This window comes from Myotis myotis, unplaced genomic scaffold, assembly GCF_014108235.1.
Source record: "Myotis myotis isolate mMyoMyo1 unplaced genomic scaffold, mMyoMyo1.p scaffold_m19_p_6, whole genome shotgun sequence".
In the NCBI taxonomy this organism is placed as follows: Eukaryota; Metazoa; Chordata; class Mammalia; order Chiroptera; family Vespertilionidae; genus Myotis; species Myotis myotis.
Genome location: NW_023416368.1, coordinates 40,145,933 through 40,218,021, shown reverse-complemented (window position 1 = coordinate 40,218,021; position 72,089 = coordinate 40,145,933). Strand labels below are relative to the sequence as shown.

Below are 72,089 nucleotides of genomic sequence, written 5' to 3'. Positions count from 1 at the left end.
CTCTGTGAAATTAAACTTTTCCTACACAGTTAATTTTAATTATACAAATGTGTCTACATAAGCACAAACAGGTTAACTAATTTGTCATTTTTTTAATATATGCATTCAGAAAACCTACTTTAATATATAGACTTTGGGCTTTGATGGACACCTGCTCACCTGAATTAGTCTGTTATATCGAGGTTTTACTGTAACTCCTTCTGTTAATTGAGGTGCATTTTACATACATAAAAAATATATAGACCTTCCATATAAAATTTGGTGGACTTTCCAGAGGTATGTACCTGTGTTCCATGCCTTCTGAAATAGAACATGCCTGGAAAATATTATAGTTTTCTTGGTATCCCAAGAAATATAATGTCATCACGCTCTAATAGTGCCTTACATTAAAAGATGATTATACTTTATTTTATTTGATTCTTTTAGTTTCCTGTAGATTTTCTGCCTCCTTTTTGTTTTAAGTTAGTTTTCTTACCATGCTAGTAACCTAACCTGGGGTCAAATAAAATGTACAAAGTGTTTATAGTAACAAATCGAATGTCGAATGTCCAGGCTTAGGGGCATTCTAGGTATAGTGAAAGTGAATCACGTTGAGTATTTTTGTCCTAAAGAAACAAATGTCAGTTAATGAGATTTTAGAGATTGCAAAGGATCTTGCTGATCCAAACTGGGGCAGGCTTGCTGCATAATATTTGGGAAGTTCTACTGACGTAGACCTACTTGAACTACTGACAGATTGTTGAGGTGAACCTGCCTGGAAGGGCTCAGCAGAGCAGCCTAATTGAGACGGGACTGCTGCTAAGGGCTAAGGCCGCATGAAGGAAAGAGAGGAGGCCTGGGAAAGACTATAGAGGCTACGTCCAGGCTAGCACGGTGACATTCCACTTTCTTGTGCTCAGAACTGGCAAAGATTACCCTGCACAGCTTTGGAAACTTTCTTTGCCTTTTAACAAATGTGCTTGATCGGGATTGGCTAAGAGCAAGGCACTGCAATGGCCAGGGAGGCGGGCTTCTCAGGGAAAGCTGCAGCTGCAAGACCAAGTGGCCACACTCAGGGGCCCCTGTGGCCCCTGGGTCCCCAGTGTGTGCTGCTCATGGGGGTGTTGAGGGGCAGAGAAATAAAGAAACCCTGACCTTCAGTTTCCAAATTGGTAAAGAGGTTTTATACAAAGTCCAGAAAAAAAACACAAAAAACAGAATTCCCTGAGCGGCTGAGACCACAGATCATTAGATCAATAATTATAACCCCAAACTCACTGCAGAGACAGGGCTATGCTATTCCCCAGGACGGATGACTTCCCACGCCCACGCCCACCAAGCCTGCCTCAACCTGCGGGCCCTTCGCCAGAGGCACAACTAACCAAAATCACAGCTTTTTGACTCCTTTTGGCATCAGCAACTAGTTTTACAAGTTTTCTTTAAAGAGTGAATTACTTCCTAGCTATCTACACAAAATGCTTTTTGCACAGATTTTGCTACATATTTCAACATCAAGCAGTGCACTTACCCTGGAAAAAGCACTTATAGCATAAAATACAAAGTATTCGGGGAAGACCAAAGTGAGCCTAAAAAAAAAATGGGCCTTGTGATTTCCCTTATTTTTATAATTTAAGATAATTTTATTAATTATCTACTTGTAATACTGCCTGGGTCTCTGGATCTTTTCCTTCAAATGTCCTCATAGTTGTTTGAAGTTATAATTCTAAAAAAAATATTGTTTTTCTATCCTTATAGAAAAGTTATTTTCAATTTTTTTTATCTCATGTTGCACATGAGCTAATTACTAAAATTCTGCAGCACACCAAAAAATATATTATACTTTTTTTGCCAATCTGACAAAAAAAATTGATATAATTTTGATTCCTTCACACCAAGCTATTGTTGTGTTGACTCTTGTCGTTTTTTTATTTGAAATTTAAGGGAAAGGAGGTCAGTGCCCCTGACTGGTGGGTATTGCACGTTTTAAAAATTTTTGAGGCACACCAGATTGAAAATCACCGTTACAAAACAATAAGAGAGTAACCAACATGTCTTCCATGATGCAGAGAAGTATATAAATAGGTCAGAAACCTTAACAAGACTGGCTATTTCTGTCCACCTTCAGGCTTGAAAAGTAGAAATTTATTTTTGGTTGACTTGGTATTTGTCTCTCGTGTGTCATAAGAGTGATTGTCAAAGTAACAAAAGAGGATCTTTCCTTGACATATGAGACATAAATTATTTCTTCTGGCTAACCATTTGTACAAGTCTTTATTTAAACACAATTAAGCCCATTTTAGTATTCTGTGGATATGACCCTTCATTCTTCCTTTCCAAGTTTCTTAGGTTCTTTTTGACTGTCTTATTCTCCACTACAAAGTTTGTGTATCTGGTGTTTATTCCCACTTTCTTTTTTAAAAAATTAGCCTTGGCATAGTGCAGGCATAATTTTAACGTTTGTTTCCTCCTCTTTCCTAAAATAGAAGTTCAAAACTAATTTCAAAAGAGCCAGTGATTCCTGGATTCTCTATCCTCTGAATGGCTAAGGCTTTTTTTTTCTTCTTTTTTAACAATCATCCAACGGTAAATACAGGGTGGGGGCAAGAACAGGTTTACAGTTGTTCCTACGGAAAATGATACAAAACTTACTATGTAATAATACAAGAATAAATTCTGATTGCGTACTCACAGCTGTGCACCGCCTTGGCCCCGCCCTGTACTACTTGTACTGGTCCCGGGCCATGCACCTCTCCAGCTTGGACCATCCTCATCGGCCCCTCCATGCCTCTGCCACTGGCCCTATTCCCCACAGTTGAAAGCCTGGTCACCTCGCCCCAGCATCACCTCACCTTCAGGCAGCTGGTCTGCTTTGCGCCTGGATGGTTGGAGCAACAATCTCCAATGCCTGAGTCCTGCCCCGGGGGGCTCCTGCAGATGCCACTGGTGTGGGGACTGCATGTAGGGACAGGAGGGCAGAGCCCAGAAGTGGAAGGAAAAAGAAAGCAGAGGGAGAGGGGAAGGAAGAAAGGCTGGCAAGTAAATTCTCTCACTTCTATAGTCCCTCACAGCTACTTCAGTGCACACCATCCCATGTTGCTCCTGCAGGGACTCCTTGTTGGTGCCGTCTTTTCTTGACACACGCTGGCCAGCAGAGTAATGTCACATTTTCACTGACTCTCCCTCCTTCTCTGACTCACATCCATTTTCTCCCTCTCCCTGATTCCCTCGGGATTCTATTCCTCCGAGAAAACATTTAGTACATAAGCTCACCGCAGGCTCTGTTTTCTGGGGAACCGGGGTTTAGGTGCCATTTTTACTATATTGTATTTGTCATGATTTAAATGTCTCTGCATCCTGGTGTCATGCCAAATACCTAGTAGATGCTAAATAAATGCTTACAATTCTGCCGGGAGACCACCTGGCTTATAAACAGTAGAAAGTGGTGTGTGTCTAAACACCTAATGGGCATCTCAAAACAGAAGCTCCTCTTTCATCATTTATCTTTATAAAAAGTATAAGTATTTGCATTCAGGCATTACTTAGCAAACAATACCCACCAGAGAGATAGCATTTAAAAGCTATCTTTGACCTATTTTTAGAATGAGAGAAGTAATATTTGTAGTTGAAAAATCGAAATATCCACTTTTATAACCTCCATTCTTAGCTCTTGGTTGTTACTCAATTTTTCATGCCAATTCCCTCAAACTATGAAAATGGTGAACTAGAATTAAATGAGTACAAGGCATTTGTGAATCTACATAAAGTGCTTTTATAGAGCTTTGTTTTAGTGAGGGCCCAATCGTCAGCTTCTGTCTTTCTACATGCCAATATGAATTCCTGAATTCCTGCACCCCGGGCCTCATTCTCTGAATTTGACTTATGCTAGTTCTCAAATAAAGAAGACAACATTATTTTCATATACAAATATGTTTATTTAAATATCTGTTTAATCCTGGTTTTTTATTTTACTTTTTCAAAGACAGAAACTGTGATTCAGAGACTGCCCATCACCCAGCACAGAGGGGCGCCATTAGGGGATAGGAAATTGAAATTCTGAAAGCTGCCTTTTTATCAAGCCAGGTGAGATCCCAGCTAGTCACTCAGTGGCTCTCTCCGGGGAGGTGGAACTTCTGCAGCTGTAGCTCTGGCCAACCATCTCTTTTCTCTGTACAGAGGAGATGCCCACTGTCTCCGCGGGGTTAAGCTCTGTCACCTGTGAGCGTTAGATGTTAAAGACATCAGGGACCATTCCATATACAAGGGAGAAATAGGACTTGAGTTAACTGCTTCTCTTACAGTGATGTCCTGGGGGCTCGTCCCATCATGATACCAAGATGATGCATAGTCAAAATAGAGGATCTTGCAGTATATGTGTCATGTGAGCACGGATGATAAATCGAGATTGCACCTTATAGAATCAATATAAAGAATACCAATACAAATGCACTAAACACTTGAATGGAAATCCATTTCCACATAACCTCACATACTTGCCACATCAGTGGTAATTTCAATGTAATTCATGTTAATTGAGGGTTTATCTGCCAATTCACTCCCTTCACATACTTACAAGATGAGACAGCACACTTTGGGGCAGGAAGACTGGAAATTAGGGGGAAATTATTATTACAGAGAGCCTTAAATGCCAGAAGTCAATTTAATTATTTAAATCAATTCAGTACATTATGAAGAGTCATTGAAAATAATTTGGAACAGAAGACAAACAATCTTGGAGCTTCATTTAGAAAAGGACTTTGGTGTTGTGTCTATTATAAGTGGAAGTGAGGCGATGATTTCAGATGCTACTGACTTGGTCCATACAACCTGGACTAAAGCGTGGGGCAGATGTAAGGAACAGCAGACTATAGAAGCTCAATAACTGATTTATCTCTTTCCACTGCCCTGCGGAGGCCCCAGAGGCCCCACCCCCACCCCACCGCTGGCTCCCACCTCCCCCCTCCCACCCCCCCACACACGAAGGCAGAAGAGGAAGCCATACAAACAGCTGGCAATGGTCCTCACCATTCCCAAGTAAGAGCTGCACCTGCAGCCCTTCTGTGGGTTCTATGCAATGTAGTTTCAGTGGCAGCGGCTCTAGGCAAGAGTAAGCATTCTATTTCTTAATGAAAGACCTAGCTGTAAAGTCTAGATTTTAGAATTCTAAATTTGAGGCCTAATATTAAGGCTCTCATCTAAAAACAAACAACCCTTTAGTTGATACCATCGTGATGGATGTTAGTGCATAGTGATGTAGAGGTATGTGGGCTGTATTTGTTTATGGGTGTTGTTTCTTTTTTTCCCTATTTAATCCGCACCCCAGGATATGTTTTTATTGATTTTAGAGAGAGAGGAAGGGAGAGAGAGAAACATTGATGTGAGAGAGAAATATGGGTCAGTCATCTCCCACGTGTGCTCCAACTGGGGATCGAACCCGCAATCTAGGTATGCACCCTGACCAGAAATCACACCCACGACCTTCTGGTGCTTGGGATGATGCTCCAACCAACCAAGCCACCCGGCCAGGGCTGGGTGCTGTTTCTCTGCAGTGGTGGGAGTGTGCACGCTGCATCACTGATTTTACCAGGGGTTAAAATTCCATCTGTTTCTTTCTATTTCCCATACCACTTCTTAATGAAAAGTGCTCACACAACATTTAAAAATAATTTTCAGATTTTATATCACCATTATTAAATAAGCTCATTATGACCTTTTGCCATCCTTCGTAGTTCTCAGTTGCAATAAATACATCTCCATTACAATGATCTTTCCTCCCTGCTGCCTAAATCTTGGTTTATTCAATAGATGCTGGCAACATCGAAGTGTAACTAATGGATCATAGGACAATTTTAACACCTTCATGGGCTAATTACTAAAATGGCCTGTATTTAATTCTCCAAGGATTCATCTCCAAGGACATTATAGCCCAATAACAACATAACAGAAAAGTCCACGTTAAGCCTTCATTGTAACAGACTAGCAAATAGTGGCCACTTGGCTGATCCTACTAAATCTGAATTAAATTAATACTTATCCAGTTCAGTTATCATCTCCTTTGCCTAAAAGCTGCTTCCTTCCTATGAAATTTAATAGTTTCATTGAATTTTTTCAGCCTAAAGAAAATAATTTTATTATATTGGCTACGAATAAATTCTTTAAGAACACTGACTTTCTGGAAAAAAAAAAAAAAGGCTTATTTAATAGTTCCTACATAATTAAAGAGAGCCTGATATACTATGAGTGTCTATATTAGGATAGAAAACCTTGTTACGATAACTAATTATTATTAATGCCTTCTGATTCTGCAAATACAATCACAAGTAAAAGAACTTCTAAATGAAAAGATGGAATCAATGAACTAAATTCAACTAACACAGAGTGACTCCGACCCTTCAGAAATGGGCTGTACTCCCACCAACCAAGGATTCCTGAAGCAGGAGCCCTGGCTTCGCCTGTATGGCCACACATATTTTGATTCAAGTAAACATTAACTGATTTTCCACACCAGGAAAAAAACCCTCATCCCTCTGGCCATCTCCGACCACCATAACAACTTTAAAACAAGGAAAACGGACGACAAACCCCCTCCCTTAGGAGCAGAGTTGGTGAAAAGGTGGTCTCTAATTTTGAGTTTGACATGTATCAGAAGCCACATTTCTCTGGACTAGTGAAGCAAGCAATAGCCCCCTTCGTCTACTACTTGAAAACATAAGTATTTAATGCTTACTTTTTAATATCTAAAACTTGAAACAAAAGTCCAATGTTGTTTGACTTTTTAACTGCTTTTACTTGGCTGGCAATTTTCATGGCACGTGACCCTTCCAGGGTGCAAATGATTTCTTCCGCTTGTGCCTTATATGCATAACACATGTTACAGGTAGAGTTTGTCCTTGCACACCAAGCCCTCACCCATGTATTGGCATAACTAAATGGATTACTTCGCTGTTGGATTGTATACAGACACACCTATTTTGAGTTTGACTAGCCAGGAGTGCTGGGACATTCTCAAGACTTCCTCCTCAGGTCTGCTGGGCGTGTGGTGCAAAGGGGAGGCTCTTCGAGGTATCAAGTCATCCTTGAACAAAGTCAACAGAAAGGACACAGCTAAACACTTAATTTATTCTCACCTGGGGGAGGGATTGCCTTTCGTGTGATTCTTAACGTGTTCGCTGCGTTGTTTGGGAGTATTCAATTCTGTTCTAGAAGTCAGGAACCAATGAAATGGCTAAAACTCTTAAGAAATGTCAGAGACTAAGTCAGTCAACAAAGTACGGGTGGGGCAAAAGTAGGTTTCCAGTTGTTCCTATGGAAAATAATACAATAATCTATAAATATAATAAAAGAATAAACTGTTTCACATACTTACAACTGTAAACCTACTTTTGCCCCACGCTGTATATTAAAGATGAATTGAATGAGCGGACTATATGGTGTTTAATACAGATAAAAACAATGAAACAAAAAAGAGTTTAATTTTTATATAGAAAGGGATGGGAAGACTAAGCAGACCTTAAATATTCATAAAGTGCAGCTCACGCCGCCTCAAATTGACAGTTACGGTATCTTGGGTGCAGCCACCAATGCAGCTCCCAGGTGTGCTCTGCTTACAGAATGCAGGTAAGAGCCGAAGCTGTGCCCTGGCCGCGGGGCTCACTTTGGGGCTTGATCCCCAGTCAGAGCAGATACAGGAGGTAACCGATCCATGCTTCTCTCTCACATCGCTGTTTCTCTCTCTCTCTTCCTTCCTCTCTCTATAAAATCAATTTAAAAAACATATCCTCTGCTGAGAATTAAAATTTTTTTAAAGCTATAGCTGTGTATCAAGCTACAGCTGTGGCCACATGCCAGCCGGCACCCTTGCTCGCGCCTCTGACAGAGCAAAGTGTGCGTTGGCGGAGCCCGCCTTTCACCTGCTGAGCTCCCTGCTTCACGTCCTGCATCAGTTTCTTCTGCCGCCGTAACGAGCTGCCACACACTTAGTGGCTTTAAACAACACAGACTCCTCATCTTACAGACCGCGGGTTAGAAGTCTGACAGGCATTTCACTGGGCAAATGTCAAGGTGTCAGCTGGGCTGCGTTCCTTCCTGAAGCTCCAGAGGAGCGTCCACGTCCTTGCCTGGTCTAGCTCCCAGAGGCTGCTTGCATTTCTGAGCTAGTGGCCCCATCCTTCATCTTTACAGTCAGCAACAAACATCACTTCTCTCTGACCCTACATCCATCCTCACACCTCTCTCTGACTGCAGCCAGGAAATGTTTTCCAATGTTTCAGTACATATGTGATTAGATGAGGTTTATCTAGGTCAAGCATGTCAAACTCGAGGCCGGGGGTGGGGGGGGGCAGGGAGGGAGGGGAAGGGGGTACATCCCTCGTTTATTTAAAGGAGGCATGCGGCCCGCCGGCCTGGAGTTTGACATGGTTGATATAATCCAGAGGAACCTCCCCCACCTCAAGGTCCTTGACACAATCACACGCACAAAATCCCTTTTACCATGTAAGGCAACATACAGTAAACCCTCAATTTCACAGACCTCCATTTAATGGACTTCGGATTTCACGAACAAAACTTCCGATCTGTATGTCATATTTGAAAAATTAACACCCTGTTCATTTTTAAATGATTTTAACCAAGATTTGCTTATAATTGAATTAACAGGTTATTTTTTGTTATTCATTCACTGTTATTTTTAACAAATTTTAGTGAATAGGTCAGATGCTGCATGTTTTAGAAATTATTGCAAACTGCATGCGATAGAGATTTTTCTGTGCTCCTCCCCACTGTCACCAGCACCCAGCACTCACCACTTTTCGCATTTTAGATAAAATCTGAATGACTAAATGAGTGGAGAGATGAATGAGACAGGTGAGTTAGATTATGTATTCTGATAACTTTCTAGAATTAATCATTCTATGGGATATGAGATCTATACAAACTAAAAATTATCAAGTTTCTTACAATATATATATTCATGGTTCTCAAACTCTGTGCCAAAGCACACTAGGGAACCTCAATTAACATATGGAGGTGCTGCTGGGTATCTTCTTTTGAAAACAGTTTTATTTTTAAAAATTTTGCCTTTTTATTGCATGTATTGGGGTGACACTGGTTAACAGAATTACACAGGTTTCAGGTGCACAGTTCCACAACACATCGTCTGCGCACGGTATTGTGTTCTCCGCCCCTGGGTACCTTAACCATTTGAGGAAATCATAGCAGTACTTGGCCTGTACTAGATACCGTGAGAACTGCCACATCCAGGTAGCTCACAGTTTCAATGTTAGATCACACTGTCTTTTGAGGATGTCATATCTTTTTGAAGCTGGGTTTTCTGCAGTTGCTGTGATAAAAAGCGAGTACCACGCACAAGTCAGTATGGAGCAGAAAAGGAAGTTGGCAAATTCAACCTGATTTCAAGATTTGAGAAACTGTACAGGGCCCAATAGGTAAGCGATTCGGGTGATTAACATGTAAACTATCTAGTAGCCACATTAAAAAATGTACAAAGCAGCAGGGGCATTAATTTTAACGACATGTTTTATTTAGCCCAGTATGTCTGAAATATTACCATTTTCACATGTAATCAATATAAACACATTAAGGAAATCTTTACATTCTTTTCTGCATCCTACACCTTCCATTCACTCCAGCCACCAACAGCCATAAAATACTCGCACCGGAGTCCTGTCCCACCGCAAATTTCTTAACTGCTGTTTATTTGTTTTTAGTTTAAAGAAGAAAAACTTAGCCAGATCTTATGGCAAATAACCAATAACTGAGCATGACTTAAACGGAAAGCTAAGAAGATAAAATATTGTTGGCATTTATTACAAAATAACAGTCTGTCAGCTTCATATTCATTCATCTGATGTAATGGCATTCTTTTTAATGAGATAAGTTGTTTGAAGCAGTTACATAGCACCTGGCATGAAGTAAATTCTGGCGAGGTATTAGCATTTTTCATGCCAGCGAGAGCATATCAGGCTATCGCTATCCAGGCGTGTGACTAAGAAGCGAAAGCACAAGAGTACAAAGTCCCCATCAATTACTTTGTAGACTCTTCCTGGTAAACACCAGCCAAATAATTACATCAGAAGATGTTTGTAAATTCAATACAGAAGGTGAGTGGTAAATTAAGCATCTTTTAAGGCTTTTTTTTTCCTTTTTAAATCTACTTTTATTGGTTTCAGAGAGTAAGGGAGAGGGAGAGAGAAACAGATACATTAATGATGAGAAAGAATCATTGATGGGCCGCCTCCTGCACACACTGGGATCAAGCCCGCAACCTGGGCATGTGCCCTGACCAGGAATCGAACCATGACCCCTGGTTCATAGGTTGAGGCTCAATCACTGAGCCGCACTGGCTGGGCAAAATTAGGCATTTCTTAAGCATTTAGAAAGCTTTCAGGTTTCTGAGCCTTATCACGTAATTCAGTTCTGCGTGTCTCAAATACAAGTCTAAATTATATCTTTACTGTTTCGGTCAAGACTAATCAGTGTTTCAAGCAGGAATTTGTTATTTTTCGCAGCGCTCTCCTTTTGTTCAGCTGGAGGGAAGAATGTTGGTGCTCATGTTTCATTGCTACGTTCTCTCTTAGGGAGCCCCTGTCATTACCGGTCCCCCGGTGCTTCCCATTTCCACAGGACTGCGGCAGATGTGACGTCCTCCCCTGGTTAAGGCAGCGCTAGCCTTCCCTTCCAGCATGAATTCGCGCTACCCTCTTGAAGGATACATTTAACCTCTCAAAGACCCTGCTCAGTTCAGACATACTCATTGGACAGAGAACAATAAATCACTGGACTCCCCACTGGGAGGGAAACTCCCTGAGGTCTCCGGGCCAAGCCAGAGTGCAACCAGTAAACATGCGTTTCTCACAGACAGGCAAGTAGAACATCTGCTTGTGTCCTCCACGCCTATTAGGATGTTGACTCTGTTAATTGTAGGCATAACAAGGGGACCCATCCGTGTTTTTGTTTTCACTCCCACCATAGGAATTCAATAACAGAGTTCTAACCCGGCCAGCTACCTCGCCAGTCAATTAGCAACTTGTCTTCTTACAGAGAATAGGAGAAATGCTTTGTCAGAAGCAAATGAGGAGTGGAGAAAGACAGCCAGGAGAAAAAACCCAAAAAAACTGTGAATGTCCCAGTGCGGACCACTGGGCTTCACCAGGGTGATAGTTTTAAATGGTTCTGAAGTTTCAAGACGGTGGGACCCATTTTTAAGTGCTCGGTTCCTCAGCCTTTCCGGCTGTGCTGTTAGTTTCCCAGCTCGGGATTTCCTGCAGGAATAGGTAGTCATCTTCTGCAGTTTCCTCAGTCTTAGAGTCCTGGGAGAAATGGAGAACATAGACGCCAAAAGGCCTGAAAACTAGTAATTACATCTTAGTAAATTACCTGCATTTTAAAGTTGTACTGGGTAAATATTACACTCATGAGTTCATCAAATTAACCCACTGGGACATTTTGAAGTATTGGTGAAATTTAGTTCTATAGGCCACAGATTCTGTTCTAAAAGTATCAGAATTTGTAAGGGGTGTTTAGCACCCCAAAATTCAGGTTTCTGCTATCTGCCTATAAAGTACTAAATTTATAAAGTACTTAAACAGCATTTAATATAATTTTCACTGCTATTTACCCAGTAACTTATTCTCATTCACAAAAATAACAATCTAATAGCAAGCTTCTATATAAAATCATGAAAACGTTTTTGACATTTCACTTACACAAGTTTTCTCTCTGTCAAATAATCATTCTGCTATTCTAATAAGGAATAAGAATATAATATTAATTCCATCTTCATTTCCATTCATTATTTCTGATGATTGTGAACACTGACAATGGCCATGAATAATGACAACAGAGTAGAAGCAAGAAGTGGGGAATGTTTAGCAACTGGCTTGCTCCCTGTGTCCAACAATGTCTCTGAAATGTAACAGCTGTATGTCTGTGGCAGCAGTCCTTTAACTGAGGAAATAAAAAAGAACATAAAACTGCCCTGAAATTAAATTTGAAGATGGACTTCACGTCACTAAGTTAAAATTTCTGAACTTCTCCAAAGGTAAGCACAACAAAGTAACAACTCATTTGCTAAACGTTCTGCCTAAAAATAGTATTTTTCAAACATCTGGAAACATTCCTTTGCCTGCCTTCTAAAATCTTTAAGATTACTCATTGCTGAAGGTTGATGAGGAAACTTTATTATTTTTAAGATGTTTTGTATTGATTTTAGAGAGGAAGAGAGAGGGGGAGAGAGATAGAAACATCAATGATGAGAGAGAATCATTGATCAGCTGCCTCCTGCACTGGAGATCGAGTCCGCAACCTGCGCATGTGCCCTGACCTCCTGGTTCAGAGGTTGACGCTCAACCACTGAGCAACACAGGCTGGATGATGAAGAAACTTTCTTTAAGTGACTGTGGAACAGACATTCTCCACATTGGGACTATTTTGCTACAGGACTTCTCCAGTTCTTAGTGTCCTGGGCTGTGCATGGCTAAGAGGTCTATTTTTTAAAAGTTCATAGAAACCCTCAGCACGCCTACCTTAGCTTTCAGCCATCAGACAGCCTCTATGCAGCTTCAGTCACTGTATCCATTTTCACCTCACTCCGGTGGCCTCAGTGCCTTGGAGACTCTCATTACTCCTTTGTCCTTATCACTACTACAAATTCTGTTTCTAAGTTAAACTGGGACAGTGCCTTCATTGTAGCTTGGATCTATGCTACAGTGACTTCTATATCCCCTGTTGTCCTTTTCTCAATCACAGTTGGGTTGAAAGAAATAGTACATTTGTACACATTGGTTTTGTTCATGTTATGCACTGATGAAAACAGAAAAGGAATACTTACGGTCTATGACTTCAGTACTTAGCCACTAAGCCATCCAACATCCTCATAATAGAAAATGCAACACCTACTTTAAATACCCACTAAAGAACATTTTATTGGGACTATGACCAGAAAAAAAAAGGGGGATTTTTCTAAATAAGGGATTTGTTACAAGAATGATGTGAAAAATTTTCCCTAAAAGTTTGTGCTATTCTCCAAAACCTGGCATGTGAATTTTAGGGAAAAAAAATATAGGCAATGTTTATAATAAAGTATATAATTTGATTTTATGTTTAAAATTAGTATGCATGTGCTTTATACATTTCTGAGATATAAATCTAACTTAGTTGATTAGATTTTCTTGATGCAAGCCTACAAGTAAAGCTACGTCCCTCAGAGAACACAGCAGACTCCACAGCTGGACAACTGATTAGGCATGACACGGCCAAGTCAGTTTATCATGAAAACTGACCAGATTTCCTGCACACTAATGCAGCACAGTTTTGATAACTAAGAGATATGATAAAGCATGTCATAATTCACATTGCTGTAATCTAGACTTAACCAAAAACTCAGCAGGTTAGAAAGCATTAATTGATGTGGTGATCATTATGTCTAAGTTGAGCACCAAGGTGATAATTTGTTAAATGCTTCAAAAAATTTCTGACACTCTCTAGCATAGATGAGGCTAAGTTCTATAAAATTCACCAAAGTCAACAAACAAACTAAAACATAGGGGTGGGAGTAACAGAAATGGTGTTTATTCTTTAAACCTTGTGCTTCTTAAAAAACAAGCAGCTAAATCACTTTAACCACAGAATAACAAAATGTCAGGATCAAGAGGGGAAAAATTACATCTAGTGAGGGACATACTTAAGAAAAACAACGTAGAGTTTACCGTTACTGTATACATTTGATGATCGTACACAAGGAGAAGCTCAAATCAAAATGAAAACTCTTATGTCAAATTTTCTCTGAACAATTCTCTGCACATTTCATACCCTTTGTACAATTGTAAACTGTTTTTACACCTGTCGTGCATAGCAGCCTGGACACCATGTTCTCATAGCATTGCTGATGTTGATCTTGTCACGCAATACAATGTTCTGTTTACTTTCCAATAAGTACCTTAAGGATAAAAACAACATATCTTATTTTCTCTCTGTTACTAGCATCTAGCATACAGTTGTTCTATAACTGCTTAAGGAATTATACTAAATCCAGCATGGTAACTTTTAAGCACAAGGAAAATCTATTTCATTTTATTTCTTGTGTTACACATTTACACACTAAGGAGAGGTGTGTTTGTGTGTATAGACAAATTAAACATTTATGTTTATATATGATGTGTATATACTTTTATATGTAATGATATGTAACAGCATATGTAATTACATATAAATTATATATGTATAATAAACTGCTCTGTCATTAAACTCTCAAGTTTTCATCCTTGAATAGTGTGATTTTGAGTGGATAAATTATTTCAAATTATTGATAAATATTTTGGTATTGTATGTGGTCAGACATAAAAGTTCAGCATTTAAGTCCCCAGCCCCCATCAAAAAAGTGTTCCAAAGGACTCCTTTCTTCTGACTACAGGTGGGGCCTCAGCGGCCTTCATCCCTGCTGGGGAAGGAGCTACACCTCTCCTTCCTGGGAGGATCAGGAAACCAGGCAAGACAACGGAGAAATAAACAGAATAGAAAGGCAAGCATCTAGGCTCTCATGGGAATATGAACTGAGATATAGAGTCGAATGAGCCATGATTCGAATAAAATGATGAGATGCAGTCATGATGGCCAGACAGCCTTCAATTTCGTAGCCTGTGGAATAGTAGGATTTAAGGATTTCTTTAAAAAGAAATCAGGTCTACGTATCCCGATTGACATGCATTTTCTAGAATTCTGGAGAATTATCTCGATTCCTATAATGTGCTGATGGGTGGTGTAAAACACTGATGTAACTGATCATGGGTGTCTGTACTAAAATGCTCCCAAAATCACATTCCTCCTCTAGGGGCTTGAGCATGACTCAGCCAAAGTATTCAACTAAAAGGAATTAATTATCCAGGTGATGTAAATTTTTTCTAAGTAGTTTTTGTATCTTATTTTTCTTTTGTTTATAGACTATAGGACCACATATGAAAGACAAGCCTACTGGTCTATGACACAAAGACTTCCTCCTCAGGACCTCAAAGTAGGGGACATCGGCCTTAACAATTAGTTCTCTGAATTCATTGACTCTAAAGAAAAAGCAGGCTCATATTCCTTTGGTCAAAAATGGCCATTCCTGTTCTGTATCTACTAGTGTCTTGCAGGAAAACAGAAAATAAGGCAAAAGATTGAGCTTTTCAATAAATATTATATGTTAGGAAGAACATAAGAGATAAGTATTTTGTGCTATAATTTACTAGTATACTCGGGAATAAAATAATTTATTTTTTTCAATTCCTCTCCATATGCTCCTATGAAACAATTTTTCTTGGGTAGCATATAGCCACTGCCATCCCACAAATATTTTTAATGCATTTAAATATAACAGAATACTATGTAACACGGCCATACACCAAACACCCATGACTTAATGTATACAAAAACTTGTGTTTTTTAAACAATTGTAAACACTGAATTTTATTCAAATAAAAATAGCCATGGAGAGGTGTTGTTTCCAGTTGAAGAGGTGTGCTTATTTAAAAGATAAAGCCAATAAAGAAAGCTGCTAAGTCTTTAATTACGGGTTTTCCATCCATTGCTGATCATTCAAGCTCAGATTCTGCACCAGAAAGCCATACTGGATTGCTAATTTTCTGGCAGGATGGAGAAAGTGACAGATTAAGACGACCAGTTTTATCATGAGTTCTTTATCTAGATTCTCCTCCAACCCCCGAGAGAATTCCTTGAAAGATTTAAGTAGAAATGTTTTCAATGATTCATTTTTATTTTACTTCGTTAGGGAAAAGATTTACACAGATTAGACAAAACTAAAGGAAACCAAAATATTAAGTATTTCAGCTATTACTGAGGCAATCACTTGTTTTAATCTCCTGGAACATTCTTGATGTTAAACAGTCTGTTCTGTGGGTCCCGTAACCGTAGTCCAAATATTTTACAACATGTCTCCCACTTTGGGATTCTGAACAAATGGTCATAACAATCTCCCCACTTCCCAATCGCATTAAAAGCTCCCACTTCCCAAACAATGATGGCAGCTTTTTCAAGGACTAAGTAGTTTCTGTGCATATGTTCTCATACCCTTTAAAAAGAGACTTTAAAAAACTTGTAAAGCTCATTGTCAGGGGGAAAGCTTCCTTACTGTAACTTTGTGACCTGTTGGATCTCCATAGTGAGAAGGTGTGTGTTATAAAGTGGTATTTGCATGGCACCTCATCAAAGGAAGCTCAGTTCTTGCAGAGAGCAGTACAGACAACTGCCTGGCCACCCTCGCCCTGGCCAGGCGGTGCTGAACCAGTGCTCCGAGCACCGCAGTCCCTGAGCATGAGGGTGAAGAGCAGCCAGGGGATGTCAGGCTTCCTCAGTCACTCAGTCACCAAGCGGAGACGGAATGTCTGGCTAAGGTAACTACATGCTTCATTTCCCTGAGGGCTGCTGCTGTCCTGCCTCAGAGGAACTCGGGGTCACCAGGTGACCTCTGCTTAGGAACAGTCAGCCATGCAAACCCTGAGAACTGCAGGGACAACGAGGGATTGTTACCTAAACGCTCAGGGGGTGAGGACGGCCACGAACCCCGTCTTCACACCCACGCGGGAAGTCCTCCTTGTGACCTCCAGCCGCCGAGGGGACCCACCTGGGAAGTCACCAGGTGACTAAAACCCTGGTCCTTAAATGTGATCTATGCTAGAATAACCGAATTTCTTTTCTTTTAAAAAAAAGTATGTGTGTGTGTGTAAGCATGTATCTATCTCGCCCAAGGTCTTTTCCCCAAAACAGCAAATTTATTCCCAGGCTACTATTTTAGAACCTTTCTCTATGACAGGGTGATAATTATGACGCTTGAATAGAATCAGATACTACCCGTAACGAAGGCTGGTGCATAAGAAGAGTGGAAAACACACGTATCTGGTTAGACACTGCAAACTGGCTGGTTTAATTCCATTGTGCTTGTTTGTTTGTATTTGTCGGCATAAATCATTGGGATCGGCAGCCTCTCCCCTCTGACACAAAAGCAGGAAGCGTGGAAAGGGAGTCTCTGTGTTGGCCGCTGCCTAGATCGGAACATGAAAACCGGACAGAATCAAACCCTGGCCGGGCCGAGGGGGCGAGCAGAGAGGCTCCTATCTGATCAAACCTTTAACCTCACCGCTTCCTTTCCTTCTCTGAGTATTTATTTTAACTAAATTTTAGTCTTTGGACTGCGGTGCCAGAAATATTCTTACATGTTCAGATAAGGCACTTTCATCCAGTTCCAAAAATGTTGAGGGTGAGGGTCAGATCTGAAGTCCTGCTTATCCTGAGGCAACCGTCTCCAACCGACGGCGCTTGGAATGTCTTGACGGACGGACGGACGGATGTCCCTGCAGCGGACCGGAGACTGTTTGCTGTCTTGTTTTCTGATCTCCGCCATCGCCCTTTTCTGAATTTACATAGCAGCAGAGACAACAAATTGCTTCTAGGTTCTTCCAAAGCGGAGCCGAGAGCAGAAGGCCCCGTGGATTTTTTTTCAGCTTGACCCTACCTGTTTGGCTTTGGCCACTGGACCATGCCAGCATTCCGGGGCCATGAGGAATGCCGTGCTTGCAACCCAACAGGAAGAGGAGTAAGCCAGGCGTTGACATCACCTGACAGATGTGTTTCTCAAGTGGGGAATTTTATTCAAGGCTTTCTCACGGAAATCACTGACACAGAAAAGACAGAAAGACAAGAGAGGCAGGAAGTCGGTGCCACGATGGGCATGCTTTGGCCCCATACAAAACTGTCGCCACCGCCCCCTCTTTCTCTCCACCCCCCTCCTCATTCATCCTTTCTGCCTGGAAGTAAATGTTTCTGAAATACTATAGCTACCGGCAGAACAGCAACACATAATAACATGGTAGCAACACATAAAACTGTCAGTCTTCAAGGAAAATAGATGGTTAGGCTGAGGGGGTGAATGGACTAAATCAATTTGAACACGCATGTTAAGGACTGTGAAAGGGCAGCGTGTAGTGCTGCTGGGCTGGAAAACATTTGTCTCTGTCTCCTTGTGTTTCCACAGCGCTGGGCACCATCCACCCACAGGCCTCTCTCCTGGCTCCAGTCTGACTCTGTGGCTGATTAATGGCAGCTGGAGGTGTCCAGCAATTTCCTCACCTAATAATAAACTGCAACCCAAAGTGGAGGTTCCCCTCAGGCCCACAGTTAGCATGCCTATACTTACAACCGGGAGGCAGCCAATTACCCGGCCTCTGGCCCATCGCTTCGGAAACGCGTGCTCGAGCAAGGCTGTGGCCATCTTGTTTACCAGGGACACAGTCTGTGTCCGCACCAGGCAGGCTGTGCTCGCAACACAGTGAACACATATGAAGTTCATTCAGAGATTAAAAAAAAAAATCTTGTACAACTTCCACTAGATACATGTTAAGGAATTTATTCTTTTCCTAAAACTGTGAGAGAGAGAAATGTCAGATGCTAGACTTGGTCTTAAGCTTTTTTGGAGCTGAAACTTTAAATTGCCATTTCTAAAATGCCAGGTTGTAATTACAAGGCCTGCAGCCTGAGCAATCAGTCTAATTCCCTGCTTCCTGAGGCAACCAGGAAGCTGGCTGTGTTCGGGCAGCCCCTCCTCTAAGACTGTTTAGCAATGAGAATTGGTCCATGCCACTTACCATAAGGCGATTATGTGGATTAACGTGGCTATATTAATTAAGTGGTTAGACTCAGCATTTGTATTTACAGTAATTAATAGTAACTAACACAATTAATGTAATCTAAGGAATAATATGTATTATATATCAAGATAAAAATATAGAAGTGTGTGTGTGTCCATGTGTGCATGCATGTGCACACAAGTATGGTGGTTCCACATAGGTAGCAGAAGTGTAGGGTAATAGACAGACTACGGGGACCTGGGTTCAGATTGCACTTCTGCTGCTTAATTACATAACCTCATGAAATTATTTTAACTCCTGTGAACAGAAGAGAATAATAATTTTCATCAGGAATAATGTATGCAAAGTAACTACTTCAACATCTGGCACATAGTAGGCAATTTATGATTCGTTTCACATGTTAGAGGTGAAATTAAAATTGTTCAATAGTAGCAAAATATGCATAACATAAAATGTACCATCTTAACCTTTTTTTAAGTGCACAGTTAGGAGGCATTAGTGCATTCACGTGGCTGTTCTGCTGACACCACCATCCATCCACAGAACCCTTTTCATCCTGCAAAACTGGAACTGTAGCCCTGGCCAGTGTGCTCAGTGGTTAGAGCATCTCCCAGCACACTGAACAGTTATGGGCTGGATTCCCGGTCAAGGGCACATACCTGGGTTGTGGGTGTGCTCCCCGGCCCTGGTCAGGGTGTTTCTGTGAGGCAATCAAAAACGATTTGTTTCTGTCACATCAATGTTTCTCTCTCTCCCCTGCCCTTCTTCCTCCCTTTTACTCTCTCTAAAAATCAATAGAAAAAATATCTCAGGAAAGGATTAACAACAACAACAAAAAGAAACTGGAACTGTACCCCTTAAACAGTGACTCCTTATTCTGTGATTTGTAAGTTGAATAATGGGAGTAATTATTTTTTAAAAAAATAACTATATGCCCCGTTACAAAGTGAATACACTTCCAAAATGAAAATAACCACCCCTAACGTCTCACTGCAGTGTGTGTGATACAAACCTGAAGGGTACAGACAGTTTGCTTTAATAAAAAATAAGCAAACCAGGTAGATTGTTATCCAGCTCACTTACTGCCAGGTGTACTCAGCGCCCCTGACACGGTGGCACAGGCTCTCACTGAACATGGGACCCAATCAAGAGGAAAACAGAGCCCTAACTGGTTTGGCTCAGTGGATAGAGCATCGGCCTGCGGACTGAATGGTCCCAGGTTCGATTCCAGTCAAGGGCATGTACCTTGGTTGCGGGCACATCCCCAGTAGGAGGCATGTAGAAGGCAGCTGATCAGTGTTTCTAACTCTCTATCCCTCTCCCTTCCTCTCTGTAAAAAATCAATAAAATATATTTTTTTTAAAAAGACGAAAACAGAAGGTGGGAGCCCAGCCATCCTTTGCTCACTGCTTCCCTGGTACAAGGACGTGTCTCCTCAGAGGAAGGGACAATACCTTCCAAGCTGCACAAATGTGTCTTTAGCCCTGGGGGAAGTTTCTCAGGGGCAGTCATCAAAGTCCTGCGTCTCCTTCAGAATCCTGGGTCTCCTTCAGAATCCTGGGTCTCCTTCAGAATCCTGGGTCTCCTTCATCATGTTGGGTGCAGCAATCATGCCAATGTCAAAGGTTGTCTGAACTGCAGAGTAAATCCTCAGACTAATAAAATTCACAAGCGACTGTGCATAGCTTATGCTCTTACTGCGTTAACATACCAAGAAATGAAGCTGGCAAAACCACTAGATACTCCTGTCTCCTGAAGTTTTTCTTTTTCAATTAGCAAGTGTGTAGCAAGTCAAAATATAATCTGGAGATGATCACAGAGTCACAGTAAAGAGTTAATCATATGATTTTCATATTAGTAGCAACAGGCATCTCTGCCCGTAAGTGTGATACTCCGTAGGTCTTATACCGTAGCCACTGTCAGGGTCCCTTTGTGTCTTTTTCTGCAGATTTAACCCCTTAATTGAACCTGTTTTAGCACATGGAGATGCTGTAGTAATGATGAGTAACATCTTTCTCTCTCTTCCAGAAAGGTACTGCATAAAACATCATGAATTCCTGACATTCTATATAATAGGCCTCTTGGGGAAAAATTTTTCTTTATAGATGAGTCATTATAAATTCCATTAAATTTAATACATGCATTTTTTGACCTCTAAAATAAGCAATACATGTATTTTCTACCTTGGTAGGGGATATTATGTAGCAGCTGCACCATAACAGATGTTGAGTTGATAGTTCTAGTGTATTTAGAAAGGATAATCCTTTATCATAAAGAGGTAATATGCAAATTGGCCATCACTCCAACACCCAAGATGGCCACCCCCATGTGGACACAAGATGGCCAGCAGGGGAGGGCAGTTGGGAGGGACCAGGTCTGCAAGGGAGGGCAGTTGGGGGGGACCAGGCCTGCAGGGAAGGGCAGTTGGGGGGGACCAGGCCTGCAGGGAAGGGCAGTTGGGGGGGGACCAGGCCGGCAAGGGAGCAGTTAGGTGTTGATCAGGTTCGCAGACGAGTGGTTAGGGGCTGATCAGGCAAGCAGCTGAGTGGTTGGGAGCCAACAGTCCTGGATTGTGAGAGGGATGTCCGATCTCACCAGGATCGGGCCTAAATGGGCAGTCGGACGTCTCTCAAGGGGTCCCAGATTGGAGAGGTGCAGGCTGGGCTGAGGGACATATCAACAACCCTCCCCCCCACACACACACCCCGTGCATGAATTTCATGCACCGGGCCTCTAGTTATTCCATAAAAGTCAAAGTAAATATGTTAAATATATATTGTACATTGTTTTAATACTTACCAGTAAGCTCTTTCCCCCACTTTTTCGTAAGAGCACAGGCAGGCCTCTCACTCTGTATTGTCATGAAGGCTCCGAGGGATGCCGGTGGCAGATGCCCCACCTGTTCTGGTCCTGGCTCACCCAGCAGCTCCGTCACTCTCTGCCTCACTCGTGGATGAAATGACGTGATGCTCTCTCTTGAGTTCTGGGGATGTCGTAAAAAAAAAAAAAAAAAAGAAAAAAAGAAAGAAATCTAAGGAGTTTGAAGGATAAATGCTTTGTCATGGCCCCTCCCATTTTCTCTACTTGTCTTTCTACAAAAATACCCTGACAATTGTCAGATGGATGCCCTTCGATAAATTCAAAATGTCACCACCTCTAATGCTCACACAGCCCAAAGTAGAGCCGACAAGTTCAAGCAAAGGAGAACAAGAGAAAGAAGAAAGCAAAACTAGAGGATAAAATGGGAAAAGGGAGAAGATGCAAATAATATAGAACCATAATCGCAAAACCGTGTTCCACTTTTCCTCCATCACACAGCAGTGCCGAGCCTTCCCTTCCCCATCTTCCTCCGTATTGAGCGTGACTCCTTTGACCAGCAAAATCGCCACTCAGTGGCCACCTCTGGTACATGTCAAACGCTCAGTGCGATTACACATGTCCCCGAAAGCTCAAGGCAGGTTCAAATTTACATAAAAGCTATTTGCTAGACAGGTCAATGAAAAATATATTTGAGCAACACAAGTAATTTCATATTAAAGTCGGCCCTTAGTGCTCATTTTTAATAATTTTCATCACAGGAGACATAGAACTAGCAAATTTAGAACAACCCCACTCAATAAAGGAGAGTCGAAGTTAGTGCCCCCATGTTATTGCCTGAACAATGACAACTGTAAAATGAATACATAAATTCCCAAACCACCTGTGACTGGGAGCAAGAGATCCAACTAACGTTCGGAGGCTTGGGGGCAAATTTCCTGGAATGTACCATAAAGGGGTATTGCAAAAATGTCCCTGATTCCTCCCACAGTCCTCTACAGCGTAGGAGCAAGTTCATTTTGCAGACATTAGTGCAACTGTACATTCCATCTTTTCAGTGAAATCCTGACCCTTTTCCCTGGTTTGCAGAACTCCATTGCCACTTTTAGACAGACATGAAATGCCCGGGGCTGCTGTGCTGGAGGACAACATGCTCCAAATAGTGGTGATCCCAACACCAAGCTCAAAATAACCTGACTGGGGCTCCCTCTTGAGAGAGAGATCAGCAGAGATCACCATGTCATGCTAAAGACATGGGTGGGACATTTGTTATAGGCAAGGCTGTTTGAAACGTAAAACTTGGTTTGATTCTACTACAGAACAGTGGATGCTGTAATGGGAGCTCTCACACTTCATGATATTCAAGCACAAACACAAGAACAGCTTATAAAGTTTCCTGCTTTATTTTGAAAGTTAGACGAAATATGAATTTTAAAAAACATGAATACAGTAAACCCAACATATTATTACACTATGATTGAAAAAATATTAATATTTTTTATCTGTCCCCTGACTGGCTCTGTAAACTTCAGCCTCACCTCCACTGCCAGCCCATGCCATCCCCACCGCGCACACACACACACACACACACACACACACTGTCCATCACCCAGTGCTCCAACCCAGAATGAAAGCACCATTTTCAGCCTCAGGAGCACCCCAAAATCTCTTCAATGCTGAAATTTCTCTAAATTGATTCCTCTGCCTTAAATCTCACTCTCCAAATTTATCCCCACAATTCTTCCTTTGACTAACTCCTCTTTATTCTTCCAAAATACACACAGGCTCCAAACCTGCCCAGAATGGATGTGGCATTAAAACTAACATCTTCTTGGCCTTTTTGATGGCACCCTCAGAGCCCACTCTAGGTTAGAGGAGTTGGCTTGCATGGAGCTTTATGTGGGAGAGTTAACAAATACATGGTCCTGCCTGCTGGCAGAGAAATTCATTCAAGTCCCCAAACCCCTCCCCAGTACATTTTATTTCATACTAAGTATTCCACACTGAGTATCATATTGACATTCTAGCATTCAAAGTTGTACTTTTACCACCCAGATCACGTTTCATTGCCAATAAGTCTCTAGTCTCATGGCTATGGCATATTTGATTTGTTGCTTAAGCAAACAACAATGAAAGGCACCATTTCCCCACATCATAAAATTAATAAAATTACATTCATTGAATTTCTTTGAGAAATTGACAAAAAGCCATATATAATACGCCCTCATGCTTTTGTTTTGAATAAGTAGACACACTTAAGAAAATATTAATAAATGATATTATAAAAATATGAATCATCTTTATTATGGATCTATCCTTATAACGACCATTATTGAATCACAATTTTAGTTATATTATTGTTCTTTAATGTTAGATTTGTTAACAGCAATCATCATCCTTGTTTTTTCCCACTAAAAAGATATTCCTCTAGTTTAGAAGCCATTCTTGGGAGTAGAAGCTAGAAAACTATGCAACAAGGAGCAAATGTTAAATGTAAGGGAGGCAAGTGTTGCTTGTGCTACAACCAAAGAAAATAGCATATTCACTATCCTGGCTGGTGTTTCTAAGTAGTTGGATTTCCTGTCAAGGGTACCTGGGTTGCAGGTTCCGTCTGCCTGCCCAGTCAGGAGGCATGCAGCATGCAGGAGGCAATCAATGTTTGTCTCTCTCACTCCCTCCCTCCCTCCCTCCCACTCTGTCTAAAAATTTATGGGGAAAAGTCCTCAGAGGAGGATTCACAAAAATAAAGAAATAGAGAGAAGGGAGGGAGGAAGGGAAGGAGGGAGGGAGGGGAGGGGGAGAGAGAGAGAGAGAGAGAGAGAGAGAGAGAGAGAGAGAGAGAAGAAGAAGAAAGAAAGAAAGAAAGAAAGAAAGAAAGAAAGAAAGAAAGAAAGAAAGAAAGAAGAAAGAAAGAAAGAAAGAAGGAAAGAAAGAAAGATCTCTCTTAACACTTCATCTTACTGCAGGGTGGGCTGCTTTCCTGACACTGAGCTCCTTAATAAACTTTCTTCACCTCCAAGGAAGAACTCTGCATGCTCTGATCCTGAACCCTCTTCCTCTGTGCTGGGAGCTTGTGTTCCCTCCCAAACTACAAAACCAGGGCACGAAGTGGAAAGAGGAAAGGGCCTGTCCCCACTGTCAGGACCCAGGCTGATCTCAGCAGCCTCTATTTTTAGCCGGATTGCAAATGGTATCCATGATCAAAGCCTGGAGCCCGGGAGGAACTGGGCAGACAGCACGCAGTGGAATGCTTCCTGATGATCTGGAAGCAGGAAAGGCCTTCTGACATGAAAGACAGCTTAAACAGCACAAGAATAGCAGTAAACCAGCTGCAAAATGCTTAACGTTGCCCTTGAACGAATGCAAATTGTTCCAAATAATTTTTCCTTTTTCGCAGCCTCTGGATGCCCTGCTGGGGCGTTGAAACGGCCACATGCTCAGCGTACAAAGGCTTCCCCCAGTGGAAGGGACCAGTGTACTAATGCGCTCAGAACGAGGGAGGACACGCCGCAGCGCGGGCGCCAGGCCGCCGGTGCCTTTTGTCGCAGATGGACTCATTCATGGCAGGCATGTTTTGGATACTAAGCTCCCAATCAGTAATGTTGAAGAGGAGCTTATTGGCTTAGAAATACTCAGTTAACCACTGAAGTGGTGGGTAATTTATTTTTTTTAAATATATTTTATTGATTTTTTACAGAGAGGAAGGGAGAGAGATAGAGAGTTAGAAACATCGATGAGAGAGAAGCATCGGTCAGCTGCCTCCTGCACATCTCCTACTGGGGATGTGCCCGCAACCCAGGTACATGCCCTTGACCGGAATCGAACCTGGGACCCTTCAGTCCGCAGGCCCACGCTCTATCCACTGAGCCAAACCGGTTTTGGCAAAGTGGTGGGTAATTTAAAAGATAGCTGAGTTGTTGAGCCTTTCCTCAGACCGTTCATGCAACTGGAGTGTCTGTTTTCCTAATGATTAAGAAGCACGATGCCTACTTTTCTTTACTATTTTCTATTAGACAAGTATTCATATTCTATAGAAATGCTATGAATCCTACGATGTTTATAAATACTTTCTATGCTAAATTATGAGGATAATACTACTGTACAGTATTTCATGTTTACACATTGACAAAACACGTTCAAATGTGTGTTTCACAAAATAGTTCTCAATACTCTATTAATGTCCTCCCACATAATCCTTTGAGTAAATACATAAAACAAAAATTCTTTCTCAATGATAACTCTTCGAATCAATTATATTAATTCTATATTTAAGCTAAAAATTATAGATTAAAAAGAAATCTCTTAATACTTCATTATTAAAATTATAGTAGCAAATGCATTGAGTAGATTAGAAAACAACATGCTTCCAATTAAACTATGTTTTATTCCCCAAGAAAAAAACCATCTTCAAATAATGTGGCAGTTCACTAATAAAAGTTAGGCAGGGAGATTTACTTTAAAATCAAACAATGAAAAAAAACTTTTAAATTTCCTTAGATCCATATATGCTTGACTTGACAGAGGAGATGAGTTCCTTTAATAGTAAATTTAAATAAAATATTTACAAATCAAAACAAACTATATTTAGAGTTAGAGCTAATCATTAGATCATGATAAACTCTTCAGCAAAGTATGTTTTCCTATCATAAATTATTACCTTAACTTTATTTATTATGTCTATATTTCTACATTTGTCTAAAAATAATAAACTTATTTGAGACAGTTACTTTGTAGTCCCAAGGAGAATAAACATCCCACAAAACCATGGGTATATGTTGTATAACCAAGGAGGCAAGATATCTCTCTGCCTCAATCTCAAAAATCACTTTAAAACTAATGTTTTAAATGCAAACAAGCATGGAAAAGAGAATTTTTCCACAGTAATACCCAACTTAAACATGCTTATGTTTAGAAGCATCCCACTGGGGACTTCTCATGGGATCCATTATATATTTTAAATTTCGAAGTGCTTTTCTGCTAAAGTAGTCAAGTTAGCAAAACTAATTCCTTTTCCAGTCATAGAAAAGTGGTACTTTTTAAAATCAGTACTTATTTATATAATGTCATGCAAACCTATAACATTTATTAGTGAAAATACAGCATGTATTAAAATCTAGCCCCCACTCCCCCCAGAGATTTATTTCACATTATACTTGTTTTTACTTTTGTAATAATAACTATGGACACAATGAGTGCACAAAGCCTCACTGTGCTTCGTCGGGAACCAGCTAGACGGCTAACACAATTGCTCTGATTTTAGACCATGTTTTACTTAAGACTAATTTTTCATCAGTGTTAGAGGTTAATAACACTGTTATTTCCTCTATTACCTGGATTTAATAAAAGCAGTGGGGCGTAACATTCTGTAAAGCCAGGCAACAAGAGGAAATAACACGAATGTTAACCTCTAACATAACTGTAATGGTAATTACCCCAGTCTAGTTTTAAAATTAATGCCTTTGGTAGATTCCCAAGAGGCCCCAAAATAAGCTGTCTCCTCAGTGTTCTAGCAACTACCAAGATCCAAGGTCAAGGGCAAGTTATGCCATCAGTTTACATGCTTAACAACATTTATGCACCATATCGCCCTTTAATATAGAAGCACATTATATCAGGAATAAAACATTGCAATAAAGTAATAAAACTGTAATTATAAATTAGCTAAACAGAAAGTACATGTGGGAAATGTTAACAAGAAATGTTGCAATACAGAAAAGTTGATCCACCTTCTTTTATGTCAAATATAAAATCAAGTTACACACTGAGAGGTAGATAAATCCCCAAATTAAATACTTACGGAAGAGAAGCAGGCACAACAGTTTCATTGACATCTAACCAGCACCTTTAAAGGCGCACTTACGAAATTCCCATTGATTAGTGTGTGTCCATTCTCTGTAAAAATCCATTGTGGGTATTTTTATGTACATACTTTAGTAATTATTTCTACTGGATAAGCATGTTTTTGCAATGTTTTGGCAGGTAGCATTAACTTCAGTTTTATTACATGTCAACTTTGCCTTCCACAGCACCACGTCATGTCAGCAGCCTCTTTGGAAACTGTTGTCACCAAGTTTAAGATTCATTTCTATTAATTATCTCCAGTACTCAAGCCCTGCAGTGAGTGCACTGAGAACCAAATTCCAGATTTGTTTTTTGCAATCCTGCTAGGCCCTTTAGCATTTTGTAGATCCACCAAAGTAAAAATGTTCCAAGCTTTCATCTTTCAAACACCACCACTCTTATAACAGAGTTCAACCAGCTCTGATTTCCTGTCATCTTTTCATACTCAGTTTACAAAAGCAAAAATGTGCCCCCAGATTGTTGGCCCAGAATTTCTGTACGTGGATCTTCTCACTCATTCCCTGTATTCATCAAAGTGTGGGCACTGGGTGGGCACCCTAAAGTCCTTACTGGTTGGTAACCATGCCATAGTAGAACCAGGAGGGAAGGTCTCTGTTCAATCGGATGCAGCCCGGCCTCCCGCATATTGTTATATAGATCAAAACTGTCCAAGTCTGAGCACTGAGTCTACCTTGTCCTCTGACAACTGGCAGGTAGGGAGAAACTGCACTGGTAATTAGTTCTTTGTTAAAAATCTAATTAGCGTGACAAATGTAATTAAGAACGACAAAGTCATCTAAATAGTACCTGTCAGCTTGTTTTTGAAGAGCTTGAAATCTTTATCACCCCATAAAACATGGGGAGGAGAAAGCATCCAAAAGGCCTACAGGATGTTTCAGAAAGGGAAATGTAATATTTGACTGATGAGAAGGATCGCCCAGTGGCCCCGAACCATGAACAGGGTCACTTAAATAGACAGAAAACCCTCCTCAGGCGTGGTTTCTCCGCTGTGTATTGACACTGGCCCCTGTGCTGAGAGGAGGCCCCCACGGTCCCCAAAATGACCCCAAACTCCTGGCTGAGTGAAGCAACGCCGTCAGTGATGATAACCTCTGGTGCACTGCATGTGCAGCCAGCTCTCTGACACCTTCCCTCTGCTGGGCAACAGGCGAATGACATTTGAGGCCCATAGATTGGGGTGGGGGTGTCGATGAGAAAAGCATAAATGGATGGTGGCTAAGGGAAGCAAAGCCACACAGCTCATTGGTTAAAGAGAGTGGGCTGGGATGACACCCAGCTAGACCATTTATTAGCTATATTACCATCTAATTATTTCATCTCTCAAAGTTTCCTCACCCATAACATTAGCATTAAAACTGTACCTACCTCATAAAATCAATAAAATAATTCATGCAAAGCAGTAACTGGTACCCAATCATTACTCTCATGCATTAAATGCTCACTAAAACGACTAAGGAAATCAAGATTGTAATATCAAATACATATATAAAGTTGCGCATTCGTCTGTTGTTATCAAGACCACAAATTTAAGAGTAAGTTACTCGATTTAGAAAGATCCAGAAGAAGGTCATGTGCTTACATTATTTAAAAGATTAACATTAAAGAGAGTCTTACAACACAAGCCATACCTGCCCCCAAGAAAATGCTACCTTGCCTAATGAAGTATTGAGAAATACATGCTTGAAGAAGGAATAACAAATTATCGTTTCCTCATCATTTTTTCCTACGTTGGAATAAAGTCAAACTGTTTGGTTTATTAAAAATATTCAATCTGTAGGTATATTTGACAATATAATAAAACCTATCCAAATAAAACGATGACAAATAATATATGATCACTATGCCTGAAGAATTTAGAGTTGAATGGGAGAAACAGCTCATGCAAGAACAATTTAATTGTATGACTAACTGATGAATGCTGTGGACGAGGGGCTCCAAGCTTCTGGAGCAGAGTCCAAGGGAGAAGGAGGAATTCTTAGTAAAAGTGTTATCTTCCAGGAACCTAAAAGATTGACTCGGGCCCAAAGAAAAAATATATTTGTCGTTCCCTGAATGGACATCCTATTCCAGGCAAACTCTAGGAATATAACCAAATATGCAGCTGACTGCCCCACAACAAGAATTACCTAAATGGTGGAGGGGAGTTACCCCAGGCATTCCACCTTTGCCATGGCTATCTGGGTATAGAGAAGAAATTCCAAAGGAAAGATGAATGCCTCACCGCCTCTGCACAGTTTAGAAACTATCTAGAGCAAGGACCAGTCCTTACTGGGCACAAGAGCCTATCTAACCCTGGGGAACTTCTGGTTCAGGAGGATGAAAGCCATTCTGGGCCTCAACCCTGTTTTCAGCATGTGGCTGCAGTCCTAGCAATCTGTTCTAGGACCTCATACCTCTGAGCAGGGCGAGCAGAATTCTAAGTCAGAGCCCAGGCTTTCTGAACCTGCGTCTGCCAGGCTGGTGGGCAAATCATCTAGGGCCCAAAGGAAACAGGCTACAGGCGCTTAGCCATTCTTAGTTAACAGCAGGAGGTTCTTATATACAGAACTTGGGAGAGAAGGGACAATTGGAAACTAGTTACAGATAAAGTAGGATGTTTTGATTCAGAGTCAGCTGTAACCCAAGTTTGAATTAACTTTAGACAGAAGCTTTGGGAAATACTGACTTTAAAAAAAAAAAACTTTCTACATGAGCCTAAGATCATTACTCTTCCTGAAATACATGAAAAATTTAGTTAAATATTATTCACAAGCCACATCTGTGAATCAACAATTTACTAGGAAGAAATAGAGAGATTTGCCCAGTGGGCTTAGAATTTAAAGTGAAAAGCAAAATGGAAACTTTTAAAACCTCAGAGAGGTTGAGCTACTTAAATTCATTATGGGGGGGGAGTAGAGATGATATTTTCACTTCATCCTTGTGACTCATTTGAAAAGCTAAGTGCTCAGCAGCAGGGCAACTGCCATTATGTATCCATCCACCAAATAAAGCCATAGGAAGTCACCACCACCAGGGAATGGGGTCATGCGAAAGGCATTTAAGGAAAATAGAAAGTTAATCATAAATATTGCCAATAGAACAATACTCTTGATGCTGCTGTTGCCTTAAGTTTTCCCAACTGGCCCAGGAACTAAGTGACCCTAGAACAGGGATCCAGGCAAGGTAATTCCAGAGTGGAGAAACTCAGCCTCGAAATATCACTGTGAGACCTTATGTTTGTATGATTCTGTAACTTTAAAAATAAATAAATAAATAAATAAATAAATAAATAAATAAATAAATAAATAAATAAAATGGACAAGAAAGTTAGTTTCTTTGTTAATAATCTCTCCTAATCCTCTCAGTAACAACGGAGAGCAAATCAGTTATTTGACAGGTGAATAAAAGACCACAGTCTTACATAACTTGTCCAAAGCCCCAAGACCTAATGAATTAAATGTTTAGAACTAAAACTGACTTCCTCCAAGCAGAATTCGAAGTCCTCTTCCTGCTCTCCCAAACTGCACCCCATCTTGTTCATATTCTGAAGTTCACGAGCAACTGAATGGCTTTGCCTTGTCCTTGCAGATGATTATAGAATTCCTCCATCATTTAAAACAAACGTACTATAACCTTGGTTAAAGGGAGACAGAGGAAACCTGGAGGTTATTCTACATCTGTTTTCGTTACACATGGTCACCAAGGAGACAAACAGCACACAAGCCCTGCTTCTGCTAGCAGTAGTGGAGTGTCCCTATTTTATGTCCTTTGTGGCCACATTTGATTTTTTTTAAGAGGAAGACAATCAACAAAAACTCCATGTGCTGTTTCCTCTGTTCGCAAGAATTGTGACCTTTGCCTCTTATAAATCTATTCAAAGCTACAGTCTGGAGCGTGGCCGTTTCGGGAATGTCCGAAATATAGCTTGAGATTTATAGAGCTGCAAACGTTTCTTGGCTTTCCTGGGTCTCTTTTATTTGATAAAAATTAACTGGTAAACAAAGTGGCCGCACATCCCCTACAAAACATCCATTAGGTTATCTTGCTTTAAACCAAACCCGAGTTTGTTTGCACAAAGAATTAATGAGAGGGGTCATCGAAGGACTTCAGTCTCCTCTTCCACTCGGACACATTGTTTGCAAGACCAGCACTAATGAAGGCAAATAAAAGTAATTGACGTTCTAATGTAGAGCTTGCTCTCAGGGAGTCTCGCTCTGTTGTTAAAATAGAAAAATATTTTTCTTTTTAAAAAGTTCTTGAGGGGCTTGATATGATGGCAGTTGAAAATTCTGTTAGTGAGCGGAGACCAGGCTGCCCCCAGCGAGCACTGAGCAGTAATGCTTCAGACTTGCTATGCGAAATGTGGACCTGGAATGATGTGTCTTTCATAATGAAGGTTTTGTTGGTATTTAAATTAGTTGGAATTAATATAATACATTTCTATGGCAGGGCACATTTCAAGTTCAAGAAAAGCCTCAAGATCTAACATTTGGAAGTGTGTCTTAACAATTTACCAGAACACTGAGTAGAGCTGGTCACCTACCACCCCGCTTGGTATAGATAATGGCAGTGCCCACCTTTCTGGCTGAAATGGAGTTCTCGGAATAGAGACAGAATACCCGACTCCCACCTGTGGGAGTGATGCTAAAATCTCACCTGAAGCCAGTTGGTCTGGGCCACACCCAGTGGGGAAAGATCTCTGACTACCCTGTTCGCTCAGAGCAGCAGTTTCCAATGCACAGGGCCTGCCTTCCAGAGGATACACCAGATGGCCCATCCATTTTTAACTTAAAAAATAAGAAAGAACTAAGTTTACTAATATTTAATATACAAATTGAAACTGGTTCCATCATTAAGCTTAAGGACCAAAGGGATTAGGGATTATATGATAGTAAATTTCAGGATTACATTACACGGAGTAGAAAAATATTTACAATAATTTGTACTGAAACGAGGAGTTGACATGAAGATCCTAAGTACCATGAAGAGACTGCTTGTCTCCGGGTAAAGTCTGGAAAACAGTTGGAGAATTTGAAGATGAGTTACATGTTTTTCTCTTACAAACACACACACACACACACACACAACTGTTTTAAATTTCTGAACTTTATGATTAAAAATGTCTGCTTAGCAGTGTTTAAACACACACACACCCTTAATATGTCCCAGTGTAAAAGAGGCATTTTCAATAAGAAGTGAGAAAATTATTGTTTTGGAAAATAATTCCTGCTATCAAGACAGAATTTTGAAAACAGATGTTTGGCAAAATTTTCATCATTATGCAACTTTGTTACTGAAAACAGCTTAAGTGTGTCAATTATAAAACACTCATCAGCATACTTTTGAAAATCAAATGTTATATATTTTATAGAAATATAGCATATTTAATATGTGTTAATGTTCTATGTGGAATTTTTGCATCTATGCTTATAAATGAGATTGTTCCATATAGTAAGTTTTTAATTAATGTACATAAATCCTTTGTGTGATTATTGATACAGTTGAATTAACATCTGCCATGTATAGCTGTCCTAAGTATTACATTTGTTCATCGTTTCTTCTTATTCTCCTTTCTGCTTTCTCCAGTTTTAGATGAGCATTTTATGATTCCATTTCATCTCTTCTCTTGGTATATCGAATATACTTCTTTTAGAAATATTTTCAGTAGTTGACTTAGAGTTTTCAAATATGCATGTTTAACCAATCTAAGTGCACTTGCAAATAACACCATACTCCTTGAGGTGTATATAATGCAGATATCTTGCAAGAGCGTACTCCCAATTCCTCCCTCTTGTCCCTTACTCACTTTTTCATCTCTCTTATCCATGTGCTATAATAACCCAAGACATTGTTACTACTATTGCTTTAAACAGTTATCTTTTAGTGCAATTAAAAATGGGAAAAGTTAAAAGACTTCATTCTACCTTGATTTATTTCTTCTCCAACACACTTTCTTTCTTCATGTTGGTGTGAGTCTCTCCCTGAAGAACTTCCTTTAACATTTCTCTCAGGGCAGGTCTGCTGGTGATGGAGTCCTTTAGGTTGGGTTCATCTGAGAAAGTCTTTATTTCTCCTTTACGTTTGAAGAATAATTTTAATGGATGTAGAATTGTACATTGGTGTTTTTTTTCTTTCAAAACTTTAAATATTTCCCTCCATTCTGTTCTTATTTAGATTGTTTCTGATGACACCACTATAATTCTCTTCCTTGTTCATCTATATGGAAGGTGTATTTTTTCCTCTGGCTTCTTTCAAGATTTTCTCTTTGTCTTTGATTTTCTGCAGCTTGGATATGATATGCCTAGGTGTCATTTCTTGGTTGTTGCTTTTTTTGGTAGGGGGTGGGTATTTATCTTTTCCCGTGTTATCTAAGCATTCTCAATCTGTGATTTGAAATCTGCAATTAATTTTGGAAAGTTTTCAGTGAATATGACTTCATATAGTTCTGCTCTGTTTCCTTTTTTGCATTGACTTTTAAAGAGAGTGGGAGGGAGGGAGGGAGGGAGGGAGGGAGGGAGGGAGGGAGGGAGGGAGGGAGGGAGGGAGGGAGACAGAGAGAGAGAGAGAAAAGAAGAAGAAGAAGAAGAAGAAGAAGAAGAAGAAGAAGAAGAAGAAGAAGAAGAAGAAGAAGAAGAAGATCGATATGAGAGAGACACATCAATTGGTTGTTTCCTGCATGCATCCCAACCAGGGCCAGAGAACAAACCTGCAACCCAGGTGCATGCCCTTGACCGGGAATCGAACCCATGACCCTCTGGTGCTTGGGCTGGTACTCCTACCGCTGAGTAACACCAGCCAGGGTATATGTTACGTTTTTTGCACTTATCTCACAGTTACTGGATATTTGAGGAGTTTTTATTCTTTTTCCCTTTACCTTTCAATTTGGTAAATTCTATAGTATTGACCTATCTTCAATCTCATAGCTCTACTCTCGGGCTTGCCCAATCTACTGACAAGTGCATGAAACACACACTTCGTTTCTGCCTTTGATTTCTGGCACTTCTTTTTTATTCTTTCTTATAGTTTCCAGCTCTCTGCTTTCATTACTCATCTGTTCTTGCATGTTGCCTACTTTTTCCTTTAGGGCCTTTAACTTATTAATCATGGTTATTTTAAGTTCTGATCATTCCAACATCTGTGTCATATCCAAGTCTGATTCTGATTCTTGCTTTGTGTCTTCAGACTGTGTTTTTCTTGCTTTTTGGCAGGCTTTCTAATTTTTTTAAAAGCCAGACATGCTGTACTAATGTTTGCTATAAATATAGGTGCCAGGGTATTCAATTTCCTCTAGTATTCTTGCTTTTATCTTCCCTGTTGATGTTGGGCTTTCCTAAGCACTCTTCTCCAGAGACCGTCTGAATTTTACAGCTCTTTCCATTATAACCCACTCTCATTGGAGCCCTGTCCGTGTGGTGATAGAGTGTGGGAGAAGGAACGCATTCTTTAATTTGATGAGTAAATCTGTATTTAGTGATCCTGGGTCCCTGAGCTGTGACCTCCTCCATGGCATGACTTTTCCCCCTCAGGTGAGACCAGAAGGTTTGCTGGGGGGATAATGCCCTTCCCCAGCTGGATAAGGCTCTGGTGAAGTCCTTCCTCCTGGATCATGTGTCTGAGTTATGGAGGACTCTCAGAGAATATTTCAGAATGATCATTCTTTCCCTTTCCATGCCAAAGCCCCAAGAGGATCTTTCTTGGCTCTTCACTGTGAGAATCTGGTGGGGTTCCTCGAGTTTAAAGCTCTCAGGGCCCCATAAAACTGCAGCCCTCACAACCTTCTCCCTCTCATGTTAGTCCATACTCAGCCTCCAGCATTTCCTCAAAATGGCCATTGAAGTGTCCCTAACAGATTGTGGCACCAGCAGCTGCCCCTCCAGGTAAGAGGACCTCAGTCTTGACTCTGCACTTGCCCCTCTCACAAAAATGCTGGGTTATTAGTTTGTTTTCTGTGCAACCTCTGTTCTCTGCGGGGTTCAGGAAAAGTCATCCATTTTAAGTGTGTTTAGTTCAATAGTTGTAAGGACAGGGGTGACAACTTCCAAGCTCTAATGTCAGAACTGACCATAGAAAAGAATGAACTCTAACCTTTTGCCACAGCAATGGATGGACATAGGGGGTATTATGCTCATGAAATAAGTCAATCAGAGAGAAACAAATACCATATGATTTCACTTATATGTGGAATCTAAAGAACAAAATAAGTGAACAAAATTGAAATAGACAGAGAGAGCGGACTGTTAGTTGCTAGAGGGAAGGGCAGTTGGGGGACTGAGTGAAAAGGTGAAGGGATTGAGAAGTACAAATTGGTAGTTACAAAATAGTCATGGGGTGTAAGTAGAGCATAGGGAGGAGAGTCACTAATACTGTGGTAACTGTGCGTGGTGCCAGATGGGCGCTGGAAATATCGGGAGGGGGGAGCATTTTGAAAAGCACATGATTGTCTGACCACTATGCTGTTTCCCTGAAACGAATGAAAAATAATATTGAATGCAATTATAATTGAAAAAATAAAATAAAGAAGCGAAATCAGAAGTCCTATTTTTAATTTTCTATTCAGCTGATAATCCTTCCCATCACAGGAACTGCTCTATCCACTGTCTCTGTGCCAGTCTCACATGGCTTTAATCCGCCACCAAGTCAGAGCACAGACAAGTCTTTTTCTTACGATGTGGAACAAAACTGGCCACAAACGTAAGGCTCTGAAATACAAACAAAAGCTGAGTCTAGAAAGCGGGGAAGACCATGAACGGGGCACTTGGCTCTGGAAGCCAAAGAAAGAGAAGCATTGTCTTTATAAAAAAAGAAATGTTGTCTAACTAAGCTTAAGATATTCACTTAGACTGATTTATGAGAGTGGAAGTGGGAGCAAGGGCAGGGGGTGGATTTCCTCAAGCATAATCCTCGTGCCCTTCTGTGCTGCCCTTGCCGCATTGATTCAGAGCGGAGGGCGTGCCTTACAAATGCTTCAGGCATGTTCCCGTAACACCTCATTGTGTGCCAAGCAGTCATCATCCCCTGCAAAGTAGCGGTGTCTGGGAACAAGTTATCATTCTGAAATAATAAAGGCTATTCATTTATTGGCATTGAAAATGCATGAGAGCATTTATGACCAAACTCATACATATTTCTCACCATGAATATGTGGCATTAATTATCAATACTGCCCCAGGGAAGGATATACTTGTGACATTATGAAATAGGTCTTTCTTGTAATTTAAGGATGTTTGCATTTGGTTCATTTGGCCTGGTCTCTGATGACACCTTTCTGCAACCATCAGCGTTTTTCTCCCTGGGCTGCATTTCAAAAATATTGGATATTACATTCTATACCATGCTGGTAGAAAGTTGTGTTTAATATTACAAAAGATTAGAATTTAGACATTACTTGACCAAAATTGACTATCCGAGTCAGATTTTATTTGAAAACAAATGTGACACATAGGAAAGGAAAAAGCACATAATTTCTAATAGACACTATTACCTCATATAAGGAACAACAAACAAGTAACTATTAGCTGGCAAGCCTTCAAAGACAATGTAATAATAACATTAATATTATTATTAATAAAGTGATATTTTCATACCTACACTGAGATAAAAGGCCTTTGACTCCTATTATTTTCACTACAGTTTTTAATTGGATATATTTATCCCTCAAGTTCTTTCCTGATTCACTAGTCAATGCTCCTTTATTTATAGGTCAGGTAAGTAATCATCTACTGTGGAATAATCTGCCATAAAATTTGAAATCCATGTGATGGGATCAATTACTGAAATATCAACTTTCAGTGCTAGGTCTTGGAAAGTTTAAAACGAAAAAGAGGTTTTACAGCCTTACTTTAATTCATTAAAATCAGCCCAATAGAAAATGGATATGAAGATATGAGAATTGGCTAAAAACATAAATGTTTCTTGTCATACATTTTTGGATTCTTGGTCCAATGCTTCCACTTACTCATCATGTGTCCCTGACCAAGTCTCTTAACTCTCTGAGCCTCATCAGGGAAATTTTCTCCATGTCCTCATCTCTAAAATGAATTTAACAATATCTCCCACGTGGGTGGTGGTGAAAATTATATGAAGTAACGTGTGAAAAAAAAAGTTCAGTACAAAGTCCAGCATGAAGCAAATCTTCAACAGCTTGCTCAATAATCAGACTCATCTCCTTTTTTCTTTCCTTACTTTTGATCCAACTAATAAAAATATTTTCAACTTCCTGGTAAAGAAATTGATATAAAATTCCCCTTAGGGCTGCATTTATATAAAAATGCTCAGATATGTACCTATTTTGTTTAGTGTGTCAGGGGACACAGCCAACATGAGACATGGTCCCAGATGCATGATTCTGGTTTAATAAGGGAAACAGCACAGACACACATCCCATCGATAAAAATAAGAGCCACAATGATTACAAAAATGATGAGTAGTCGAATAGTCGAGAGGAGGCAGAATCATGTTGGGGTTGGGAGGTCACTGGATGTTAGAGAAATTGTCCAGGAAGAAGTGGGTCCTCCACTGTAATTTGAAGGAGAGAAGGGAAGCGATAAAGCAGAGGAAAGACATTGCCCAGAGTAAACATCTGGGTTGACAGAGGGTTTGAAGGTCAAGTGGAACATGGCTCTTAAGGTGGGCAAACACCCACCCAGACAGGTGTTCAAGATTCTCATTATACCTAGTGATTCCTCAGAACTCTCAGGCAGTGCACACCTGCGCCTGCCTGAGCTGGAAATTATCTATACAAAAGCTTTTATATCTCCCTCCTTTCTCTCCATCCCATCAAATTAGGCCTGCTCTGTATTCAAGCACTGTGATAGTCTCTTTTCTGTTTTCACACTGGATGAAGCTCACCTGATACTATAATATTCACTAATATGAGATGAGCGCATTTATAAAGTATAAAATCTACATTATCCAAAAAAGTAGCAATAAAAACTTCAACAAGTTTCTATAGAGCTACTCCAGAATCCACAGAATAAACACAACCTGAAAACAAAAAAATAAAAATTGAAAACTGACACTGAAGTCTAATAGAGTAGGTTAAATGTGATCCCATTGTTTACTACAAAGTATATACATTTATGAATAAAATCATGTTTCTCTCTAAGGGCTTGAATTACAATTGAATTGAATTTTCTCTTTTTCCTTATCTATATTTTCTACTGTTATTCAATTAACATTCTATCACATATAATAAAACGTCCTAACTTAGCACTAATAACAATGAAAAAATTAAAGTGCAAAAATAGAGAATTTCTCTTGCCCTCTCTCTTGTAGCTAAAAATATATGACATGGGGGTGGGAGGGTGGGACAACACAGATTTAGCACATTAGAATGAAAACCTCAATAATAAGCACTAAACTAATTCAAGTAAAATTAAATTGTATTTAATCTACTTCAATATAAATATCTGTTACCCTAGCATGTTTGGCTCAGTGGATAGAGCATCACCCTGGGAACCTAAAGGTCCTGGGTTCAATTCTGATCAAGGGCGGGTACTTCAGTTGCAGGCTCTTCCCTGGCCAAGGGCCCATGCAGGAGGCAACCAATCAATGTGTTTCTCTCACATTGATATTTCTCTGTCTTTCCCTCTCTCTTCCACTCTCTCTAAAAAAAAAAAAACAATGGAGAAATATCTTCAGGTGAGGATTTAATATATATATAAATATATATATTTTAATAATTTAATAAATATATATAGTATGTATGTATATATACATACATAATACGCATATATATACATATATATACACACATATATATGTCAAAAAATCACCAGATTTAGAGAAAAGATAAGAATGTTTATATCTGACTTTCTGCTAAGTTTCTCGGTAATCTTGGGCAAGTCGCAATTACAGTTATCATGTTCATAGAATAAGATCAGAGGAGCAGATGATTTCTGAAAGGCCTTTCAGACCTCATGTTCTATCAAGGATGGGAAAATCCTTTCCGTCTGAATTACACCCTAGACCTCCTTCAGCCAGAGCAGGCCCCTCGCCAATTTCGGCAATTGTGCACATGGTCCCCTGGGCAAGGACTGTGTCTTACATATACAATTACCCTTTAAACAAGTCTCCTTCACATAATAAAAGCTCAAAAATATTTGGTAATAAATCATTCTTCTTGCTATGTTCATATTTTCATGACCTCAGGAAACCTGTCCCAAGATATTTCCAAGAATTTGATTGACTTGTCTGCATAAATAGCAATGGCTAATCTGGTCTAAGATCCAGTTCCAATGTAAAAACTAATTACAGCAAGACACAGCATACAGGGTTTGAGTAAGACGTTCCCAGCCAATTCTCAACATATGAGAATGTGGCCCCCGAAAGCCACCAAACACCATGGTTCTCATGGCCTGTGATCCATAGCCTGGTTTCACCTTCCCTGTGTCCTTCAGAGGAACACGGAATTGTTTTGGAAATTTCATCAGTTTCAGAAGAAGCCAGAGTGAGCATGCTGGTTAAACTGCCCAGTGAGCATATTTGTCAGCGCGCTCCACGTGAGAAACAGGAGAGAAGGCTGCCCTCAGGAATTAGGAGTCAGCAAGCAGAATGGGCAGCCAGAGCAACTCAAAGCCAAAACCACGGGTGCACGCATGCTCCCTCAGGAGAGACAGCCCAGAGCAGAGGACAGCTCAGTTGACCAGAGACCGGGGAAAGGCCAAGTGACCGAGAGGATTGGAGCCATCCCTGCACTAAACTGAAGTTAATCATATTCGTTGTGGTTTCTCCATTGTTTGCATTTCTTTATTTAATTTTGGATTGGTAAATCAAAAATATGATATATGATTTTATTAATAAAATTAATTAAAACTTTCAAGACTTAGTGTGGTGATCATTTTGCAATATATACAAATATCGAATCATTATGTTGTACACCTGAAACTAGCATAATGTTATATGTCAATTATACTTCATTAAAAAAAACTTTCAATTTTCTAGTTACCATGTAGTGCATTGTAAAATATGTAGTAAAACTAAAGAGACTTACTTAACCATCATTATTTTTACTTTTGAAAATAAGGATCAGAAAATAGATCAACTATTTTAAAATGAATGCAGCAGATTATTTAAGTAGAAAGGTCTACCCACAAAGAGAAAAATGTCTGTGGAGGCAACTGTAAACGTTTTCTGGGACTCTTCATATGAAAGTCATGGGCTCAGCTCATGGGTTCCTTTAATACTGCACGCTATATCATAATGAACTTTGGTTTGGAAACCAAGTTCTTACCGTATCAGTTATGTGAGGCAAATCAACAATGTCCAAAAGGCATCTGTTGTATAATTCTTAGCTATGTATAGAGATACCAAATATTGTACATGTGCACAAATTTTCTTTTAGAAGTATACTACCATGTATAAACTCAAGTAAATGTTTTTAATTGTGGCTGTGTAGAAAATACACAATGATATCTATAATAATAAAAGCATAATATGCTAATTAGACCAGACATCCTTCCAGACGACCTTCCAGATGAAGCCAGGGCTGCAAGGGAAGCCCAGGTCCCAGGTGCCAGAGGGAAGCCGGTGCCTGCAGCCAGGGGAAGGAAGACCTACTCTTGCATGAATTTCATGCATCGGGCCTCTAGTCTCTAACAAAACCCTCTTTTGAGAAATAAGCTATTGTGGTTGCATTATGCTGCATATGTGTATATTATATGGTAGGCATGAGAATATAAAATCTCATGAAGTAACAAAGACCCTGAGTCATTAGCTTTAAAATATATTTTTTCTAAGATGCATGGAATGGGAAGAGCACTACTGACCCAGGAAAGTCCAGTCAAACTGCTGCCACGCCCATGAACATCCCAATTCACCCCCTGTTCCTTCTCTAAGCTCCCTCAAAATTTCATTTTCATCTCTGGTCTTCATGTTCTAACTATGTGTCATAACTGCAGGACTTATTTTGGACAATTTGGTTTTCAGCTAGACTGTAAACTCCTTAAGGCAAAAGGATGCAACTTAATGATATCTGTAAACTCCATTTACACACATACACATTGCTTACCACATTGTAATCACTTCATCATCCAAAAAAGAGACTCCATCACTGTGAAAAACCAGAAAGACAGCAATGAGCAATCAGAGATGATGAGAAGTTTGAAGTAAAACCCGATGATGACAATCAGGGCCTGTTTTCTACCTGGATTGGGGCCTGGTCCAAGGAGGGGTGGAGTGCCACACTGGTAGCCAGATTAGAAGCCAGTGGGCACAGAAGAAAGAATACTGGATTGGGGGCTGGAGTCCTCCATGCCAGTTCAAACTGCCACTAGGTAATTATGGCCTGAGGGAATATCACAATATCACCGGGCTTTGGGATGTTGTATGTCCTCTTACTTTATAAATTGAAGAAGTTAAACTCAATATACTCTCTTTCTAGAAACTATTATAGTTTACTAGAGGCCCAGTGCACAAATTAGTGCATGGGTGGGATCCGGCCAGCCTGCCCCAATGGGGAGCAATAGGGGACCGGGCTGGCCAGGGGGAGGGGCCACAGGAGGTTGGCTGGCCAGCCCCATCCCCAATTTGGGTGGGTGGGACTGATTGGGGGTAGGACCAGCCTTGGGGAGGGGCCATGGAGATTGGCCAGCCAGCCCTGCCCCTGATTGGGGTAGGGGGGCCAATTGGGGGATGGGCCAGCTGGGGGGAGGGGCCGTGGGATGTTGGGGGGCTGATTGGGGCTCTGATCAAGCTGGTTGGCCACGGCAGTGCGCATCATAGCAACCAGTCTTTCCAGTCATTCCGTTGGTCTGGTTGCTTGGCTTTTATAAACATAGATGATTAGGAGTCAAATGTATCTTAAGCTTCTTGGAAACTATTCAAACCTAAACATTATTTTGAAAATTTTTAAGCATGATATCTGGGTCTGAAACAGATAGTAATAATAGTAATAATATTTAATATTCATTTATTTAACAGATATTTGTGAGGACCTATCCTAGGTAATGAGGATACAGTGGAGAACAAAATATTCTAGTTCAGGGAGGTGACATTCCACAGTCATGATCCAGTGTGTCTGATTGCAATGAAGACCTTGGACAAAACCACTGCAAGAGGCAGTGGTGGAAAGTGCCAGTGACGAAAGGCATTCAGTGCCTGACTATGAAATATTTATTAGGGGCCCACACTGTACATGTATTCTTTCATTTCATCCTAACAACAATCCTATGGCATTATTATTATGATTTCTTTATGCCTATTTTACAGATGAAAAAAAAAAATAATGGGCACAGAGACATCAATTAAAGTTCCCAAGGTCACAGAGATAGCAAATACTAAGGCTTGAGTCTAGAGCCTGTGCCCTAACCACTCTGAGTACTGTCTTCCACCAGATGATACATGGTACAAGTATTTAAGGATTTCATAAGCCAAAATCAGCATTTCTGTGCATTTATAACTCTCTCTTTTTCCCCACTATGTGGGTCACATAAAAAACTATTGAAAGAGTGTCAACATTTTTTAGGAGTTGGCATCGTGAGATGTGATTTTGGCTTAAATCAGTGCATCTTGGGCAATACATTTCAAAAGCAGCGTGTAACAACCATAATTAAAAGACTAAAAGTGAACAACAGCAAAATCATTACCAAGGTCCTGTGCCATGGTCCTCAACCTTCAACCCTGCCATGTTGGTGGAATACTCTAAATGGAGAGATCTCAGAAGAACCAAATCATCTTTCTACGTCAGCCTGTTCAAGGACATACAATGACTGCATTTCAATGAAACAACATCAGAGGCTGTAATAGAATCAGGTTTCACATGAGGCAGAGACACACAAGGGTGATGTAGAGCAGTGATTCAGTGCATGCTTGCTATACTCGTGGCTTCAAGCTGGCTCTCTGCTAGCTCTGTGTTCTTAGGCAACAGTCCCAGTTTCCTTATCTTTAAAGGAGGAATAATAATATCAACCTTGCATGTTTTTTGTGAGAGTTGAGTTTACATATGTTAAAATCATAGCGCAGTATTGGCACATAGTAAATCTAAAATATATATTATTTACTGATATTATCATTAATAAACATAGCAACTTGAGCAAAAGGGATTTGCATACCCAGAGTAAGAAGAGGCCTGATACCTAAGAGGATACTTCTTTTTCCACTCTACCCTGAGTGATGAAGGGAGCCAAGACTCTCCCTTCCCAAAGTGCTGCCTCAGGACTAGGTTTAGAAGCTAACAGTTAGCAGTAGCAGCATTTTCAAACAAAAAGGGCAATGACATGACTTTGACTTGTTTCTGTACATTCATGTAAATAACTCAACTAATGAGTATCTTACAAGAACAAAGAATGAAGATGTCTCTGCTGGTCTGCAGAAAGATTCCTATGGACTCAGCCCCTTTGTCAGACCACAATAGCCCCAAATGATCTGAGCATTTCCTCTCTCTCTCTCTTTGGATGACTCGAAGGCACTTCCCAGCAAGTCAACTCACAACATTAAAACAATGTTCATTCCCAATTTACACCAGATTTCAACCCATCCTATCAACAGCCCATCCAGAAGGGAAAAAAAAGGGAGGCTTTCTTACACATGGTCTCCATGGTGTTGATGTGTTTCTGCCCTAAACAGACAGATGCAGATGAAGCAATGCATGTCGATGCCATTATGAGGCTGTGAAATGGGCAGAAGTGTCCTTACACACTCATGCAATCACACACACTGTGGACATCCTGTTTACTTGGCTCATCCTCTGGCGCTTGGCTGTGGTATATCAGCACATTACTGACAGCTGGGAATTTCTCCAGGGGAACATGCCTTTCCAATGACAAACATCCCAAGAGCAATGGGAACACATGTCTGCCTGCAGTGTCTGTACAAAGCAGCACAGTCTCCCTCAATGCAGAGCATGTTGGGTGCTTGGGTTTTGTTGGGATGCCACCCAGGGCCCCTGCTGACCTTCAGAGGCCATGTGAGATAATACATTCTTAGACCCCTATTTCTGGACTGCTTTGGGCAAGGTCAGGATGGCAAATATCCCACTTCCACAATATCAGATGTTACGGTAATTCCTTTTAGCTAATGTGTAAGAGTAAAGGAATGCCTTCCGACCTCATCTAGGCCCTGTGGAATCTGTTGAAAATGCATGACAGCTGTGGACTTTGGCGAGGCTGTCTGTGAATGTATGAGATTTGGACACAATTCAAAGCTAGAAATAACTGTATAACGCATAACCTTGCACCATTTCTCTCTCTCTCTCTCTCTCTCTCTCTCTCTCTCTCTCTCTCTCTCTCTCTCTCTCTCCATCACTCATTCACACACACCGTAGCTGGGTCACAGTCTCATCCTCACAACTTTCATGCATTCTTCATGGCCCAGAGCTGTGGGTAACATCCTCCACACACAAACACAGATGTGGAAAAAAGAAAGAGGCAGGGGCGGGGGTCAGAATCCCAGAATGATTTTAATAAGGCACAAGAACAGGAAATTGAGAAAGAGCCTTTTTTTAAGTATCCAACTGGGAGTTGAGAGGCAGCAGCAAACTCACACACTTGTTTAAAAGCCCATCTGCAGTTAGAATCATCATCGAGTTTTCTGATGATTTATAGAGGCACTCATTTTCTCAAACCTGCATTATTTTTAAAGCCTCTGACTATTTATGCTAAGCTCTCACAACTTCCATATGTACTCTATGCTGTGCCTCTCACCGCCTACTGCCCAGCTAGAGGCGAGAGAGAGTGTGTACGGTGCTTTGGAGAAGAGTAGATGACTAGGAAAAGGAACTGAGAGAAACGGGGTCCGCTCAAAGACTGTTTTCTTAAATCAGGTGACTAGTATCTACATACCTATCGATTCAGACCTCAGAATTCCTACTCTTGACATTTTGACTTAAATGTCATCTCACGAGTCAAAGACATTCTGCAACATCCTGGGAAACGCGGCTTCTTCTGGGACTCCTACTACCGCCATGTGCATCTGAAAGATTCCCTCTTGGCCCAGTCACATTGTTCTGGACAGAGTTTTCCCTTCTGGTTAACCTCACATGGATACGCGTGATGGCAGTATGTCAGTCATTAACAACACAGGCTCTCAGTCTCACGTGAGCCACACATAATCTTATCCAAAGTGTAGCTAAGGTAACCCCTCAAGATGGAGGTTGAAAAGTCAAGAATTACTTCTGCAGCCATATGATCCCATTGTTACCCTAAAATGAAACAAAAACACATACAATACTTTGTTAGGACACAGAAAACAATGTAAAGGAGAAAAAAGCAATTCCCACTGAGAATTCGCCGGATGCTGTCAACCGCTCTCCAGTCAGCTGGATCTATTCTCATGTTCAGAAGCAACGAAAAAAATAACCCTGGCCATCCGTGCACAAGGACCCAGAACACCTAACTCATAGGATAGATTCCCAAAGAAACCCACTTGGGGACACAGATGCTGGCTGGGGCGTTTAGTTTTCCATCAGGATCAATTCTAACAAGCTGTGCTGTTTGGATTCCCAGGCCACAGTGGATTAGAAACAGCACAGTAAAGAAAGGCAGGATTCTGGTAAGGAGAGAGTTCTGGCAACGACCAGATGCACAGCTGGCCAGCTCACAGCAAAAGGAAAGAGCAACAGCTCAGCAATGTGCTTGTCCAGGGCGTTGAGGACAGAGGTCCCAGACAGCACAACAACAGCACAGAACTGTAATGGATGGGCCTGATCTTGGCCCTGGGTCATCAAGGAAAAGACACAGTCTACAGAAGAATCCATGGGCATCAATAATACATTTAGAGTATATTCACATCAGGACAATGTGCAATTAGAAATGTTAGTATTTCAGATGAGCTGATTTCCTCTATGTCTAAAATAAATAAATGTGGAATACCTCATTGTCCCAGAACCACAGATTTTTATTACTACATTTAAATATAGAAGGCTTATAAATAAGAATTTAATATCAGTGTTTTTTTATGCTTATACTTCATGGATAGGCATTACATGCTATCAACGTCATGTAAGCACTTTAAAAAATAACTTCAAGAACATTCTACCATGAAAATAAAATGAAAGAGACAGATATTATGCTTCTATAACTTAATATCTAAAAATAGAAAATTGAGAACATATCACTCGAGACACACACACACTCTACCACCATCACCACCACTACACCAAGGACATGAAGGACCAGGTCTTGTCATGACCATGAAGCCAGTACACCAACCAGGCTCTCCTCCTGTAACTACAACACCACCTGCTTATAAACTCCTTTTGTAAATTCTACAGTGGACACCAACACCACACCCCTTCTTCTGATAATTACTCTTTATCCCATTGTATTAGTTTCCTAGGGCTGCCGTAACAAATAACCATAAACTTGGTGGCTTAATAAAACAGAAATGTATTCTCTCATAGCTCTGGGAGTAGAGGTCAGAAACCAAGGTGGCAGCAGAGCCATGCCCTTTGAGGGCTTTGTGGGGAGAATCTTTCCTTGACTATTTCCTTGGCCCCAGGCATCCTTGGCTTGTGGCAGCATCCCTCCAATCTCTGCCTCTGTCTCCACGTCCTTCTCCTCTGTGTGTCTGCTTCTCTCCTCTGCCTATAAGGACATTGGTAATTGGATTTAGGGCTCACCTGAAATCCACTATGATTTATCTCAAGATGCTTAACTAATGACATCTGCAAGGACCCTATTTCCAAATAAAACCACATCCTGAGACTCTAGGTGGACAAATTTTAAGGTGTTGGGGTGGAGGTGGGGACAATTTATCCCACTATACCGATTCACATAGTAACTTCCAAATCAGGCACCATTTATACTAGGATTCTATATCTCTGACTCTGCATAAATATTCCAATGATAGACATCTGCAAACAAATTACTTCTCATTCAACAGCTATTTTCTCCCCCTTCCTTTTTCCTCTTAGATACCGGTCTCTAAAGTTAGATGCTGAGAGATCCAGATACTTGCTTGCCCAAGCTCCCTGCAGCCAGGAATGACCCGGTGACTCAGTTCAGCCCCTGAGGCAAAGGAAGAAATGCGATAGCCAGTCGATTTTCCAGGGAGCTAACGAGGCTTAAGCTCGGGTTCTCATACACACAACGACCCCAACCAAAGCCCTGCGCTGAATTTTGTATTTTTCATATTGTCCTGTTTTTTAAAACAACATCCCCAAAATTGTATCCATTCAGGCCCCACGAAACCTGAAGGGCAGTAGTTTCCCTCCTGACACAAAGAGAATGTCACACAGAGCGTTTCCTTTTCTGCCTCCTTTCTTCCGGCTTCAGATGTTGCCATAAGGACATGATTATGACAGTAACAGCAGCCATCCTTCTTCAAGAGTGGAATGCTGAAAGAATCCTAGACATCCTGGCCCTTGACATCATTTAGCTCTGAACCAGCCCTGGAGCCGTCCCCTTCCAGATTTCTTGCGATGTGAGAAAAATACACCATAACTGGCCATTTGGGTTTTATTCGCTCATCCTGATGTAGCACTTGACCTAGGCTGGGCCGCTGAGTGCCTTGCCTTGAATTTTTGGACTTGGGGTGCAGGGAGGCTCGTCAGTGTCCCTTTGTCGCCTGAAATTTTAAGCTATCAAAATCTGAAATGTTCTGGCCACCAGAATTCTTGCCACAGGGGTGAAACCACTCTACAGGAAGAGGAGAATGGACTTGACACGTGGAGAGAGGCATGGTGAGAAACGGAGAAGGATGCCAAATGCTCTGGGTCTGATTCCTGATGTTGCTAGCGATTGTGACCTTTCTCCTATCGTGGTTTTCCAATGATTTCATAGCTCATCCTTCCACTGAAACCAATTCAAGTGGGATTTCTTTCACTAATAAATTAAGTAGACTAATTAGCAAAGCTTCCTTTCCTTCTCCCAGATGTTGCCATTCCTGTGTCATTTTCTTCTCTTATTTCTCTATACCTCTGCCAAGGAGCTGGAATCCAATCCCACGGCTTCAAATGCCCTTGGTGATTAAGAGCGAGCTGTACAGGCAGACACACCTGGGCTTACTTCCTGATCTGTTACTTACCAGCAATGAAATGTTGGCAAGCAACCATCTCAGAGCCTCATGTATATTATTTCAAAGAAGAGGATCACGGAAAGACCAATCTTATGGGACTCTAAGAAATAAATAAGCGGATACGTATAGAGCATTTAACAGAAGGCTTGGCACACAGTAAACAGGAAATGCAGTGATTATCGTCACATGGGCAAATATGATCATTATAATTTCTGAATCACAAGACAAAAATCTTTCCCTAACCCCAACCTCTGTCTTGCATTCTAATGCTACATCTCTTATTGCCTTCTGAAGCTCTCCATTAATATTTACCAATTTCACCTTAACCTGAACTGGTTCCCACTTTTCTTCTTTCCATCTCTCCTGCCCGCCCCCACTGCAGTGGGCACTCACCATTCTGTTTGTGACACCATGATTGCCCCCTCAGTCATGCAGTCTCAGGCCTCAATTAGTTATTGGTTTGGTTAATTGCCCTGTCACTGATTTGTACAATTTTTCCTAACTAAAACAGAAATAAAGAACCACAAGGATTATGAATTACAGTTACTTGTACATTTCTTTTATTGAGTTGGTTCAGCTATTGAATATCTTTTAAAGTAAAATTTAGACTCTACAATGTTGAATCTATTGTGCTAGCCACAGGTGGTGGTTTACAAAAAAAAAAAAAAGGACATCTTTCATTGGTCAAAACGAACTTGTTTTCTCTATGAGGAGATAGGACATGTGGGCAAACTACCATTGTATGGGTCACATTTTTCCAGGCAGTAGAAATTAAAAAAAAGCCAAGTGTTTAGGGACTTCAGAATCAGAGGTCACTCCTATCCTAAGTATGCTTTCTTTCAGAGAATATTACACTTCAGTGAGAAGGGTACCCTCTTTTGGCCCCATACTTTGGAAGCCTGCACATTGTAAACATACAAATTTCTAGAGGAGTACACAGCTGCCCTGCCATCTGACCCAGCAGGTAGAGCTCACCCAGCCCCACCTGGCATTTTAAATGCCAGCTCTCACATCAAAGTCCTTTCTGTTCCCAAATCATCATTTCTTCAGATCTGTTGCTGTGTGTCCCTCAACAAATGATGGCGTGAGATAGGCCTCCTTGGGCTTCAGAGATGGCACTGCTCCCTTATAGGGAAAGGCCGGAGCAGCAGACTCAGGCAGGCGGGAGGAAACAGGCTAATGGGCCCGGCACGTCCTTCTTCTCAGCGTGTGTGCAGCAGATTCTTGCACCATGAAGTCCCTTTCCCCAGCTGCTGCTGAGCGTCGCTGTCTCCTCCGAATGTTCCAGGTGTGGTGTCTGGACCCGTTTCTACTTTAGTAAATTAGCACATTTTCAGTGAGGTCCACGGGGAAGCTGAATGGTGTGCAATATTAAAGACTGCAAACTTCTCTTAAAATTACTATATGTACGCCTTGGCTGGATGGAGGGGTCATCCTGTACACGGAAAGGATTGATTCCTGGTTGGGGTACATAAGGGAGGCAACTGATGAGTGTTTCTCCTTCACATCGATTGTTCTTTCTCTCTCCCCCACTTTCTCTCTCTCTAAAATCAATAAACATATCCTTGAGTGAGGATTAAAAAATAGTTACTTCATAATAGGAGTAATGTTCATGACCTGTGATACTGATTGTTTATATTACCATACGGATGTAGATATTGTTTTAAAAGGTGGTAACACCAATATGCTATTAATAGCACTTTATTCAAGGAAGTTAAAATACTGAAAACATTTTCTGTGGTGATATTTTTTCATGAAGCTGCCTATTGAGATGTTAAACATGCCCTGGCTGGGTTGGTTAGAGCATTGTCCCATACACCACAAGGTTGCAGGTGGGATCCCTGGTTAGGGCACATATGGGAAGCAACTGACTGATATTTCTCTCTCTCTCTCTCTCTCTCTCTCTCTCTCCTTCTCCCTCTTTCTAAAAAAAAATCAATAAAAACAGCCCTGCCTGGCATTGCTTAGTGGTTAGAGTGTTGGCCTGAGAAACAAAGGATCACAGGTTCAATTTTCCGTCAAAAGCACATACCTGAATTGCAGGTTCCATCCCAGTTCTGTCAGTCATGGGGAGGCAACCAGTTGATGTGTCACTATCACATCCATGTTTCTCTCTTTCTCTCTCTCCCTCCCTTCCACTCTCTCTAAAAATCAGTGGAAAAAATATCTTCAGGTGAGGATTAACAAACAAAAAATCAATAAAAATATATTTTCAGGTGAGGATTAAAATAAATAAAAATGCTAAACATGATGTTCTTATGGCCACTTAGAATCACATACTGCTTTAAGAATTTTATTAATAGTTCTAGTTACGATGGCCTCAATAGAATTCTCCAAAGTAAAAATTTTTTTAAAAAAAGTCTAAGAACTATGGTGACTCAAGAAATGCAGTCTAAATTTACATCACTGTCAATATAACACAATTATGTAAAAAATCTTGATTATAGCAACATTGCTAACTTTGCTGAAATAGTCAAGAAAAAAACTTTAATATAGATACAATAATTTATTATATTTTTATTTTATTACTTATCTGAACAATGCCAGTTAATCTACAGAGACAACCCAGATATGCACAATAATAGCAAACAGTAATCTTGGATATTATGTCAACTTTCAGATATATCAACACCATAGTCTTCCACATTTTTCACTTTTAATTAGCTATCAAAGTTTTTAGCTAGATTTATATTTTTTAAATATTTAGACAAATTATATGTGGATCTCATTCATACTTCAGTCCTAGGCCTTGCAAATATTAACAACAAGCCTACTTTTAAAGGCACTTTGTGGGTTAAAGAAAATCTAAATTAAGTTTTGAAATACAGGTACCAGTTTAAGAAATACCAAACAAAGTTTGTGTTGGGCAAACATGTAAGGAGACACCACCAAAGATGAGCAAATGTGCAAAGCTGGAGATGCCCGGAAGATGCTAGAATAGAAGGTCCATGACAGCACAAAGTGTGTCTATTTTGTTTGTTAGTGTATCTTTGAAGCCCAGAATAGTGCCTGGCTCATAGTAGACATTCAAAAATATCTGTTGAGTGAAGGAATGTGTACATGATAGCAGTCTAATTTGAATAGAGCAGAAGATATATAAAGTAGAATTGTGGGAGCTAAGGCTTAAAGGAGAGTTAGAAAATAGTTCAAATGGTATATTACAAAATTAATCAGAAAAATGGGGCATACTATATAATAAAAACCTAATATGCTAAGTGTCCAGTTGTCGGGTCATCCGTTCAACCAATCAAAGCGTGATATGCTAATGATATGCTAAGGCCGCTCAACCATTCGCTATGATGTGCACTGACCACCAGGGGGCAGATGCTCCAGCTGGTAGGTTAGCTTGCTGCTGGGGTCCAGCCGATTGGGACTGAGCAAGATGGGCTGTACACACCCTGGAGCCCTCCCACAGTCCCTCCCTGGCTGGCCAACCTCCCGCATCCCTTGCCGGCCCTGATTGTGCACTGGTGGGGTCTCTTAGCTTAGCCCGGCGCCCTCTCGCAATCTGGGACCCCTTAGGGGATGTCGGAGAGCCGGTTTTGGCCTGATCCCGCAGGCCAGGCCAAGGGACCCCACTGGTACCTGAATTCGTGTACTGGCCTCTAGTTGATTTATAATAGAGATTGGCAGACATCCTCTCCCCTCTATCCTCTCGTAAAGATGAGGACAATGTGGTTTGAGGGCTTGGATATTTTCATTGAAAGAAGTAAAGAGATTATTGGGGGGAAAAATGAGAAAAGAAGAGGAGGGAAGGAAAAGGAAGGGAAGAGAAGAATGGAAATGGGAGAAAGAAAAATGGATGAAGTACCTTCAGGAGGCTTTTGGGATAAGTATACTCAGACCCTTAAATGTTTGTTTTGTATAAAGGCTCAATACACTCCTGGAAAGAATAGTGAAGAAAATGCTTTGAAAATTATGTGAGCTTCAAAACTGGGATGTCTAGGTAAGGAGGAGGGTAGAGACCACCTTTTCACCTCTTGGGATATTTTTCCTGGAATATGTCACCAAGCTGTGTCTTTGTCCAGAGAATACTGTCAGCATTCACAAGGAAAGGATTAGGTATAGTATTCCTGGATTCCTTCATTGTACCCTCGATTCAGTTTTCAAAAGAACTCTTCTAAATTCCCCATAAAAGAAGAGCTTTGGGAGAAAAAAAGAGTGATTCAAATTAAAGAGTCATGACATTGAAAGCAAATGAAAAAATTAAGAAAAGTTCTTCTATAGAGCCCATCAAAAAATTATAAGGCATCATAGAAGAACCTGTGCAGAATTCTGTAGTTTGAACTATGAAAAGAAGAGGAAAAATTAGAGCAAATCTCACAAAACGTGCACTTGTCCCAAATAGTCTAAGTTGATTGTTTAAATTTTAAAGTTGTTTACTCAGCCGCCAAGTTTCTGTTGAATTCTTCTAAGTATTTTTCTTTTAGTTCATAAATATTTTTCTTGCTAAAATTGAGGCTTCAGTATATATCTTGACCTAGGTTCACATTTTATAGCTGAAAAAATATATAAAACCTCAAAAGAAATCATAGCAAAATTGTTGAGTTTTAGTTGGTTTTAGGTCAGAGGGCAAGAATCCATCGAATTTTATATACTTTCCATCTAAAATAAATACCCAATTTTGCCTAAAACTATGCTCTAATTTACTACTTCTTCTGGGGCCAAATTTTTCAGTTAATGTGGCACAAACATAGAAGTTTTAATGACACCTGAAACCAAATAAACTTTTTAAAATATATTTTATTGATTTTTTTACAGAGAGCAAGGGAAAGGGATAGAGAGTTAGAAACATCGATCAGCTGCCTCCTGCACAGTCCCTACTGGGTATGTGCCTTGCAACCAAGGTACATACCCTTGACCAGAATCAAACCTCGGACCCTTGAGTCCGCAGGCCGATGCTCTATCCACTGATCCAAACCAGTTAGGGCCCAAGTAAATTTTTAAAATGATATTGATGCTCAATTTTATAAGACTATAGAAAACAAAAATTTTCCATTACCCAAATAAGTAATTGCTGATGATACCTAAGAAAAGAAAATTTCTTAGAGTACGTTATCATACAATACAATACCTTTGTATTTAAAACTTATGGTTTCCCCAAAGTAGGCATATAATAATTTCATGATTCAATGTAGCTGAGATTTCAGTTAAGACTTTGAAACATAAAATCAAAGTTCAAATATTACTTAACTAGTTGGTGATTCCTTCCATTTAAATTTCATAAGCCAAGGTAAATAAGAATAAAATATATGAGTGTATACTGTGGTTGTCATTAAGACATAAGGAGGGGACATAAAATGAAATTCAATAAACTGATTTCATGAAGGCTAACAGTTTTATTAAACCCAGAAACTAGGAGTTTCTATTAGAGCATAATTTATCTTATTTCTAAAAGCATTAGTAAATTGCTGAGAAATAGAGTTTGATTTCCTACCATCTTCCTCCCAAGAAATATTTACATTCTCAAAGATTCCACTGGGGATTAAGTTAACAAGTCTTTTGCAAGTTATTTCCATATTTGCAATACAAACATCACAGAGCATATAGATTCTGTCTTTCAAGATGTATAATTTATGTGACTGAGCAAGCTAGATGAAGAGCTACCAGAACTCGAAGTAATCGATAGTCCAAATGCTAAATCATACAGAATGGAATAGGATTTTAGAGAATGTTTTTTTTAAAAAAAAAAAAAAAAAAAAAAAGCTTGTTAGCTAAATTTTAAGAACAAATAGGTTTTGAGTTAGAGACTCATATTCCACACTTAGTGAATTGCTGTTGTTTATAGGCACTGTGTGAGCTTATAGAAAGTCAAAGGTGACAGAGTCCATAATCATTACAAAAAGATCTACAGGAGACACGGGCTACACAGAGGAAAGAGGACAATAAAGTTCGCTAAGTGATACAAGTGTGTTCAGGATGCAATGACAGGGCAAACAGAAGGCAGCAGACCCCGCCTGGAATGGGGTGGTGGGGCGTCTGCTTGAAGGAAGCTTGGACACCTTGTAAAAAGGAAGGGGAGGCATGCTAGGCAGAGGAACCATAGGAACAACATAACGAGTTGTAAGGAGCAAAGTTTGTGAGTTGGGGATGGGGTAGAGATCAAGAAGTAAACAGAAATATGCTGAGAAGCACTGGGCGGTAAGGATGGATAGCTGAGCTGGGGCCGGATGTGAATGATGTAGTGGTTGAATGCTAGCGCCCCCCTCCCCAATGATATGTTTATAGGGTGTCCAAGAAATGTATACACGCTCTTTGAATAATTATAATGTGTTAAAATAGATTTCATTTTAAAAATTGAGCTATTGGCTGTTAAAGTATGTATGCATTTTGGGGGACATCCTGTGTATCTTCATCCCCAGAACCTGTGAATGTAACCTATTTGGGAAAAGGTCTTTGCAAATGTAACAAAGTGAAGAGTCTTGAGATGGGAGATCATCTTGGATTATCTGGGTGGGCCCTAAACCTAATGACAAGGGTCCTTGTAAGAGCAAGGCACAGGGATATTTGACAGAGAAGAGAGGAGGAAGCACTCTGATGTAAAAATTGGAATTTTGCAGCCACGAGTCAAGAAATGCCAACAGCTACCAGAAGCTGGAAGAGGTAAAGAATGGCCTTGCTGACACCTTGACTTTGGACTTCTGTCCTCTGCAACTGTGAAAGAATCAATTCCTGTTGTGTTAAGCCACCCAGTTTGTGGGAGTTTGTTATGACGGCCCAAGGAATCTAAGACAGAGGGCCTCGAGTTCCACAGTGTAGGCTGCTCTGATGGGCAATGATTTCATTTTTCTGTACAGGTTGTTTAAAAGTGGGATATCAGGCCCTAGCCAGTTTGGCTCAGTAGATAGAGTGTCTGCTTGTGGACTGGAGGGTCCCGGATTCAATTCTAGTCAAGGGCACATACCTCGGTTACAGGGCCTGGACCCTGATTGTGGCTTATGCAGGAGGCAACCAATGTGTTTCTCTCATATCAATATTTCTCTCTGTCTTTCCCTCTCTCTTTTCCACTCTCTCTAAAAAATCAATGGAAAAATATCCTCAGGTGAGGATTTTTTAAAATACATACATGCATAAATACATACATACATACATACATACATACATATAATAAAAGTGGGATACCAGATTGATAGGGAGTTAGGGCAAGAATGATTAGAAGGAAGGAAACCTGTTGATAAGCTATTATAATAATTCAAGAAAAAGGACATCAGATTGTTCTCAAACATGTAATTTTTAAAATCTTACAACCATCATAATTCTCATGCAAATAGTCAAAGTTTTACTGCGCTTACTAAAAAAAAAAAAAATCAACTGGATGGAAAGCCAGTGTATCTTGCTGGTTCACTCTACTGAAACACTGACAATGTATAATAGAGTCAGTGGAAGAAAAAAAAAAGAAATCTGTAATGAGATGGATAGCTTACAGCCACTGCTACAACAACAAAAACAGATCCCCCCCCCCCCCCCCAAAGTCAGAAATCACAAACTTTGGTTCATCCTCACTACTGGGCTGAAACCATCTTCCCTGCTACCAGAAGGATAAACGTGCACCTTGCTGGTTTCCTACAAATTCATGTCTATGCTTACAAAGTTGTAAATGTCATCACGGATTCCAGTAAACACCAGGTCAAGGAAAGTGACATTCTTTAGACAGATGGCCTTTAAGTGAACTTGTTAGATGATGCCATAGCTTAACAATAAAAGCCATGCCGTTTTCTCTTTGCCTTCCCTGAAAGTTTTGGGTATTTTATTCGTAATATTTGATACTCAAGTTGAGTCAAAGAGGGGAAAGCATTAATTTAGAGATGTTGCAAAGACCTTACAAAGAAAGACTAATACTTACCTCACTGTTAAGAGAAGTATAGAAACGAATTCATGCGGAGCCCTTAGAGGAGCACCTTCTCCAATATTCTGTCTTTATCTTACATTATTTGGATATAATTTGTTTGGAAAATCTTCTAGGAGGATATATTTTTAATAAAATACATTTGCATCCTGTATTCAGTAATATCTGAGTAGCTACTGTGTATATAGTTACACGCTGCTTTCCTTCAAGGTCTCTATTGTATGACTAAGCTTTGAAGGTATTAAAGGTCTAACACATAAAATAACAAAAGAACAAAATATCATATAATTGTTAACTATATTTAATCAAGTGTCAAAATGTATGATTCCATGCTTAGCTAGGTCTTACATGTACAGTAATCTTTGAAGAATGTTCGTGTACTGGGGGAAGGTACTGAGATATGATTACAAAGCTAACAAGACATTAGATTTCATAGACAAGTAGGAAGGAGAGCCCTGGTCTTGCTTGAGGAGAATGTAGAAAGGACAAAATTAGCACTTGAATCCCATTCACATAATTTGTCCTCAAAACAGATTTAGTAACAAGATGAAATTCCTTGGAATTATGATGTAGGTAGAAGTTTTTGTTGGCAGTTGAAGACATATGACCTCTTTTTGTTAAATAAAACAGTTTGATGATTCTAAAAGGAGCTGTAAGTGTACTAGCAACTTCTATTTTGAGTGGCTACACAGAAGAGGACTTCATATCAACTTAATTAACTAAAACTTTGATTTTAACATTGGAATTTGTCGCATTTACTGTACATATGTTATGAGACAATCATACACGTGTTTCTGGAATGCCACATCTCACCCACGAATTCGATGAAAGTGCTTACATTTAGTTCCCATAGTGCCTGTATCACACTAGTATAGCACTGATCATATTGTATTATAATTTTCCTTACTGTCTCCCACAATAAAACATTAGCTTCTCAAGACAGGAATCATGTTGTTCTCACCACAAAATTCATAGTACAGTGCCTGACACAGCCCAGATTCTCAATTAGTAAATATTAAATTGTAAAGGAATGTATTCATAAATATTAAATTGTAAAGGAATGTATTCATAAATAAATGAGAGGTTGGGGGGCATTTTTCCATGAAATGAGGTTAAAGTAAGTTTGCTAATACTATATATAATGATACCTCTAAAGGTTGACCTCACTTTGTCTTCTGATTATACAAAAATATCACTAGGAGTTTATGATCCAAATCATTAAACCATTTACACAGATAGAGAAACCAGAATATGTCACCCCAAAATTTGCCACTTTGGCGTATTGATTATTTTGGATTACAGACACTTAAGAAACAGCAGGTGCAAGGACACACTGACCCTCCTGTGTCCACTCTCTCTTGCATTTCCCCCTACTGATGACTGGATAAATATCAAACAATCACCACAGCTCGAAGGCATATGAGACTGATTTCTACTCAGGACTTAAAGAACAGCTATGCATGGATGGTTAATTAGGACTCAAGACTGAGATATTTAATCTATAGCCAGTAGGGTCAAATTTTAGAAGCTACATAATTCAAGAAAAGGTAAGGAATTTGGGGAGTTTTGATTAATAGGGCAGATACAAGAGGTCAAAGCACAAGTCCACTGGGATATGCAGGAACCAGAATCAGGAAATCTGGGTAGGGAGACATATGGTGATCACCATTGAATAAGAAGGCTTCCCTATTCAATGACATTTTCTTAGAATTTGAGAGATTTGGAGGCCCTTGGCATCTATTCTCCACCAGCAGGAGAAGGAACAGTGCACCTCTGTGACAACGCCTGCCCACACAGACAGACAGAGAGGGCGCAGTGAGTAGGGCATTAAATGAAATCTGGAATTGAAGGTGAAAGCTAAACGCTGTTTCTGATTCAAGAATACCAAAGCAGAGCTCTAAGGAATTAGAATACATTCTTTAAAGAAAAAAAATGGAAATCTTTTTGATTAGCTACATATGTCGAAGTCCCAGAAGTATCCATTAAAAGACACCCACACAAACGCTGCAGATGTAATGTTTCAGCCACACTTCCATTCACCTGAGCCAGATAGATTACCTGTTATGTAAGCTTATCTTGACTTCTCCATTTCATTTTGCAAATCAATCACTCAGCTCTGAAATTAAAGATGGCATAACACAATGCAAACTTTTGTTGTTTCATCAGGAAAGACCGAAGTCACCGACAAGATGAGCATGCAACAGGAACTCCCACTGAGGGCCTCCTTACAATAAGGTGAAGGGGAAACAGGAAACTCGGAGTGGAGGGGTCTAAAGGGGCTGCAGCATTTGGCTTTCACCTGCAAGTTAAGGAAATTGAATTCTGTTGACCATATGATAAAAATACAATATCCTTTGAACACGGTGTTCCCTCTGCATGGGGTGCAGTTCCGGACACATTTGCCCCTCTGTGCAGGGGGTTCCTCTGACTTGCCCTTCAAATTCAGCTCAAGAGCCTTTCTTTTCCCTGGGAAACCTTATCTCATTCCAACTCAGATTCCGTTATTCATACAACAGTGTCTCTTTTCTATGTCACATATTTTAATTTTAACTATCTAATTCTTTATACGATTATTTTTAAATGTCTTTCTTCCCCAAGATACTGTGGACCCGATGTCTACCTTTGTTTATCTTTATAACTCTACCATCAGGATAGAGCTTTCCCCATGCCAGGAGTTCAATAATAGTTCAATAATGAGTGAATGAATAAATGAATGAGTGAATGAATGTCATCACCACCAGAAGCCACTACTATACTTTTAACTCCAATTACAACAAGTAGACTACAATCCATTTGTCCATAAAGTTTGAGTTAACATAGCACAGAAAACAATCAGAGAGAAATGAGATACAAATACAGACTATGACTGAAATTTCCTCTTTCAGAAATTAAAAAAAAAAAAAATTAAAACTGGTGACTGTTTTCTTTAGGCAATGCCTCCTCTACACCCAGTTACTGAAATCAGATCATAGGATAACCAACAGAAGCCGGTAGAGTAACTGAGCTGTGCCACACTTAAAGGTGGTTTTCATCACGTTCCCAGTGCTCTTGGCGGCGGTGTCCCCCTCGTAATTGTGATGAGGAGAGTGGGAGAAAAACACAGTGAATGTGATTAAACAGTCAGGAAAGCCACCATGATGAAAGCCAAAAGGAATCAGGGTTATATCATTCCCAGAAAAAGCTGGCAGGTTATTTCATGAAATGGATGGATGGTGAGCAGCTGTTGCAGTTCCCAAGGAGTGCAGGGAAGGGAGGCCTGGGCGGAGGACAGCCTCACACCCCGGTCCACACACCGTCTGTCCACTGCCCCTTCTCCATGCCAAGCCCTTTCAGTCTCTTACCCAGGCTTCCTCAAAAGTCCTAGTGAAACATCTTCTCTGACGACTCTAAGTGAAAACTCTCCCACCTCCACTTGCATTCTCTGAAGCAACTACTTTCCTCTGTTGTCTCTGAAATCCATTCAAAGCATCTGATTAAGACAGGAAGGTCTCAGATGCCTTGAATGTCTTAAGTCAACAACAAAAATGTGTTGGTTTGGATGAAACACTATCCGTGTTGCACAATGGTGGATACACACTTGGCAAGAGGAGAACAGAGGCCAAGATGTTTTGTGGCCTCTTGGCTCCCATCTGAACTTCTTTTCCTATCTCCTTAAGCTCTGTATTCATGGTAGTCTTAGTTGGAAGCAAGTGAGGGAAGGAGAGGATGAGCTTGCAGCACAACATATCCTTGAAATAACAGATGGTTGTCAGAGTTTATGGAGCTGCACATGATAACGAGCTCACTGCATGAACTCCCTCCCTAATCCGGGCTTTCTCCCTCTGGGAAACTGCCAAGGACCCATGTGACTACACAAAAGCTCACCGCACATGAGGATCAATGATATCCACAGTCTTATCTCACTTCAGCATCTGTAGCCACTAACTGGCCTGAATGGTACTTTCAAACCCAATGATTCCTTTTCCTTGATTGATTCACCACACACAGTGGTCATTAGGAGCCAATAATTTGGAAGGCAGGTAGCTCTGCTCCCCACTATACCACCAACGCCACGCGAAAGGCAACATACGGATGATGTGCTATAGAATTGTGCACCTGAAACCTATATAATTTTATTAACCAATGTCACCCCAATACATTTAATTTAAAAACATTTTTTTAAAGAACCGGTGACTTGGGGCTTTATTCACATAGTGTACCAGAGAGTGCTTAATAAATTGCATTACATTCATAAGTTTTTCTTCCAGATCTTTGTCAAGTTTCACAGACGGTAATGGGATATCTTAATATCACTGCCTACTTTGAACACTACAAATGGTGACATCATTTTCCAAGAAAAGGTATTCATTTATTCAACAAAACTAGTGGTATAATCATGAACAAGACTTGATGTCTTTTTCATGTTTCATATCTTTTATTCCTATTGGCTCAATGAAAACCATGATAAAACCATTATAACAACTTAGTACCATATTTTCAAGCAAAGTAATTGAAGAGTCCCAGTTCTAACTGCAGTTCCTGATCCTCCTTAGGTGTTCCGATAGATTTGTGCCCCACCCCCCGCCCATGACATAACCAAATTAAAGTAGGAAACAGATCTAGCAGAAATTGTCTGGTAGGAGGAAGCTCATTACTGGACACAGCTCCCCAAATGGAAAAATCTTAAATAAGCAGCTTATATTTGAATTTTTAAAAAAATTTATAGGCAGATGAGATCTTGCTACTGAGAGTCATTTATAAGTACTACTATTAAGTTTATGTTATCTGGAACTTTCTGGGTCTTCCAATTGATTAATACCTGCATGAGTTCTTTTTCCTATTAAGTAATACCACCAATTTGATACTCAATTCTGTACAGAATTACTATTAATGTAAGATTTATTATAAGTCGCCGAAACCGGTTTGGCTCAGTGGATAGAGCATCGGCCTGCGGACTGAAGGGTCCCGGGTTCGATTCCGGTCAAGGGCATGTACCTGGGTTGCGGGCACATCCCCAGTGGGAGATGTGCAGGAGGCAGCTGATCGATGTTTCTCTCTCATCGATGTTTCTGACTCTCTATCTCTCTCCCTTCCTCTCTGTGAAAAATCAATAAAATATATTTAAAAAAAAAAAAAAGATTTATTATAAGTCGTAACACCTAGTGCAACAATTTATACAAAGTCCAGCAATTTATATTCCAAGAACTCAAGTAAATTTGTTTTAACATCAATCAATAAACAACATGTAAAACTAGCAGAGAATCAAAACTCTTAACTACTTTTATCCCAGAAATTTCAAAAATCAACCCTTTTCAGAGTCCCAGTACTTTATGAGGATGAGCTAGAGGCATCCCATGTTCTCAAAATTCTAAAAATAATTTTTTTTGCATTTTAGTGTGAGTGTACTTGTGTGTGTATATATGCATGTGTTTTAAGTGAAGAGAATGCTTTTATTCATTTCCGTGAGTCAAATTAATTTTTAAAAATATATTAGATCTATCTTTGTACTGAAAAATTAGAACCCAAAGGGGGAAACATGAAAAAGTCAGTTACAATGAGATTATACTAAGACCTGAATCACAGCCTCAAACGCACTGTTCAAATATTCCAAGCCACGGAGCGGAATAGAATAAACGTGATCAATAAAAATGCAAGTGAAAATAGATACAAACCAACCAACCAACCAAACAAACAAACAAATGAAAAGTAACCCAAGCAACTTTGGGCCCAGTGCTAACAAACAACTGTGTTTCATGTGACCAATTTTGTAGCATTTTTCTTTAGAACCAATGACTTTAAGGCTGCCGCAGAATTTCATCTTTCGGTTTGCATTTATAGAAAAGATTGGCGGGAAAAATGCCTATGTCAGAGTCCAACTAGAAAGAATTTGGGCAATGCTTCCAAGTCTCTAATTGTATAAATATTCATGTTTCCAAACTGCATGTAATAATTAAAGTGGTGTGTTCTACTTCAAGAAAGCCCATATTTCATATTGGACGGTACCCATGGTAACGTGGACTAGAAGTGCATTTCTGTGCTGTTACACATGCTTTTCATTTAGTGTCTAAAAATGATATAGCCATGTGATAGCCAACAAAAAAAAGCAAGTTGATGGAAAAAGGCCTTGGAAATATATCTTTTTTAATAAATGTTTTATCAAAATAGATTAAGCTTTAATTTAACCAGATCGGTTTCTTCCTCAAGTTCTTCCCAGGCATAGTGATTATCAAAGTGACGCCTAGCCTCGTGATAGAGAAACAAATGTACAAGAAGCACACCTGCTCATTGGGCTGAATGCATTTCCTCATCCTTGTTTATTTCTTTTCAATCTGCTCCTTCCACACCCACAATGAAATAAGATAAATGGGAGATGATCACGCCACCTAGCACTTTTGGCTAAATAAAACTAAAACTGCAAAATTAGGGAGCTGAAATGGGAGAAATGGGACGATTTTTTCATAATAGCTACCTCTTATTGGCCTTCTACCAAATGCCAATATAGGTTCTGGACACATCATATGCTGTCACTAACCCCACTTGTCACTAACAATGTTGTGATATACACAGCAGAGACAGCATCAAAAGCCAGGTCTCTGACTTCAAAGCCCATGTCTTTGCTATTGTGCCAAATTTCCTTCCTCCGGGGCCTGTGCCGAAGCTCCAAAAACATACAGGGTCCCCATGTTCCTCCGACTAAATTAAATGGGTGAGCAAAGCAGGTTTGCACAGAGCCAAGACCAGAAGGCAATTTCTTGCCTATTTGGAAGCGTATCTCTTTAAGGCCAGTTGTACTCAACTCAAATCTATAATAATAAAAGCATAATATGTTAATTAGACCAGATGAAGCCAGGGCTGCAAGGGAAGCCCGGGTCCTAGGTGCCAGAGGGAAGCCAGTGCCGGCAGCCAGGGGAAGGAAGGCCTACTCTTGCACGAATTTCGTGCACCAGGCCTCTAGTAGTATAATAAACAATGATGTTAGAGAATAGGATCCTGTCCACATAGATAATAGAAGCTGCTGGATAGATGTAAAAGATCACATGAAAAGAGATCACCTGTGGTTGCAATCATTATATTCCATACATAGCAGAACAGCCAATCTCCAGTCTCAGGATGTTTAAATGTGGAGAGGGCTTGGAGGGTAAGTAGCCCAAGGTGAGGCCTTTGCCTGAATCCTGTAACTCCGGTGGCCAGCCTAAGATCGAGGAAGGGTGCAAGGTCAACTTTACATTCTGGGAACTAAAGAATGTCAGCTGAATGTGAAAGGTGTCAGTGTCATGTTACCTCCCTCACAATCAGGTGTGTCTTTAAGGTTAGACCCACTTTTATTTTAACATAAACCATAGGTAGCTCTTTATGGCTCTGTCCCTCTAAGGTGTCTCCCTGTGTCTCATAGCAATATTTTTTCTGATATATCTCCTTGGACCAGGGAAACAAAAGAAAAACTAAACAAATGGGATTACATAACATTAAAATGTTTTTGCAGAGCAAAGGAGACCATCAAAAACAACTGGTAAAGACAATCCACTGGATACAGAACATATTCAGCAATGATACATTTACTAAGGAGTTAATATCCAAATTTTATAAACAACCCATATTATTCAATACCAAAAAAATAAACAATCCAAAATGGACAGAGGATCTGAATAGACACTTCTCCAAAGAGGACATGTATAAGGAAAATAAACAAATGAAAAAATGTTCAGCATCATTAAAGATCTGAGACATGCAAATTACAACCACAAAGAGTTATCACCTCACACCTGTCAGAATGGCTATCTAATCTAATAAAAGACAAACATGCAAATTGACCATACCTTCTCTATGCCTGAAGCCACGCCCACCAGCCAATCAGAGCAACTGTATGCAAATTAACCCAACCAAAATGGCGGCCGGCAGCCATGGAGCTGCAGCGAGCAGGAGGCTTGTTTGTTCCAGTGATGGAGGAAGCCAAGCTTCCCCCCTGCCGCGGCCTGGCTGTGAGCTCCACACAAAGCAACAAAGTTGCAATTATAGAAGGTAAATAAACCCCAGAATAAAAAAAAGAAAAGAAAAAAAGGAGAGGCTGGGAACTTCCATTGCCGATGGACTTGGCCAGCCTGAAAACGGCCCTCAGTCCCTCACCCAGGCTGGCCAGGCACCCCAGTGGGGACCCCCACCCTGAAGGGGGTGTGACCAGCTACAAAAAGCCATCATCCCCTCATCCAGGCTGGCCAGGCACCCAAGCGGGACCCCCACTCTGATCTGGTACACCCTTCAGGGTAAACCAGCTGACCCCCACCCATGCACCAGGCCTCTATCCTATATAGTAAAAGGGTAATATGCAAACTGACCCTAACAGCAGAAGGACTGGGAATGACTGGTCACTATGATACACACTGAACACCAGGGGCCAGACGCTCAATGCAGGAGCTGCCCCCTGGTGGTCAGTGCGCTCCCACAGGGGGAGCTCTCCTCAGCCACAAGCCAGGCTGATGGCTGCCAGTACAGCGGTGATGGTGGGAACCTCTCCCACCTCCTCAGCAACACTAAGGATGTCCGACTGCAGCTTAGGCGTGCTCCCCGCTGGCAAGTGGACATCCCCCGAGGGCTGCCAGGCTGCCAGAGGGATGTCTGACTGCCAGCTTGGGCCCGATCCCCCAGGGAGCAGGCCTAAGCCAGCAGGTGGACATCCTCCGAGGGGTCCCAGACTGCAAGAGGGCATAGGCCGGGCTGAGGGACCCCTCAAGTGCACAAATTTTTGTGCACTGGGCCTCTAGTCATCAATAAATCCACAAATGACAAGTGTTGGTGGAGGGTATAGAGAAAAGGAAACCTCATGCACTGTTGGTGGGAATGCACGTTGGTGCAACCACTATGGAAAACAGTATGGAGTTTCCTCAAAAAATGAAAAATGGATCTTCCTTACAATCCAGTGATTCCACTTCTGGGATTTTATCCTAAGAAACTCAAAACACTAATTGGAAAGAATATATGCACCTCTATGTTCATTGCAGTTTTGTTTACAATAGCCAAGATGTGAAAGCAGCCCAACTGCCCATCAATAGATGAGTGGATAAAAAGTGATGGTACATTTACACAATGGGTTATTTACTCGGCCATGAAAAAGAATGAAATCTCACCATTTGCAACAACATGGATGCACCTAGAGGGTATAATGCTAAGTGAAATAAGTCAGTTAGAAGAATGCAAATAACATATGATCTCATGATATGTGGAATCTAAAGAATAAAATAAACAAACAAACAAAATTGAAACAGACTCATAGATACAGAGAGAACTGGTGGTTGCTGGAGAGGAGGGAGTGGTGGGACACTGGGTGGAAGAGGTGAAGACACCAAGCACAAACTGGCAGTCACAAAATAGTCATGGGGAAGTTAGTATAGCATAGGAAATATAGTCAATAATACTGCGATAACTATGTATGGTGCCAGTTGGATACTGGAAATATCAGGGGGAACTCTATGTAAAGTATATGATTGTCTAACCACTAAGCTGTACACCCAAAACCAATATATAATTTAAAAAATTTTAAGTTCCCATATACAAAGGGAGAGTTTTCTTATTGAGTAGAACCCAGTTACTATTCTTTATTTCCTTAACAGTAAAATATTACTGTAATTTCTGCTGAAACAAATATTCACAAAAGAAATTAATGCAAAAGCTAACCCTTTAGTTTGATTTATAAGACATTCTTGGGAAATGACTATGCTCTAATATTACTCTAACCATGTGGATTTGTGAATTACAGCAAATTGGCCTGATATGATTATTGTAGCTTATTAATGAGATTTCCCAGGAACGAGGCCTTGGTCTTATATAATATAAAAAGTAATTCTAAAAATGAGGTTACTCTTGGTAACTGTACTTTTTCAAATCATTCAGTGTTAATAATAGCAACATTAATATGTTCTGAAGACTTGCCATGTAAATATACTCATTATTATAAGATAAACATGCAATGAGAGATATTTGGAGCTGACATTAATGCCATGCTCTAACACTGGATAAAAACTGTTGTCAACTTTTTATAAGTGACAATAAAGATAATAATTTGGCCATGAATTTGTCTCAGCTGCATATAATCTGGACATAATGGATAGAAAATATTCCTATAAGAGCAGTGGTTCTCAACCTTCTGACCCTTTAAATACAGTTCCTCATGTTGTGACCCAAACAAAAAATTATTTTTGTTGCTACTTCATAATTGTAATATTGCTACTGTTATGAATTGTAATTTAAATATATGATATGCAGGATGGTCTTAGGCGACCCCTGTGAAAGGGTTGTTCAACCGCCAAAGGGGTCGCGACCCAAAGGTTGAGAACCGCTGCTATAAGAGTAATGAGATGGTGAGAAATGGCATCTATTTAAGACTCCATACTATAAAATGTTATGGGAATATTTTTCTTGGCCATTGACTATTATATGAATATTATCAAACATTTATGTTAAGTATATTTCAATTATTCATATTGTTTGGAAGAAGTGCCATCTTAAACTCTCTGAGAGATTTTGAAAAAGACAAAAATGTTCTCTAGTGACTATGAAAACGAATATAACGTCTGCTATCTCCCATGTCAACAGCCACACTCACAAGCTTCATCTGATTTTCAACAACTAATTTCCTAGGTTTCAAAATACAGCTCCTTATAAAAGCTAAGGTTTCCCATAAGCAGTGCTTTAGAGGTCTGGTTTGATAATTACTCCAAGCTCCCCAAGAAATGCATATTTCCGACACACACCAAGCAGCACACCTGTGTCCTCCGCGGGCCTGGCCCCCGGTAATCTCCATGCGAGCTTTTCCAACCCCGTTGTGTCTTTTGGGTCCCCTCCATTCATAGAGAGACACAAATGGAAACGTTTTGATGTGTGTTAATTGATGTTTGTCCAAGCATTATGAAGTCATAATCCACAGGAGCCACAGAAGCTTTTACAAGGCAAAGTCAAGGGAACAATCAAGGTTTTGAGTGGATTATTGCCAGTCCACACCCAGGCAAAGCTGATTTACAGCTTTTCATCCTTCCACAATGATACTATAAATAAAGCAAAGAAATTTTTGTTCTCGTCTAATCCCCTCTATTATGTGGCCTTGTTTGCCGCCTCACGCAATTGGTGCAGTCTACACTGCAGGCTCCCCATGAGGGCTGTCTCCTGCCTCCCACCACAACCCATGGGACCTTGAGGGACTGGTATGTCCCTGCCCGGTGAATCTCTGAAGCATAAGAAAGGAACTCATAAATCCAAAGAAAGGAAAGGGTTTGGAAAGGTGATGTTAGAATATACCCAATGCACTCTCAGGAAAAACAGAAACAACCAACTCCAAGTTGTTGCATGGTAGAACACTCCAGGTCTTGCTTCTGTTTAGCAAAAATAAAAACAAAGAGCACTCATATGTATCACATGGTCTCCTATGCTTCTCTTTCCAACCACACACAGAACATGCGTCAGCTATCCATGCCTAGGGAACGAGCAGGCGAGGATCAGCACAACTGTGTGGTCACTTCAGCTACGGTGATCAGTGTAGCTGAACACCAAGAAAAGACTTGAATTGACTCCCTTCGACATGGCTCCTGATTTATAGAAGATGCCTCAAGGCATCAGCAACTCTGTACATTCATTTAATTTCTTGGAATTACATAAATATACATCTGTTGTAAGAAAAATGAATTAAACAACACCTCCAGGCCATGCTCATGTCAACTGCCTTTAGTCATTACTATGCTGCCTTTTAAAGAAATCAGAGTGTGGGCATGCAGGGAGTGTGTGTTGCGGATGTCCCCTCTACCTGGCAGAAAACCCACCTCGCTCTTGATCTGGTCACCATACAAACCTAACAATCATGCCTGATTTAAGATAGATAATAGAGAGTCAACATATTAATAACTTAGTAAATATAAGCTGATATGGGAAGTAGTTAACCTGTTTCATGCCACTACCCTGGCAAAATGGGCATACACATTTTATAAAGGTTATTTAGAAATTATGCAGACCATGCCATAGAAGATTAGGTTTCCTGACAATAACTTCACCACCATATACAGCGGAAACACAAAATACCTACCTGTTAGGTTCATGAATAGACACTAGAAAAACACAATATTGTGTGTGTGTTCTCACTCGGTTTAGTCTAAAAATGCTAGGATGAAGGAAATTTAAGGAAGATTATTTCAACATAAGGATTGTTAAAAGGAATGTTTACGTAACTGTTTACAGACTTTCTTTTAATTAAAAAAAAGTATCGAATAAGTGCTTTTGCTTTATCACTCATTGATCAGCAGAGGGATTAGTTGTCCCTGGTTAGAGGTTCATGAAGTGACTGGGGTGTCGGGGAAGGTCATGAGGTCATGTTGCTGTCCCAGGATTGTGGTAGGACAATTTTCCTTTAAAAGGATTTGAGCAGCCCTAACCGGTTTGGCTCAGTGGATAGAGCGTAGGCCTGCGGACTCAAGGGTCCCAGGTTCGATTCTGGTCAAGGGCATGTACCTTGGTTGTGGGCACATCCCCAGTAGGGGGTGTGCAGGAGGCAGCTGATCGATGTTTCTCTCTCATCGATGTTTCTAACTCTCTATCCCTCTCCCTTGCTCTCTGTAAAAAATCAATAAAATTAAAAAAAAAAAAAAGGATTTGAAGGATTTGAGCAGGGCAGGCAATGAAATGGATTTATAAAGACATTATCAAGATACTGTTTGGCCTGGCTGGTTTGCTCAGTGGTTAAGCATCGGCTTATGAACCAGGAGGTCATGGTTCGATTCCCAGTCGGGGCACATGCCGGGGTTGTGGGCTCGATCCCCAGTGTGGGACGTGCAGGAAGCAGCCAATTGATCAATGATTCTCTCTCATCATTGATGTTTCTATCTCTCTCTCCCTCTCCTTCTGTCTCTGAAATCAATAAAAACATATTTTAAAAAAAGATAAAGTTTGAAAAAATGGCAATAATGTTGACTCATAACTTGACCAACCTTTCCAGAAAATGTCCATAGCTTCTGAGCAAGAGCAGTTTGACACCCAGACAGAAAGACACATGATGATTTGGGGATGGGGAGGATCATCACCATGATTCAAACCCACATTGAGGGGGCCGTATCCTAGTGTCACTAGGGAGGTGCTCATTTGGAAAAGGCTTTACTGAAGTAGGCCTTATCTTCACTAAACCAGAAGTCAGATTGCTTCCGACAGCTGTGCAGTGGAACTGGTACAGAAACTGGTCTGTCCTGACCGTGTTACCACCACCACCACTGGTTTGCTTAGTACAGGATGAGGATTCTTCTAATTTTGAAAGGTAAGGGAATCTTTTTTTTTTTTTAAATCAGAATCTGCATGGGTTGCTGAGCCCTACCAAGGGAGATCTGGGAGAGTGAAGGTATTCGTATAGAGACTGCAGCTGGAAAGGGAGTTCCCAGTGCCTGTAGACTTCCGCCCAGGCTGAAGCATGGCAGAGAAAGCTGGTCTGTGATCACTTCTTTCCATTCTTCTACATACACTCTGTGCTTTCCGCAGAGCAGAAGCCTGTTTATTCCTCCAGGGCGCCCTGTGCATCTCCCACCTCCATGCATTCGCACATGTGGTCACACTGCCAGCTCTGCCCTTCACTCCCTTTTCCAGTTAGTGAGTCCCTGCTCCTCTCCCAAAGCCCCAAATGCAACGCCCTGTTCTGTGTCTAGCTCTTCCTTGTCCCCAGGTACTTTAACAGCCACTTAGCCTTGCACCTTTCACCCACTGGGTGGTCCTTGGACACGCTGAGCACCTGAAGAGCAGGACAGGTTCTTATTTATCTTTATGCTGCTAGCATCGTGCCTCGCATAGAGTAGGAGCTCAGTGGCTATTGGTTTTAGAAGGAAAAAATAATTTAGAAAATTAGGAAAAAATATAATAAAAATTATTAACAGAGAATTTTAGATAGTCTTGAATGTCTACCAAGTCCTTCTATCTCCCAATAAGAATGTCTAAATTTCTCAACAGAAGGAAAGAGAATGTTTATTTTTAAAAGTAGTGGTAGAGCGTGGTTAAAATGAAAAGGAAGACAGACAGAAGCATCATAACTCTGCAAGTGAGGCCACTTCCCTCAAACCCATAGAGTGTTGGTCAAAGAAAGGAGCTGGGAAGACAGGCTTTGTCATTGAAGAAAGGACATCAAGGTTAAACATCATGTAAAAATACAAAGAAAAGGGAGTCTTAAGATGAAGATGGGATTAACAGCAGAATAGCCTCATAGATTTCCAAGTGTCAGAGAAAGTAATAGCAGCAGCAGCAGCAGCAGAAAGTGGCCAGGGGGGGTGGAATCAAAATAGACAGCAGTGTTTCCATGGCCAGAGTAGGAGTTTCAAATATGAAGTCTAAAGTCCAACCCCCTAGTTCAAGTTCTACCATTTACCAAATATGTGAACTTAGGACAATCAATTACCCTCTGTGTCACTCTGTGTCATTATCTCTCAACCACTGCTGTGAGATTCAATAAGGAAGTGTAAGTCAGGAGTTAGAGCAGTGCCTGTCAAAGTCATCTTGCTGATCTTCCTGTAGGGGGAGAGCCCATCCTGGCGAAGCATGGGTGGTCCTTGTTATAACACCCTTGTCCTAGGAACAGAAGACTGAGATGTGCCACCAGAGTGGCACATCTGCTTTAAACAAACCACCCAGGGATTTGATACCCAATGAATCCCTTAAAATAGGTACTGATTTTCTTTTGCGTGGAGGACTTGGAAAAGGTAGGTTAAGCCACAGGGGCACTTCATGCCCAAGCTATGAAGTCCAGTTCTTCCACAGACCTAGCTGGGAAGACCAGCAAGCAACGGCGCTCTAACAGCTTCACCATTCTTCTGTTGGTACACAACATCAACAGCAAGTACAGAGGGAGAGCAGGGGCTTTGAAACGAAGTGGACCTGGACTTAAATGCTGCCTCTCCCCATTACTGTGAATAAGTGTGGACTTCAGACAGACCTGTAGCCTGGGCCTTCTGAGTGATGCCATTCCTGGGAGATTGGCCTTTGCTTCCGTGGGATCCACAATAAGCACCCAGGAATCTACTGAGGTTATTTCGTACCAGTGACTTGCAGATGCTCACATAAATTTCTTAAAAGAGAAAGCAAGAAAAAAAGAAAGAAAGCTCATCTGGCAGAATCATCACACTGTACAGCAGGTATTGGCTGCACCTGTACCTCCATCTGGCGCTCTGGGAGTACATCGTGTTGCCTCCTGCTTTGTGTAATTGGTACCATAAGTTTCTACATCCTTAGTGATTAAAGGAACTTCACATCCTTTCACTGGTGTCTTTGGTGTCTCTCCATCAATCATTTTGTTGCACTGTGATTGCACTCTTGTGACAACCACAAATTATCTATATGACCCTAGACAAATTACTTCAACTTCTGAATCTCAGCCCCTCACCTGCAGTGCCCGATGTGTAACAAATGATAGCTCAACAAATAATAGCAATAACCAGAAAATGATTTTTATAATCTCTCAACCACAACATCTTTAAAATTTGTTTACATTATTTTCTTACTTTATATATTTAATCAGTCACCAATTTGAATTAATTTATCCTTCAATATATGTATTCTACAAGCCTTCATTTTCATTTCCATAGGTTTATAAAATACTATATGCTATATCCCTCACTCTCTTGGAAATTTACCAGGCACATTAATAAAGACAAATAATCCCTAAAGGGGAAAAAAACTAATTTAACTCAATATTTGCTAAATGAAACTGCCTCTGGAATTGTTTGGTGGGTTTTTTTTCTTTCTCTCTCTCTCCAATAGCATATCTTTTCAGAACTTTCAAAATGTTTGTTCCAATGAGACACAATTTGAAACATGTAAGTATGCCTATGGAAGTCAAAGCTCCTTAACCAGTAAATCAATATTCTTACCCTCTCATCTGACCAAAACCTCCTTTAGTGCATCATGGTATCTACTTTCTCCATAAAACCTCTAAAAAAGTTATCTATTGATTATCTTGTGAGTAGATTCTACATTTCCTACATTCAGCTTTTTCAACCTTTTCTACCCACCCCCTGACCCCT

At 40.5% G+C, this 72,089-nt stretch overlaps 1 long non-coding RNA gene across 6 annotated transcripts; it reads right to left on the bottom strand.

The window, feature by feature from the left end:
• Nucleotides 1-15,721: 15,721 nt before the first annotated feature.
• Nucleotides 15,722-27,342, bottom strand: LOC118659294. 6 transcript variants are annotated; one of them, XR_004968489.1, is made up of 5 exons: nucleotides 27,244-27,342; nucleotides 21,429-21,612; nucleotides 18,179-20,264; nucleotides 17,199-17,657; nucleotides 15,722-17,027 (listed from the first exon to the last, which is right to left on the bottom strand). It is a non-coding gene; the product is annotated as an uncharacterized LOC118659294 (long non-coding RNA). The 6 variants fall into 6 exon arrangements; XR_004968490.1 differs by having other exon boundaries at nucleotides 15,722-17,395; nucleotides 17,498-17,657; XR_004968486.1 differs by having other exon boundaries at nucleotides 15,722-17,657; nucleotides 18,179-19,329; nucleotides 20,084-20,264.
• Nucleotides 27,343-72,089: the final 44,747 nt, after the last annotated feature.